The sequence below is a fragment of the Phyllostomus discolor genome, chromosome 11 (genome assembly GCF_004126475.2).
Source record: "Phyllostomus discolor isolate MPI-MPIP mPhyDis1 chromosome 11, mPhyDis1.pri.v3, whole genome shotgun sequence".
Taxonomy (NCBI): Eukaryota; Metazoa; Chordata; class Mammalia; order Chiroptera; family Phyllostomidae; genus Phyllostomus; species Phyllostomus discolor.
The window spans coordinates 73,027,980-73,097,597 of NC_040913.2; the positions used below are offsets into that span (position 1 = coordinate 73,027,980).

General features: G+C 50.2%; 2 protein-coding genes and 2 long non-coding RNA genes across 7 annotated transcripts; 2 read left to right on the top strand and 2 right to left on the bottom strand.

The window, feature by feature from the left end:
• Window positions 1–689: 689 nt before the first annotated feature.
• ERLIN2 (ER lipid raft associated 2) lies at window positions 690–20,073 on the bottom strand. 4 transcript variants are annotated; one of them, XM_028526842.2, is made up of 12 exons: window positions 19,975–20,073; window positions 18,645–18,766; window positions 17,156–17,237; window positions 16,102–16,148; window positions 14,347–14,408; window positions 14,048–14,173; window positions 10,326–10,399; window positions 10,109–10,167; window positions 9,482–9,573; window positions 8,520–8,609; window positions 6,565–6,644; window positions 690–6,147 (listed from the first exon to the last, which is right to left on the bottom strand). In XM_028526842.2, exons 2-12 carry the CDS (start codon window positions 18,749–18,751, stop codon window positions 5,947–5,949), a joined length of 1,020 nt encoding a protein of 339 aa, XP_028382643.1. In that variant the 5' UTR covers window positions 18,752–18,766; window positions 19,975–20,073; the 3' UTR covers window positions 690–5,946. The 4 variants fall into 4 exon arrangements, with proteins under 4 accessions (XP_028382643.1, XP_028382641.1, XP_028382642.1 ...); XM_028526840.2 differs by lacking the exon at window positions 19,975–20,073 and adding an exon at window positions 19,558–19,960 and having other exon boundaries at window positions 3,324–6,147; XM_028526841.2 differs by lacking the exon at window positions 19,975–20,073 and adding an exon at window positions 19,582–19,959 and having other exon boundaries at window positions 3,324–6,147.
• A 20,455-nt stretch (window positions 20,074–40,528) lies between these two features.
• LOC118497426 lies at window positions 40,529–60,086 on the top strand. Its single transcript, XR_004899953.1, has 3 exons — window positions 40,529–40,744; window positions 54,604–54,606; window positions 60,064–60,086. It is a non-coding gene; the product is annotated as an uncharacterized LOC118497426 (long non-coding RNA).
• Window positions 42,453–44,250, top strand: LOC118497427. The gene is made up of 2 exons (XR_004899954.1): window positions 42,453–42,584; window positions 43,718–44,250. It is a non-coding gene; the product is annotated as an uncharacterized LOC118497427 (long non-coding RNA).
• On the bottom strand, window positions 48,456–52,904 carry ZNF703 (zinc finger protein 703). Its single transcript, XM_028526709.2, has 2 exons — window positions 52,263–52,904; window positions 48,456–51,281 (listed from the first exon to the last, which is right to left on the bottom strand). The coding sequence occupies exons 1-2, from the start codon at window positions 52,503–52,505 to the stop codon at window positions 49,749–49,751; spliced, it is 1,776 nt and encodes a 591-aa protein (XP_028382510.1). The 5' UTR covers window positions 52,506–52,904; the 3' UTR covers window positions 48,456–49,748.
• Window positions 60,087–69,618: the final 9,532 nt, after the last annotated feature.

A 69,618-nucleotide genomic window follows, 5' to 3' on the forward strand; every position in this document is an offset into this window, starting at 1 on the left:
CCATCAGAGAAAAGAATATTATCCATGCTCATCCCTAGATTTATTTATTTTCTATTTGTAGAAAGTTACTTCTACCCATTTCAAATTTTGGCCAGTCTTAAGTAAAATCTTTAAAACTATTGTATTCTGTAAGCTAATTTCCTCCTCTTTGGTCTCTGAAGAATCAGAAAATACCTTGCCAACCATTATGCAACTTTTATATAAACGTAGGTTTGGTGAATTTCCCTTCTGCCTCTCTTGGGGTCAACCCATGAGCTTTGTTTTTCCCTTACATTTTCCTTTTGGTTTTAACATTTTCTTTTTTCTCTAGCCTTTTAAAGTCTTTCTTCTCAGTAGAGCCCGGAACACAGCAATTCTGACTCTCAGCAGGGCCAAACCAGGTTGTTTTCCACGTTACATTTCTGCAGAGGCGTGTTGTCCTCGGCACTGTGTCTGCTGCCTTGCCGTGCCGCTCCCTTCTTCCTCCGTGGGCTGTCCTATTTGTAATCTTACTCTGTGTTATCGCATCTGATTTTCTACTTAGTGGTGCCCACTTAATAGTTGTGTACTTTCTGGCCTATTTTTCCAGATGATTGAAAATAAGTATTTTTGAACACTTATATAGGCTGGCCACAGTGCTAAAGCCTTGTATGCATTATTTCATTTAATTGATTCAGCCCATTTTATAGATGAAGAGACTGAGGCGCAAACAGGTTAAAGATTTTATTTAAGACCTTATACTTGGGAAATGGTAGAGTCAGTATTTGAATCTTGGCAGTTTTACTCCAGGATCTATATATTCTTCCTTGTCTATTCTAAGTTCATATTACTTGTGTAGTAGGCTCTCAAATCAATGAAGTTTGGGAATACCATGAAAAAACCCGAGGGAGCGGAATAATGGTGGAAAGAAGGGGAAGGGATGAGTCAAAAAACATGTGTGAATGACCCATGGACAGAGACAACTGTGTGGGGGCTGACTGTGGGAGCGGGGGTTGGGATGGGCAGAGGAGGGCAAAGGGGAAAAACTGGGACAACTGTAGTAGAATAACAATAATAAAAAACTGTAACCCTTCCTGCTCCCTCCAAACCTGAGAAAGCTTGGGCTAGGGTTGCCAGATTCAGCAAATAAAAAGACAGTATACTCAGTTCAATGTGAATTTTACGTGAACAATGAATAACTTTTTAGTATACGCGTGTCTCATACAATATTTGTGAGATACTCAATGCTAAAAATTATGTTGTGCCCTGGCTGGTGTGGCACAGTGGACTGAGTGCCAACCTGCAAACTGGAGGGTTGTCATTTCTATTCCCAGTCAGGGCACCTGTCTGGGTTGCGGGCCAGGCCCCCAGTAGGGGGTGTGTGAGAGGCAACCACACAGCGATGTTTCTCTCCTTTCCTTTCTCCTCTTTTCTTTCTCCCTCACTTCTCTTCTCTCTGAAAATAAATAAAGTCTTTTTTTTTAAAAACTTTCCTTCTATCCCATAACTTTAAAAAAATAACAATTATTTGTTTATATGAAATTCATATTTAACTGGGCATTCTGTATTTGGCAACCCTAGCTACTAGGCTGGGCATCTTTTCAGGGTAGAGACTGGGACTTTTTCACTGAGTTGATATCATGATGAATTTTGGGTCAATTTCTGCCCTTTGGAGCAGGATTGCAGTGGTGTATGGATTCTTTAACACTATAAATCTCTACAGCACCTACCAAGAATTATGCCGTGTTTATGGCAAATCAGTTTTCCCTGTTTCTGCGCTGATGCAGGGAACCCACAGGGTCTGGCAGAAGGCAGGCCTGCTGGAGTGATTTATAGTTTCAGTCTGAACATCTCACCTAAAATGTCACATAGTGTGCTTGAGTGTGATATTTTTATGTTGCAGAATTACATGCATTGGATTTTGTAAATAAAAGATTTTGTAATAAAGAGGGGCGTTATTTGTGCCAGACCCAGCATATTCATTTGAATATATTTTTAGGGTGATCTTGTACTCACTCACTTGGCAGGGATATTTTATTTCTTATATCACCTATTCTACTATTAGCTAGTGCTAAATTTCACTTTGATAAAAAAGCAAATACAAAGACTCAGCAAGACTGAAAATAAAACTAAGACATGAGTTCACACCTTTGGTGTTGTCCAGAACAATTCCTCTAACTATCAACTCGAGGCAATTAATCCAGCATATCATGCATTTACAGAGTGGTCATGTAACAAGAATCACTTTCAGTCACAAAGGGGGTCATTGAGCCCGCAGGGCTCTTTGAAACTAGAGCTAGTTTGATCGATCACTTGCTCACATAAAACTAGAAATAAAAAGGAATGGAAATACAAACACGAAGTGCCTGACCATTACCTCTTTTATAAGAAAACATCAGAAACAGTGGCAAGACCCCTACTGAGCAGAACGAAAGGAGTGCTGGTTAAGTTCTTCGGCACAGAGTAGCCACTGGCCAAGATACAGACTGTCCCCTACTTACGACTTTTTGACTTGATGACGGTCATCATGTCAAATTTTATTAAAAAGTAGCTGTTGTGTTAGATGATTTGGCCCAACTGTAGGCTAATATAAGTGTTCTAAACACATTTAAGGTAGGCTATACTAAGCTATAGTGATCAGTAAGTTTTAGTTTTGATATATTGTATTTTCAACTTAATATTTTTTAATTAAAAATTTTAAAAAATCCTTGCCTGTGGATACATTTATTGATTTAGAAGAGGGAGAGAGAGAGAGAGAGAGAGAGAGAGAGAGAGAGAGAGAGAGAGAGAGAGAGAGGGAGAGAGAAACATTGATCGGATGCCTCCTGCACGTGTCCCGACTGGGGTCTGAACCTGCAACCTAGGTATGTGCCCTGACAGGAAATTAAACCTGCGATGTGACCTGCATGGGACCTGCACTGGCCAGGGCAAGTTAATGAGATTTTCAACTTAGGATGGGCTTATTGGGATGAAACCCCATCATAAGGTGAGCAGCATCTATACATTTTATCCTCAAACCCAAATAGGTAAGTCAGTAAATACGATCTTACTTTCACTATTTACTCTCTATAAGTGATAAACTTATCAGGGTTGAAAGATAGACCCGTAGAATTTGCAACAGGGCATTTACGAAACATCTTTTTTTGGATCAATATACAGTAAGTCCTCACCACTGTCGATAGTTCTGCGACTTTAAGTCAAATGACGTCTAATGACACTAACTTTATGACAGGCTAATTGACATAAACAAGAGTTGACTTCCTATGGCATCTTATCAATGTTATAACAGAACTATGTTGAATGAAATGATGTTTTTTGATGACCTGCTGTATTGCTAAAATTCAGTGATTTTTTTTCTCCCTCAACTTAATATGATTGTAGATCTCTCCAAATTTATTTTATTTTAGTCATATAAAATTATTAACAAACTTTGGTTTCCTTGCAAACATTGTCTTTATATAAAAAAGTGATTAAAAACAATACTGAATATGAATCACTTCTGCAAAGTTTAATGAGTGAGAAACATTCAACCAAGGTGGCTTCTCCTTGGAAAATTCTACAAAAACTGAATTATATAAACAGTTACTTATTTTGATAGAAGTTCCACTTATAAATAGCAGCCATGACTTACTGCCTACAAAATTGCAGGCTGTCACATTTCACGTTTAGGATTCAAATGTTAAGCTCCGATTTTTCTAGTGTGTGCTGAAGAAAGGCATACAGGTAGACCGGTTAGTTGTCCCGTGCTAAGGAAACAGCTGACTCCCATGATCTTACCACTCAGGCAGGTACAGACAACTGCTGGATTTAAACTAGTGGGTGCTACAACATTTACATTTTTTGTTTAAAGAGGAAGCCACGTTAACATGGAGAGGGGCAGAGGCTGCAGGGCTGTAACTGAGGCTCTCCTGTGCTCACAGAGTATCTGACACAAGAGACAAGCTATCACAGGATGTTAGTGTTAAGAGACTTTCAACATAAGAACCTGAACGAACGTGCTATTCCAAGGGACTGAGACATCCTTGCTACTTATTCAGTTGTAGTGAAGTAGTTTTTCTGAGGTCTAGGTAGCAAGTCTCAGAGTAGAGGGAGCAGACACATGTGTAAATTGGGGATGGTGGACCTGGCATGTTGTTCCTAACAGGTGATTAGTGGCACTGGAGTGGACGGAGGGTGAGAGCGTGTTAATAGCGGATTCCCTATGTTGGCCTGGGGAGAGCGACTGCCTCCTGTGAGGACTTCAGAAGGCATTCAAGTCCGTCACTCCCAGGAACATGGGGCTGCCTGCAGAAAACGTGATCAGGACCAGTGGTTTGAGAATTCTAGACCCAAAAGTTAGAAAAGAGAAGGGCGACATTGGAATTAAGAAGAGTTAACGTTTTGTTTCTTCCCGGGCAGGAAGAAAGCTTCCCAAACTTGCTACTTTGGAGAAAGCTGGCCCGAGTTCTGAGGCCATTTGACAAAGTGGAAGTCTGGGCACTGGACTAAAAAAGAGGTGGGGATCTGTGCCGCAAAGTAGCATTCACAGCTTCACCGAGCCAGGGGGTGCAGGGTGGGGTTTTTGGGGGGAGGGAGAGAAGCTAATGACAAGGCCAAATCCTAAGCCAGAGCTTGTCATGGAGATTACCAACATGCTGGCACGTTAACTCCAGAGAGCCGTCTTCCGCTTAACAACCTGGTACACAACCCAGGGACTACACAGGCTGTCCCAGCCTCAACTCCAGTTCCAGGGTATAAGAAAACCTTTCTCTCATGTTTGCTCTCCCCCTTCCCAAATCTCCCAGAGTGACCCAGACTTTTCCTAATTAGGAATGAGAAAGAAAACACCAGAACGGATTTTGATGCAGCTGCTTCAACCCAGGGACTTGGGCATGAACTCGGCCTTGCACCCACACAGCTGTCTCTGGAGACTGCATATTCAGTCTGATGCCTGTGTGGCTGCCTGGGGCCCTGGGGTTGAAAACAGACCTCTCACTGCACCAGACCAACTCCCAGCACAAGCCATACACCGTAAGACTAGGAATGCTTTTGGATGGCCCGCCCTTCTCTTCCAGAGACTCTTCACTGTACAATCTCCAGAACAATAAAAAGACACTTGACCTCAAGGAACGTACAGTTTGCCAGGCAGGTACCTCAGCTGCTAACAGACAGAACAATCCCACTTTAGCAGCTATTAAGACACTTGAGTTGTTTGTCCCTGCCTTCTTGATGCCGACTGGAACCAACGAGCAGACTGAGAGGGGCTCAGTAACCCCAAAGTACAGAACAAGCAGGGGAAGAGTTTGGAAAAGAATGGTGTGGCGATGGCCAAGCCCTGGTGCTGACAATGCAGCCAGAAGCCACCACTTTCGGCTCCAGGGCATCGAGGGCGGCAGGCATAGAAAAGCTGGCGAAATCTAGCACCGCTCTCCCTCACGAGGGCTCTCGAAGGGCGCCTCTGGAATAGCTCACGCCCGCACGGACAGACACAGAAACGCCAGGAGGGCCACACGTGCTGCGGCCGTGCCCACGCGGCTCTCCCGGCAAACCGGCGGCAAGAACGTGTTTGCTCAGTTGTGAGCCTCACCCACAGGCATCTCCCACCTCGAAGGCAGGGGTGAGAGGTCCGGAGAGCGTTTGTTTTCCCAGATAAGGGAAATGAGACCACCGACAGGCAACACCCTCTCTTTCTCCCGCTCCTTAATGATAGCATCCTTAATTAAGCCAGCTTCAAAGGACTAAAATGAATGCCTGGAGGTGAAAGGTCAAACCAATGGTCTACAAATCTTAACAGAAGTTATATAACCTATGTCCCTGAATAAAACCCCAAAATCATCAATCCCTGCCCTCCCTTCCCAGTGGAATAGATTTAAGTCCATTTCTCCTTTTCCACCACAATACGTGGAAGACAAAGAAGCTTAGTGTGAGAGGGAGGAGCCTCCTGGCTCATCATTAAAAAATAAAGATCTCTTTCTCTGAGTTCACCTGAGGTTGTATAAAAATTCTGTTTCAGTTCTCCTCGGTGTCTGCCTCCAAGGGTTCGTCTTCTAAGCCAAAACTCAGCTTGTCAGCTAGTCCCTCAAACTGCTTGCCCAGAGTGCCTGCTGAGTCCACGAACATGTTAGGGATGTCTTTGCCAAAGTAAATCTTGCTGTTGGAAGCAATGGCCTTGAACTTCATCAGCTGTAGATACTCAGGGGTCAGCTTCAGCTGTGAAAAAAGGAGGAGGAGAAGACTTAGGTGGAGCCCGGCACGGGCCAACGGTGGGTGGCGCCCCTTCACTGGTCATAAGGAGAGGGTCCCTGTCAAGGACATATGCTCCCTCTACTTCTCCTGGTCTCACCGTCACATGAGTAACAGGGCAATCGCTTCTCTAGGAGAAAGCAATCGCAGGTTCTCAAGGTCAGAGCTGCAGGAGTTTCAGGAGTCTCTGTGTTTAGCCCAGACACTGCACGTCCCCCAAGGCACTGCCAAGGACAAGGGGAGTGCCTGCTCCGTGCAGCGCAGGAGCCACTTCTGGCCACGAGGGGTCTTGTGGGGGGGGTCTCCCAACACCAGGGGCTCTCAGATGCTACCAGCCTAAACCCAAACGCACGTTCTCTTGAACAGGCAGCCCTGGGCGTTCACCTTGTTTGCTTCAGCAATTTTCATAGCAGTGTAGCACTCGGCGTCGGCCTTTGCCTTCTCCCGGGCCAGGAACGCAGCATCTGGGGGAGAACGCAGTGAGCCGCAGTGCGGAGGATCCCAGCACGCTGGGTCTGGTCCTGTCACCTTCCCCGACTGCCCCCGGCCTCGGGGAGACTGCTGTCCCCGCGCCCTTGTTTCCTCGTCTGTGAGATGGGGGAACGAGGGCCTTGCCGGCATCGCCCTGGGGCGGGGACTAGTGAGGAAGTCCGTTGCCAGCCCAACATCTTTTCTTTTTCCTTTCTTTGTTTTTGCTGACTATGACGTCCTGTTATTTTCCCTGAGAATGCCCTCAGTCTTAGGAGGGAAAGGCCCGACATTCAGGCTGAATGCTACCAGGAGTACTGTCACCTCTAAGGACGTGTTTAATGTATACTCGCATATAACTTTAAAACGCATTTAAGCCGCCTCCCGCAAGGCTTGTAAATGCAGAAGTGGTTCGGTTACGTGGCCCACATCTCCTTGGACGGCATGATGGAGAAAAGCACGGCCGCCCAGAGACACTTCCTGCTCCTGTGCTCTCATTCCTTTTGTAGGTCGGCGCCTGGGGAGGGACCCGGCCTCAGCCTCCAGTCCGAGCTTTCCACCTCACCCCTCCTGTGCTGCACGGCAAAAGCGAGAGAGGCCTAGAGAAGGCTCTGAGTGCCGCCGGAGGCGGGTCCACCCTAACACCGAATACCACAAGCATAAAATAGTCCAGTTCCGCTCCAACTCCATTCTCCTTTTCTTTCCATCGTCATTTCAAGAAGGTTCTAATTAACAGGGGGTAAGCTGGCACAACTCTGAGAGAGTTACCAGCTATGGTCTGGACTAATACCTGTTTGAATTGAGACCTGTTTAACCTTCTACTATGCAAGCAATACACTTTCTCAATCTGCTGAGACTAGCTTTCCGCCAAGTTGATGCGCATTGCTGGCATCCACTTCCTTGCCTTGGGAACGAGGCCGGTCTCACGTGAGTAGTATCTGCAGCAAAGGCCTGGGAAGGAAGGTCGGTCTGCGGGTGGGTTCTTACTGCGCACCCTCAGCACGACCCTGGGTGGAAGGAGCCCGCAGTCTGGCTGGAGGTCTGGCTGCATGAGGCGGACTTACCTGTCTCAGCACCTGATGACATGTATTTATATGAAATAAAATGTATTTGTTGTTTTGCTGAGTTCCCTAATGAGGAGCTGCTGATTTGTAAAATCTTAATTGGCTCCTCAATAAGCCCCTGCAAAGTCTGGCAGGTCCCATAATGCGTACAACTGGATACAGCACTTTGGAGCCTGAAGCTGGGCCTTGGGGTTCCCTTTTTGTCCTAGAATGTGCTTGATACTTACACACCACCCAGAGGAAAAGGCGGCTGGTGGGAATGAGCTAAGAGCTGAGGGACAGGGAATTGAAGGTGAATGATATTCAGAAAAGTCAGCAAAGGAACACTTCTCTCCAGCTCCAGTGTTGCTTATAATGAAACGTATCTTCTTCACACCCAGCTTTCAGCATGTACAGGGTCCCTGCGAACAGACTCACAGGCCAAAGCTGTGGTGTTCGCTGACTTCCAAGGAGGGCGTAAGTAAAGCATGGGGGAGAGGGCTGCTGTTTTGGCCCATTTTTTAGTTTACTTCCAGCGCCAGACTGTGAGCTCCAAGACAGCAGGGACTGTGTGATATCCCTTTTTCTACTGCCTAACGTAAGTGTGCCCAGTGGTGAGGAGCTGACATTTGTTGAGTGAATGAATGCTCCCTGAAGTGGAAAATTAACGCCAAATCTGCCCCACAGCGAAAGCACAGAGAAAAAGTGATGCTCCAAAGAAATCGAGAGATCTTAGAACAGAGGTTAAGAGCAAAGGAGATGACATTTTCAGCCCCTTGACACGAAGTGGGGTCTGAGGAAAACCTAGGTATTCATTTCACTTCTTACCTTCAATTTCTGAAATCTTCTTCTCGGTCTCCTTCTCCATCACCTTCTGTCCATAGGTGATTTCTGCAACCTGAGCCACTTTTTCTGCCTCTGTATGAATGCAGTTGAGAAAAGGCTTAGAGCTCTGGTATTTCAAGAGTTTGACTCAGTTTCACCTTCCACCTGAGCAGAGGCCCTGGTGCGTGAGCGTGAGTCGGCTCAGATGCAGCCCCAGAGGACGACCAGACAGGTGTGCATGGGCTGAGATGGAGGATACCCGTCAGCACAAACCACGGCATCATCAGCGCCAGACAGTGACTGGGGAGATGTGGGCCCAGGGGAGGGCAGTCGTCACCCTGATGGATTCAAGGAACAAGTCCTAACTTCTCTCTTAGATCACAAGGGTATTTCTCCTAAAGGAATATTTTAAGGAATGAGGTACTCTCTGAAAAGCTTATTCCTGCCACTTCACTTTAGGAGGCAGGCAGGTTTGTTGCCGGCAGTCTGGTGTAGTGCTAAGGACGCAGGTTCTAGAGCGGAGTCCCACCATGTCACTTGCCATAAGACTGTGGGCACATTATTCACCCTCTCTGTGCTTCATGTTCTGTGTTCCAGCTCAGCAAAGTGGGGTTCAAGTACACGTCTGCCTCACGTGCTAGCTGTCAGGAGTGAGGGGGTTTAATGCAAGTGCTTAGGAAAGTACATGGCTCATAGTAAGTGCTCACTCAGTAAGTGTTAGCCACCATCACTATGAGTGAACAGTAAGGGCTCCTTTCATTTAAGATGTACGTGGAAACTTGAACTTACTGCACTGGCCCCGATCTGACAACGTCAGCTTTGCTTCTGGGAATCTAAGAACCACTGCTACGGGTGGCAAGGGTTTGTAGAACCATGTGGTCTAACTGTGCCGGAGGCTTTCTGGACTCTTCCCACCACCCCCAGTCCTTCTGGCCTGAAAGGGGATCAGAGAACCACATCCAGACCAATGAGGGCCTTCTTCCGCTCTGTCTCGGCTTCTTTTTCCACCACCTTCTGTTTCTGGGCTGCAATGAGAAGCTTCGTCTTCTCGCTTTCCCTGAAGGGGAAAAAAGTGTGCAGTTGTGAGGTTGCTATGGAAGAGCTTCTAAGGAACTTCAGTGTCCCCTGGAGAAGCTGAACTCTTCTGCTGAGACAGGGAAAACTCTGATTTCTTGCTCTTTCCTGGCTGGTGGTTCAATGTCCCGGGTGAAAGCAGATCTGTTGCAGACATGGCTCACCTCCTCCTCCTCCAAAAGAACTCATTTGTGGGAAACAGAGCATCGTTTACTTCAGCAAAATGCACCTGCCTGCCCACTTAATCGTCTTTGCCTCCTGTCTTCTCTGGCATGAGCCTGGAGCACAGACAAGGCCCCCGGTCCCTCTAAAAGCATCACTGCTCCAGAGGGCTTCTCCATGCCACTCAGTCACAGATACGGAGCCCTGGTGACCGTCCTGGCATGCCTGCTCCACCCCATAGTGCCATGGGCTGTGACAAACACTCAAGACGGGAATGAAAGCCTGGCACAAGTGAATGCTGGGGTGGGATGAGCTGGGAGAGGGTGGTGGTTTTAGCTCAGGCACAGGATACTCACATCAACTCGTAGTTTCTGCGGATCGCCTCCGGTATATTGGGCTTTGTCACCCGTACAGCCTGCAGAAGGAGAAAAACAGCACCTGATGGGGAGTCAGGGAGGCGAGGGACCTAAGCAGCTTCCTTTGGTCCTGGATCTTCCTGCACAGAAAGGACATCCCTTGAAGAGGGAGGGGGTGCACCTTCATCAGGGGACACTCCGCGGTGGCAACGCTTACCTGGATGACAAGCCCAGGGGCCATGGAGGTCAGGTCCTGTTGCAAAGCCAGTTTGAGATTTTCATCAATCTGATCTGCAACCCGGAAAGACAGGAAAAGGGGCGGTCACGCTTTCTAGGCAGGTGGAGGGAAGTGTGCATGGAGAGTTAAAGCTAAAATACCTGTTCAAGAATGTGTCTCCCAGGCAAAAGCCCTTCCCTAGGCGAAGTGCTCATCGTAGCTCAGAAACCTAAAGTCCCCAGCAAGACTCCGGGGCAACGTGCCTCCGCAGGACCTCTACCTGGGCCAGATGGGAAACTGCCCTTTTCCTGGGGTCTCGAGACAGGACCGCCTGGGCTGTTGAGAATATCGACCTTGCCCAAAAGGAAACAGCTTTTTTTTTTTTAAACAGACAACAATTCTAGCACTTTTTTTTGTATTAGGCAGCAGCCTTTCTCCAGACAACAGGAGCAAAACAGAAGGCAGGCACCCGGTCTTCATGGAGAAAGGAGATGGAATGGCTGTTAGGTATTTTGAAAAGAGCCGAGCACATTAAATCTAACAAGTTTAGATGTTCCCAAAAGAAAAACAGATTCTGACGTCAAGGTAGCCCCAAGGAAGACTGTTTCCATTAGGAACTCCATCAAATAACACGAGGGGAAAATAAAAATTTACAGTCTTGGAAATGAGCCCAAGTCTTTTGATGTGTTGTTTGCTTTGGTCCCGACTCCTCCGCCTGGAATTCGCATGTGAGTCATCTCACAGACAAGTGTAGGAAGAACTATAACTGATCCCCCTTCCAGCTGCGGTCCCAGGACCGCAGCGCCAGGCTGCCTTTTTTGGCCTGCGATCCTCAGCAAGATCCCAGAAGGGCACCGACAGAAGAGTCCACGACGCCAGGCTGGGGCATCTGAATCCCCAAACAGGGGCCTCTGAGAAACAGAAGGTCTGTCTAACTCCTGCCTTTTACAGGTGCCCAGACTGAGATCCGCAGAAGCTGAGGTGTGCTCAAGCCCTTAGTAGGCAAAATAATGAACTTGTTTAATTACTATGTTTTGATTTTTAGGGCTTCAAGTGCTACGTTTTCAACCATCATATCAGTGAGCGAGGGGTTTGGATGTCCCCATGTACTAGAGATGCTCTCACGGGGCTCTCAGCTCTGCTGGAGAAGTGCCCGTCAAGGTAGGACCCTGTACCTGGCAGTGGCCTAGCACTCTGACAGCTAGAGATGAGCACTACATTCCATAGTTTCTGCTCTGAAGAGGACGCCCACCAAACTTTAAGTGAGATGGCCTGTGCCCTCCATAAGTTAGTAATAACAGTCATTTATCAGACAAAGTTATATCTGAGTCGAGGCAGAAACCTGTGGCTGTGGGCTAGTAACTTTCTAGGAAAATCTGAAAGGAATATTTTGAAGGGTGGTTTACCAAAGTAACACTGGTAATAAGTTGCTTATGTTATAGTTATGCTAATGAATGCTGGCTAAGGTATATTATTAAGTATACACCAAGAAGTTCTTCAGGTAAACTTTTGAACAAATACTAGGTTACATACATATATAGTATATGTGTGTGTATATATATATACACACATATTTTAATCCTCACCGAAGGATATGCTTTTCTCCCGTTGATTTTAAAATCTATTTTGTTTATTTCTACAAACAGAGAGGTGAAGGGAAGGAGAAAGAGAGGCATAGAAACATCAAGACGAGAGAGAAATATCAATTCGCTGTTTCTCATATGCCCTCTGAACGGGGACGGAACCTGCAACCTAGGCAAGTGCCCTGACCGGGAATCAAACCGGCAACCTTTTGCTGTATGGGATGATGCCCAACCGAGCCACGCTGGTCAGGCTCTTCCACTGATTTGAGAAAGACAGAGAGGGAGGTAGGGAGGGAGAGAGAGATAGAAAGAAACATCAATGTGGAGAAACATCGACTGGTTGCCTCCTTTACACGCCTGACAAGGGTTTGAACCCGCAACCTAGGCGTGTGCCCTGACTGGGAATTGAACCTGCAACCTTCTGGTGTATGGGACGATGCTCCAACCAAGTGAGCCACCTGGCCAGGGCTGGATAATATTTTCATAAAATGGGCAAAGGGGATGCATCAGAGTAAGCAGGGACGAGAATTATGTGGTTGTGTTGAAAGTCAGGGCTAGGAGTGCTGAGAGGAGGGAACTACAATAGAAAAAAGCCTTGATGGTTAAGGAATAGGATTAGAGATTCTAGTTCCTCCTTTATGGATGCAAATATATTCTTAGCAAAACAGTGCTGCTGACAAGACTGAACTTTAAAAAGAAAAAAATTTCGAAGCAAATATATTTCCCAGCTCCTTTGTACAATACAAGAAGCTATACTTTATTAAGCTACCATGTTGATCTCTAAGACAATAAAAAGTTTTTTAATGCAAAACAATTTCACAGTTTCATTTCCTCTTCATGGCAATTAGAGATCCTTTGTTTTTTGTTTCAAATGCTTTGAAATGTTCAATTAGTGGTGCAAGTTTGTAAACAATAGCTAGAGAGAAAACAAATGATATTTTATAAAGTTGTTTGATGTTAAAAAATAGCAAATTTACCAAATTTTCCCTAAAAGCACAGTGAATTCAAACCTAATAAAATAATCTAAACCCTATAGAGTGAATTTAGATTCATATTCTTCTGCTGAAAATTAAAAGTGATTCTGATGATTTCCCACATCTGAAACACAGCGCAAAAGGCTGCCTGCTTAATTAAGGTCATTGGCAACATCAGTGATTCCTCCTTCTGTCTGCTCTAAAAAACGTTCCCACTCAGGGTCCTTTTTACGGAGATTCTTGGGAAAAATCACTGTCCAGTCCTAGTATCAAGAATAATTGTACTATGGGCTGAAAAATCCATTTACTTCCAGCACTGGTACTAGAAAGCTTCTGGCAGTAAGTTTATAATAGAACGTTTTACCATAAAAGAGCTATAACAATTACTGAAATGTTTCCTTTCTTCGTTGCTAAAGTTAGGAATGAAGGTTAGCCTACTAAGCAAACATAGTAGGCTATGTTTACTTAGGCCAGGTAAGCGGACAAGAAATGTCTGCTTATGTGTGTGCATCCTTTTAGTCTGAAGCTTTTCCCTATTCATCTTTATAGGTACAGGGTAAACAAACAAACAAACAAAACAAACAAAACCCCCTACGGAGGTTCTTGGAATTGTAAGTAGCTATGGTCCTTGTCCCACCCGTGGAATTAAAGGTGATCTGTCCCACTCCCCTCAGCCTTGGCGGGTTCTTTCCTTCAGTGTGACGTGGTGGAAAGCATACAAAGTGAGGTCCGCCAGAGGGAGGGTCTAGTTTCCGCTGCTGTCAACTAGCTGCATGACATTCTTTGCGTGTAGGTATGCTTATTTTAAAACAAGGTTGTAGGGCTGGATAATCTCTCAGGTTCCTCTAGAACTGAGCTTGTCTTTGTCTCAGAATGAGGTTTTAGGGGCCGTGGAAACACAGTTCCATCCCAGTCCTCTGATTCAGGCCAGGAGTGAGTCCTGTGGTCCACTGTTCCTCCCATGCCCACAGCTCCACCACTCTCACGCTCTTCCACTGTCACCAGCATTTTTGTGGAATGCCCTTCGTGACCAGTTGCTGAGCGCTGGGTCTTTTAATCCCTCCGGTCCAGCAGTACACACCCGACCCTGTGCACAGCTCAGAAGTAGGCAGTGGGGGCAAGCAGGGCTGCTAAGGTAAGCTCTGATCAGAAGAGACTTTCTTACCAAAGAGCTCAATGTAGACCTCTTGAAGCGTGTGTACACTGCAGAACTGGTTCAGCTCGTGGTGGATCTTGTTGAAAATGAGGGCCTTGTCGTAGTCAGCAGTGTAGTTCTTCACTATGTCATACACTGGGGTGGGGGGTGGGGGGCAGGGGGCGGGGAGAGGTTTCAGAACGAGAGAAGGCAGCACGTAAAGCTTGCTCAGACAGAGCAGTCTTCCCTTCCCGAGGTGCTGTGACAGACCCTGGGGTGGCATGCTGGGGACGGTAAGCTGGTGGTGGGGGTCAAGTGGAGAAACATACCTGCATTCGGGATCAGGAAGTTCACCACTTCAATCCTGTCAAAGTAGATCATCACACCACCACTGTGAGAGAAAGGATGGACAGAGAAGTCACTAAGGAGATCTGGAACAGAGTGCAGTCTCCTAGGCGACCTGACATGTGACTCGGCACAAAAGGAGAAGCGTGCGTGAGAGGTCGGGAGGCGTGTGGATCTACAAGTAGGAGCTTCTGAGCTCATAGCAAGAATACAATCTCCCGAGAAATCACACTTCCTAAAAGTAATTCCGCAAAGGAAAAAGCAAAACATTTCATACACCAGTAAGAAAAGAGTAGTCCATATCTCTGAATCTGCAATTATTTTGACAAAAATGGTTGAAGGAAGAAGACCAAAGGGGGTCGAGGAGTTCTAGATCACGAAAGGTCGCTGTGGAGTTCACGGACAGTCTCCTCACGCTGTCTGCACCATCGCTCTAGTTCAGCACTCCCCTTCCTCCAAGGAGTCATTACGCAGAAATTTCAAAGATACAGAAAAGTTGAATTAAAATCCATTTACCAACACTGAAATTTAACAGTTAATATTTTACCTTACTGATTAATCTACTTTTTTTTCCCTGAAATCTTCAAAATAAGTTACACTCATGACACTTTACCCCGTAACACTTGGCAACATCACCTAGGTGTAATGACATTCTCCTCCAGAGTCACAAAACCATTCCCAAAATGAAGAACATCAGCAATAATTCCTTAACATTACCGAACACCCGGTCACTCCAACCTCCCCAGTGATTCCTATTATGGGCTGAACTGTGTCCCTCCCAAACCCCTCTGTGGAAACTCTAACTCCCCATGTGACTATATTTGGAGATAGAGCCCTTAAGGAAGTAATTAAGGTTAAATGAGATCATAAGGGTCAGGCCCTAACCGATTAGACTTGTTAAAAAAAAAAAAAGGAAAAGGACACCAGATGCCGCTTTCTCCTCTAACGTGCAGACAAAAGGCCATGTGAGGACACAGCAAGGTGGCCATCTGCAAGCCAGGAAGCCAGACTTCACCAGCAACCCACCCTGCAGGCGCCTTGAGCTTGGACCCGGAGCTTCTGTGACTGGGAGGAAATAAACTCCTGTTGCTTAAGCCGTCCAGTTATGGCAGCCCGAACGGACCAATACAATTTCATCAATCTTTCACAGCCGTTATTTTTGGACCAGTTTCCAATTAAGGCTCACCATTGCATTTGTTTGTCTTTTAAGTTTCCTTTTCACCCCAACACCCCTCCAAATACAACTCTGTGCCAAGATCAGACCCATCATCCTGTGCGGTGTCCCAGTTCTGGGTCTGCCCCAATGTTTCTTGTGGCGTTTGCTTTGTGCCTCTGTCCCAGGTTAGACCTTCTTGCCTCTTCAGCGGACTGCTACAGAGATCCTATCTTTGGACTTCCTGCCGCTAAGGGCCCATCCCCATTCAGCCATTCTCTATAGTTCGCTATACTAAAGTTACCTTCCTCTGTGAAGTCATTTATCTGCTAAAAGCCTTTAGAGGATCCTTACTTCTAACAGAAAAAGTCCAAATTTCTCATGGTATGTGAGGCCCTCCCAAACCTCACTTCTGTGATTCTTTCTACTGCACCCCTCTAACCCCTAGAATCAGAACACAGGGAGCTGGTGGTCAGGAAACTTGGTAAAACCAGAGGGTACCTCCCTGTTCACCATCTCTCACTGCAACCACCCCACCAGCCCTTCCTCTTATCTGGGCTCAACGGTTTCCTTCCGGGCACCTTACCTCGTCCCGCACGGCACATTCTTCACCTCGTCCGTCTGCAGTGTGGTCTGGAAACAGAGGAGACACACAATGCTGTAAGACGGGCAGTGACAAAAAGAGTAACTTAGTTTTGGAATTCTGAATGGCCTTGTCCTTGCACACCTGTCAGGGTTGAACTTCGTCTTTGGTAAACATGAACACCCCTCCATCTCCTCCTGACTTTCAGGGTGTGAGACTGACCCAATGAAGGGGCCGGCCAGCCTCCACTGCAAGTGAACCACGATGTGAACGAGCTGGGTGGTAATGGTTTAGGGAGAAAGACCCTGGACTAGGAATCCTGTGTTTATTTCTACCTCTTCCACTTACTGGTCTTGAAGCAGATCTGTACTTTAACCCGTCTCTGCCTATAAGACCTGCTCAGCCCACTCTCAGGATTACTGTGAGGTCCAAATGAGACAATGGGCGTGTGTGTACTTCCAAAACCATCAAGCGGAGTACATGGCAGAAGAAACTCACAAGGAAAATGCTGAGGAGGTATCCCAGGATACTGGACACACTTCAAAGACCGCGGGTCTAATTTAGCTAGGCTTTAGATCTGTCATAAGTAATCCTACTCCTATCTGAGATGTCATTTCCCTTCACTAAGTTCAACTTCCCTTGTTCTCCCCAAAAATGATGTTCACATCTCTGACATTCAAATAAGAACCAGCGATATTGCCATATTTTATTTCTATCTACCTCGGTAGCCTGTGATTTAAAACACAGACACATACACCATGCTTTCCCCTTGACGCACCCAAAGCAGGTTCTCCTCTGGCTTTGTCTGGAAGTGAAGAAACACTCCCAGTTGGGGCGGACAGGCCAAGGCGAGGACCCCAATCAACTCTTTTCAACAATCAGGTAAAGCTCCAGAGTAAATGGCCCACGGACCCTCATTCTTTAGATATAAAACTTATTCTTAAATGATTCCTTGAAACGGCATTATACTCATCCAGCGGCTGAGTAATTCCAAACCATGCATTAGCCACACCCCCAGTCCTCAGTTGTCCAGCCCTGTCACACAAGCCAAGCATACCTGCACCGACTTGTACGAGGTGATGAAAGGGAGCATGAGGTGGAAACCAGGGCCGCTGGTGGAAGTCAGCAGGGCGCCGCCCCTGCAGAGGAGAGAGGGAAGTCCATTTAGCAGGAGGTACCTTTCACACTGATACTCTTTGGGCAGCTTTCCCAAAAGTACAAATGTTTCATAGAGAGTGACAAGTGCCAGAGCCATGTCCACAGACCCCTCTCTTCCTCTCAGGCAGACCAAATATTCTAGGAAGCTCAATGCTTAACATAAAACTACAATCCATGCTCTTGCAGCGAGGAAAACAGGCACATAGGCTAAGTGGAACAAAGACAGCAGAATCCCCAGCTGCACTTGAGAGGAAGTCTGTTTTACTCTGTAGTAACCGTTGAACTTGTGGCAATCCATTGGGGCACTTAAACCCAGTAATTCAGTTATCAACCGACTGCACTGATGTTGGATTCCAGTGACATCAACACCAAAAGAGTAGTTTTAGGTACACTTTACGAATCGTTTTAATGTATTTTTTGGCAGTAGAGTCAAAGTCAAGGTAGAGTCTAGAAAGAAAGTCATCTTTCTAGTCAAGTTGTATGTAAATGATAATAAAAAGCCTTTTTGGGGGACATATAAACAGAAGGTAGGGAGAAATAATTAAAGGGGTATGAGAAACCCAGAAATAAGCATCATAAGGCACATAATAAGGTCATAAAGACTTAAAAAAGGTTTTATTTATTTACTTTTAGAGAGAGGGAGAGGGAGGGAGAAAGAGAGGGAAACATCAATGTGGGAGAGATACATTGATCAGTTGCTTCTCTCACGCCCCCAACTGGGGATCTGGCCCACAACCCAGGTGTGTGCCCTGACTGGGAGTCGAACCAGTGACCCCTCAGTTTGCAGGCCAGCACCCAACTCACTGAGCCACACCAGCCAGGACAGAAGGGGGTCATAAAGACTTAAAGCAAAAAACTTGGTTATGGAAGTTACTAAAAGGAAGGTAACCCAAGACTTTTAACTGCTCCTTGATTAATATAAACCAAGCTACAGGCTCTTTCATTTTTCCTGAAATGTTAATTTTAAAGAGCAGGTGCAAATTTGCAGAGCAAGGCTGTCTTCTCCAGTTGCCTTCAAGAACTGGTACTCATCAGAGGCAACCCTGTGGCACCAAGATGCAAAGAGGGATGCAGGAGAGAACAATGTTCAGAGATAATCTGCAAGGAGCAATGGCTGCCTTCAGGTATTGTCTCTACATCTCTCTATACACTTATTAATCACCATCCATCAACTTAGAATGCTAAATTTCAGATTTACATTTATGTGTATCCGTGTACACATACAACACGTGTTCCCCTCCTCATGGTCTCCGACACAAAAGCTCAATCTGAAAGGCATCCATGTTCAATAGAACATAAACGTAGATATTCAGCAGAATCTGCTCCTCCCTGACTAGGAAAGAGTCATTTAACAGGAAGTTGTTAGCTTCTCCCTGCCTCTGCCTTACCTGTAATAGACCCCAATATGTCCCTCTTCTATCTTGTGCACAGCTGAGAAGAGAGATGCACAAAAGAAACTGGCAGCCACAGCCACAACTGCTCCCAGCTGAGCCATCCGTGAACCGTTAACCTGGGGAAAAAGATACGGGAAAACATGTCTGGTCTGCGGTGCAGGAGCCAAGTTAGGACACCCAGAGTACCTCACCAGGCGGAGCTCCCTGGAGGCGGCTCCTATCCAGCCCGCTGTAGTATGAACACGAGGCTAGACCTACAGCTCTTCCTGTCCTTGCTCCCAGTCACCATTCCCATTCCTTAACTGTGGAATTCTGTTCCCCAGCTCGTGGAAGAGGCAGTGGCTCCAGATACAGCTGTGGCCCAGGGAGAGCCGGTGCCAACTGGACAGCGCTCAAAACACAGCCTTCTCTCCCTGTGAACACGACTGTGCCGTCCCTGGGGCCACTCACACCAGTAAAAGGAAAAAGAGGCAGCTGTGGTGCGTTGGCCCAAATTACAGAGGAAGTCAAGTGACAGGCAGTTGTGGCTTGTAATTCTGGTCAGAGCCTCCCGGTCCTAATTGCCTGCCACTTCAAAGGAAACCTCCTTCGGAGGCTGCAGCGACAGAGGCAGCAGGCGAAGAGTTCCAAGGTGGGACTCTCTGGCCTTCTGTCCATCTTCCCAGTTACACCTTGGGTTTAAATGAGAGAGGGCTCTGAACAAGACCGCAGCCACACTCCCTCCCACTTTCCTGTTACTTTGTACCTGACAGGTCCCCAAGCCCACGGTTAGAGAACTGGGGTTCCCCAGGGTGTGAGGATTCTGGACTCGTGTCCAACTGCGTTCGGGCACCAGGTTGCGAAAGAGTTGGGATCTAGAGACTCATTTCCCGAACACTGAATGATCAGGAAAAAGTAGGGTACTGACACCAAAGTTCACAATAAGGCGTGCCTGGGCCAACCCGCGCAGGGCGTGGATTCTGCCTCCTTGATCTAGGAGAAGTTGGGCGCAGACATCTGAAAGGCGCTTATTTCACCGAGGCGGCCTCCAGCTACGGATTTGCAGCTGCCGTCCTTCCCTTTCGAGGTAACCCCCGCCCCACCTCGTGCCCTTTCCGAGGGAAGGTCGCGCATCCCAAGAGCCCTGGGTAGGAGCTGGGGCTCCAGGAGCCTCTGCTCGGTCCCGCTTGGGAGCTAGGGACAGAAAGAGATTCGGGAGAGAGGGGTGGCTCTCTCGTTCCTGAGGAAGAGGCCGTTGGCGGGGGGCCGGGGAGTATAGCTCATCAGCTCGGCCGGGAGCCGCAGCTAGGCCCAGTGCACGCACTAAGGGGCGGGGGCCGCGTACCAGGCTGTCCCTCCAGGCGCTCCGTACTCTGTCCGAACCACAGTGCAACCGCAGAAACGGCCACACCCCTCAGCTCGCCACTTCCTTCCGGGTCCGTCGCTGCGATGACGCCTTAGTTCACGCGAGAAGACCACACCCCCTTGCAGCCCTACTTCGTTAGCTCCGCCCCCGCGCTCCGAATGGTCAGTGTCCGCGGGTGGCCGCCAGGGAGCGCCAGCGACAAGGGTCGGGCGGTCAGGGATTTGGGTCTAGGATGTCAGGGGTGGCGATGGTGCGGATCGCCTGGGGAGTGATCCCAGGGAGGACGCGAGCGATGCTGAGCTTGTTATTTTTCGACGTTTTGACTTTGGAGATTGTTCCGGATTCCCCTCCACGTTAGGTCATGACTGTCTTTTTTTTTTCTCGGAGCAGGCACTAGCGATTTGCAACAGTTTTTAGCCCTCTGCTCGCCTCTGTTCTGTAGCACCCCTCAACGAAACACATCTTTTAAATGTGCAGATCAGCATCATTACGTCGCTGATCAACAGTCCCTTACCTTCAAATTGTTCTGTATGCTTTTGTAGGATCTTTGGCCTTTGGGGTCCCCACGGCATCATAAAGTAGATTAAGGTGGAATTATTATTCCCATTTTAGTGGACAAAATCTAACTTCAGTACGAGGGTAACTAACAGTGGATGAAAGCCTTCTTGGCGCTTCCTTAACACCAGGAGCATAATTAACGGCCTTTGTAACGCCTGCCACAGATCACAGGTGCTGTGAACGTCCTAGTCTCCCTGGATAGACTGTAAATGCTCAGGGCAGGGACCACTTCTTCCCTTGAGCATGCTGGGTACTTAGGTGCTCAGTAAATACAGACTGAACAGTGGGACCAGCACTAGGCTCCAGGCTTTGTGTCTGCTGCTCTAAGGGCCTCAGGCTGTGCACAGCTTTCACTGTTCAGCAGGATCATACTGGGGCATTTCTAATTCAACCATTGAGGTTATTCTGTTTGCAGAAGAGAAAGGGTCCGCTTAATCATAGCCTTCAGTAAATGAAAAGCTTTTACGTAGGATGGGTGGCAAGCTGATGGGGTTAGATTTAGGATCCAGGAAAGAGGATAATGTAGGGTTACCAGGCATGGCTGCTTGGGATTCGCTTGGGATCACCCTGGGTTTGCTCTGGATGAGTCTCCATTGGGAAATTTCAGCATTGCATAGTTAAACCCACCCAGCTGGGCTGCATGGTGCTGCTGGGGAGCCCTGTGCCCATCTGTGCGAATGAGGGCCTCTCCTCTCCCCACCTTGTCCCTACAAATCCTCCCTACCCCCCAGCTGGCCAGGCTCCTGACTGATCCTATCAGAACTTGTTTAGTGATATAACTCAGACTATGTGCTTGGTAATTGTTTACTTTGTTGTTGAGTGAATGAGTAAGAGAAATGGAAATATTGGGGTTTATCAGGAACAAGGAATGGGGCTTAGCCTGAAGCATAAAGGATTTAAATTAGCTGTAATTTAAGAATTTCCTGACTATTAAATTTGGTAATGAACTATGAGCAGAAGTGGGATTTTGTTCTCAGGAGGCTTCTTAGCAGGCTTGAGCAGTTGAGCTGTGGCCCTGCCCCTAGGCAGGAGGCAGACTGTGGCAGATCGTGCTCCAGCCTTTCTGAAAATCCCTTTCTTAAGAGCCCTGTGATTGTTACAACTTGGTATCCAAAGTTATCAGTCAGGTGAGTCTGTGATGATTTATTTCACAAATGTGCTTAAGAATCCATTTTAAAAAAAAACTTGCAGTCTAGTGGCTAAGCACAGATATTCCACAGTTGGTCTGCCTGAATTTAAATCCCCTGTCTCCTGCCCCCCCGCCCCCCTCCAATCAGCTATGTGAGCTTGGGAAAATGACTTAATCTGTGCCTTATTTTCTTCGTATGTAAAATGGGGGTAATAGTAATAGTATGAACCTTATAAGACTCTTGTTAGGATGAAATGACTGATTGGCAAAAGCACATGCCATGTTTGGAATATTTTAAAGGTTCCTTGTATTAGCTGTTGCTGTTTTAAATAGCACATTCCCTTAATGTGTTCTTACCTGTTGGTGGATTCAGATTATTTATGTGACAGATGGTGAGAGAAAGATAAACTCAAAGTTATGTGGTACTGATATTTATAATATAGAACAGGTACTTATAATACAGATTTCATAAGGCATGATTGAGTGCTGTTCATGTACCAGGTCCTTGCCTTTCTCTATTTATACACTTTTTAGGTCAGCCCTTGGAGTTGGACTCTATTTTAGAGGAGGAAGTTGAAGCTTAGAGAAGTTAAGGATTGCCCAAGATCACAAAGCTTGTAGGTTGCAAAGGCAGAATTCATATGACCCAAGTCTGTTTCTTCATTATAGGCAATGAATTAGAAAATAACGAGTCAGCCTAACACACACACACACACACACACACACACTTATGACATTTATTTTATGTGGAACCTTTTAGGAATATAGACCAGTGGTCAGAAATTGTGAAACTGTAAGTGGGGCCAGTTCATTTTGCAGTCGTAGGTCGCAGCAGGGTAAAAAGAAACAACCTCCACCACAGCCACCCACATCGCTCTGTCTCTGGATTGCCGCTGCTTGTTCCATGCTCCAACGAGCTAACTGGTGAGAGAGCCTCGCTAAAGAGAGAAGAGGCCCTGCTTTTCACACCCAGAGCCCTTTTTATGAATCATTGGGTTTGCCCCAGAGGAACCAGGCAGCTCTTAAAATGTTTGGCTCCGCCTGGCTGGTGTAGCTCAGTGGATTGAGCGCGGGCTGCGAACCAAAGTGTCCCAGGTTCGATTCCCAGTCAGGGTACATGCCTGGGTTGCAGGCCATGACCCCCAGCAACTGCATATTGATGCTTCTCTCTCTCTCTTTCTCCCTCCCTTCCCTCTCTAAAAATAAATAAATAAAATCTTTTAAAAAATGTTTGGCTCCAGCTCCCTTATGTCACAAGATTTGCTTTGTCTTCTTGACTTCATGCCTTAAACAGAAAATAGAGGTTGTCTTTCAGGACATTCAATCCCAGCAAAATCTTGGTGATTTGGGGGGGAGAGGAGTAAACTATATTGCTCCTTAGTACGAGGGCCACTTAGAACTTTCCCCTCTTATCTTCAGCTGGAAAAACCGGGGTTAGTGCCTTCTAACAACAAAAGGATATTCGCTTGGGCCTCAGAGTGTTCCCTGGAGCAAGTTCCATAAAGAGCTCAAACAGGAAAAAGCAAATGGAGCTGGAAGGCAGTTGGAAGTCACCTAGAGATCACTTTATGATTGTATGTTTTTACAGCTTTATTGCGGTATAATTGACATACAATAAAACCCATTTAACGTGTATAATTTGATAAGTTTTGACACACACACCTGTGAAACCATGACCACAATTGAGGTAGTGAACACACACTTCGTACCCTCAAATTTCCTCCTGCCTCTTGACAATCTCTCCCTCCCTTCTCCATGCCCTGCCCCCTATTTCCAATCAACAAGTGATCTGCTTGTCACTGTAAATGAGTTTTCAAAATTCTACTTTGTAGAATTTTATATAAATGGAATCGTACACTATATACTTGTTTTGGGGGAGAGGTAGTCTGGCTTTTTTCTTTTTTACTCAGCATAATTATTTGGAGATTCATCCATGTTGATGAGCATATCAAAAACTCATTTCTTTTTGTTACTGTGTAATATTCTATTGTACAACTACACAGCCATTTGTTTACCTGTAAATCTGCTAATGGACAGACACACTGCGGCCTCTGATGTTAATCTAACCCATTTATTTCACCCTTGGAGAAACAGAGGGCAAAAGGGAGGAAGTCCTCAGAGAGGGGACTCGGCCAAAGTGCACAGGGCCTTGGGGGGTGGCGGGGAGGCAGCTCGCCACCCTGGGCAGCTGTGCCAAGAGGCTTGGCCGGTTTTACCGGGGTGACCGTTCTTTTGACATCTCTGAATCCATATTAATGTTAGGAACTGAAAAAAAGAGATTGTATAGCATTGTGTCTGTATTTATTCATCTTTACATCTCTCTACATCATTGGTAGACTCCTTTTTGTCATCGACAAAGAGCTACCTTATGTCCTTGGTGCATGACTCTCAGAGGATAAGGAAAACCATGTTCCGTTCCAGGGCAGTCTTTTCCTGCCCGCATTCGTAATCTCATTCTTCATCTCATTCTTCCTCTCTCCTCGGGGACCTAGAGCCTTCAGTTACCTCCTCCCTTCCCCAGTTCTTTAGCTGCAGCCGACTGTCTTGTGCGAGTTTCCCCACCCCCACCCCCAACCCCCTCTTGATCCCATGTAAGCCTCTAGTTCTCATCTGGTTTGCCTCCTTTCTCTTCAAGCAAAGTTCTTTAGAAAGTCCCTCAAGGTGGCCGTCTTTACTTCCTCACTATCCATCCCCTTGTTTGCCGTCCTCATCCCTTCCTCTGGTGCCCTTGATAGGGCTGACCTACCCCTTAATGCTTAAACCTCCCCACCGTTGGCCTCCATGTGTGACTCTGTCCCTCCTGGTTTTCCTCCCACTTGTCCAAGTGTTCCCTGTGTGGTCTCCAGCAGGAGCTCATCCTCTCATGTTCCTCAGAACTCTGTCCTTGACCAACTGCTCTTCTCTCTCTACCGTCTCTTTCTGGAAGCTGCCCTGTGCTCTCAGTATTCTGATGATGTGGTTGAGGATGTCTCTCCCAAGTGCCTGTCAGTGGCCATGAGTTTCAGACAGTACCATCTCTTTGGATGTTGTGGATGTTGGAGGGAGACAAGTCCGTCATGTCTCAACTTGAACTCATAGTTTCTTGTATTTTTCTAAAATTTAATTTATTTTCAGAGAGAGGGTAAGGGAGGGGGAAGGAGAGGGAGACAAATGTCTGTTGGTTGCCTTTCACATGCCCCTAACTGGGAACCTGGCCCACAACCCAGGCATGTGCCCTGACTGGGAATTGAAGTGGAGACCTTTTGGTTTGCAGGCTGGCGCTCAGTCCACTGAGCCACACCAGCCAGGGCAGAGCTCATAGTTTCTAATAAACGTACTCCTCCCAATAAAGGGGTCACCGTGCACTCAACCATCCAGGCCAGACACTCAGACTCTACTTTAATCTGCCTCATCATTTAGTTTTTTTGGCTCTAAATTTTTATTTGATCCTGTGCCCTCCTTGCTACCCATGGTTTTAGTTCAGGGCCTTACCAGCTCTTACTTGGATTATTGTAAGAATCTCCTGGCAGAGATCTCTTATTCCAGCCTGCGCCCCACCCTTACACCAGAGCACCTTCTGCTGTGCATTGTGTTCCGTGTGGCCTTCGTGCACCTTTTCTGCTTTAACACCCGACCATCGGTCCCCTCCAGAAAAGAAACCCCAAACTTCAAATCTCTTAGCTTGTCATAGAAGATGTTTATATGATACAGCTTTTATGATGTTCTTCTGTTGTTTTTCATGTTGTACTAGACCAACTCTTCCTCATCCTCTAAGACATCCTTTAAGACTCATCCTTTACATCCTTTAAAAATGCTTCTTCTCTGCGTGTTCACAGCAGGTTGTGTATTCTCCTTGCATGGCGCTCACTCGAATCTGCTGCAATAGTCTGGTTAGATGTCAGTGCTTCTCCCCCGGGAATGTGAGCTCACAGAGGGCATGGGCTTAGTTATTAATCTCCGTGTCTCCCGCCCCCACCCCGGAGGGTCCAACATAACTCTTAGCACACAATTGGAAGTCAATAAGTGCGTGTTAAATAAAATAATAAACATCACGTGACCCTCTAAGATGTAAAAAGTGATTTCAGTTACATTAACTCATTTTATCCTCATAATAATCCATGAGGATAGTTTCACTCTAATCTCGTTTTACAAATGCGATCATGAAAGTTAGAGGGTGAAGTCACTTCTCAAGGTCATAGATCATCTGATTGTCAACCCTATATATTTTCCCTCCTACATGTGTGAATTTGGAAGATGTCAATGTATTAGGATGGAGATTTTGTTCAATAGACATTTATTACACACCCACTACCTGTGAGCCCCAACCCTGAGTGAGGGGAGCACGGAAGGAGAGTGGGGGAGACTGTTAAGTTTCCACGGCAGGGTGTCCCCCGCTTTCCACTGCAGTGGTTCAGGCTGGATACTTCTTCTGTTGCTGTTGCCGTTGCTGAGGGGAAGGGCTGTCCTGGGCATTGCAGGATGTTTAGCAGCATCTCTGTCCTCTGTCCCTAGATGCCAGTGGCAACATCGTCCCCCGCCCCCACCACTGTCCTCCCACACACACTCAGTTGTGACAACCAAGTATGTCTCCAGACATTTCCGAGTGTCCCCTGGTGTGTGTGTGTATGTGTGTGTGAGAGAGAGAGAGACACACACACACACATACACATACACACACACAAAGTTGTCCCCAGCTGAGAATCACTGTTGTACAGCAAAGCTTAAATGGGGTGGGGGGTGGGGATTGAGAACGGGACAGCCAGCTTTCCAGGCATCCCACGGCATGACAGATGTTGTATCAGCGTAGTTCCGTCTGGGCAGAGGGCGTCGGGGGAGGAGAGAGCGGAGGGAGAGGTCATGAGTGTGGCCACACGGGGCCCAGGAGGAGTTCTGGGGGAGGGGGGAAGATGGGGGCTGGCGTCCCTGGGTGGGGCCCTGGGGACCCTGTGGGGACAAACCCACCAGCCAGGGGCTACACGGGGGTGAGGTGGGGTGGGAGAGGTAGAAACATTTGTGTGTATATTTAGAACACGGATGTCAGCTTATCCTACTGCACTGAACACCAAAGAGGGAAATTACTTGTTCTTCAGAAGATCAGACCTGGGGAGAGGCCAGGCTGTAAATCCTGGGGGGAGGACGTGAATACCACCGAGAAATCGGGCCTGAAACACCCGTAATGTTTGTCGGCCCGCATTTTAGTGTTCTTAAGTAAGTGTGCAGGGTGTGGGGGATGAAATATGGCAGGTATTTGATTTAAAAAGCCTGCACAGATTTAATGTCCTGATAAAATGTATTAAATCTTTTAAGGTTTTAATGAATCTAGTATGTGTTTCATAAATCAAGAACTCTGCTAAGCCGTCTCCTGGTTTAATAAGAGTAAACTAGGAAATTGCTCTGAGCAGAAGCAAAATACATTTATATCACATTGAAAAGTAATAGATTTTTAAGCTGAGGGGGTCTTTCTGGGCCTTTTAAGCTGTTTGCTTATTACATTGCTCCAACTCCTTCAAATATTAAACCCCAGGCAAACACGTGCTTAACCGTATCAAGATGTGAGCTAGCACAAAGGTAAAAGAGATTATTTGTAAGAGCAGAAAACAAAGCCAGGGTTTCCTTACTCTGAGACCTGGGACCGACTGGCTCTCCTGCGCGGTTGCATCCGCGCTGCAACCTGGTTTATGGGTACCTGGGCTCGAGGTGGTTGGTTAAAAATCATTATCGACTTTCTTAGACCTCCTGTCCTAGATTCATTCACTCCTCCTTCCTCACCTCCTCAATGCATTTTCTGGCTCGAAGTGGTAAGTGTGTAAAATACTCCTTGACTTTTACAGCTGGCTGTGGAATGCTTGTTAAGGCTGCTGGTCAGACTGTCCAGAGCGAGCACGCAGAGCCTTCTTCCCCGCGCCCTCGACCCCGGGCTGTAACGTTCCTGCTCCGGCGGGGGCGGGGCCTGGGCGTGGGGGTAACAGATGGGTCTCTCCGGGCAGACTGGGGGTCAGACACCTCTGCCCCTCAGCTCCTTTTGTGCACGGCGCGCCGGTTCTGGGTGAGATGGTGGTTCAGGACACTGGGGGAGAGGTGCGCCGGGGGAATGAAGGAGGGGGTGGGGGTGGGGCTGGAACATTCCTGTGCATAAAAGCTGGCAGGGCTTGTGAGCTCTGCAGGGGAGGGAGCCGGCCCCATAAAGCTCAGTGTGGAGAAGCCTGTCCAACCTCATTAGCTGTCACGGGCAACAATACTGATCTGGCAATAAAGGCGATTCCAAACCTGTTGGTCATTAATCACCCGCCTGACAGTTGCGAATGGAAGTGGAAAAACCTCATCCCCCCTCTGCCCGTCCCCTCCTCCCCTGGCCCAGCTCTGGGGTTTCGAGTTACCTCTCCATATATATGGGGATCGCCGCTGGGGGCTGGTCTCTTCCCCCTCGACTTTCCAAGGGGCCGGTTTCAGCCTGGAGAGGCCACAGGTTGGCCGGCACCTGGCAGGCCCGATTTCCTGCATAGACAGAGACCAGGGAGTGAAAAGGTGAAAGGAGGTGGCCCGAGAGGTCAGCCCCCACTGTGACCCCCGGGATGGAGGGCCGTGTCTTGGCAAGCTCGTCGTGGACGTGGGGAAGCTTGTGGGCGGCGCTCAGCCTGTCTTTCTGCGCCCTCCCCCTCCTTCCCTGGCACGGCCTCCTCGCCCTCCTTCAGCCACTAGGTGCCAACACACTTCCCTTCATGTGCCTTTCCCTGCTCTTCCCGCCCCCGACCCTCCAGCCCCAGTGAGCAGATCTTGCGCTCAGGAAAAGCTTTCATCTCAATGCTTCACGGCCTGCTCCAAACGGAAGCCCGCGTCCTTTCCCAGAGGCACTTGTCTCATCAGCCTCGTCCCCAGCAGCGGCGGTTGGCGGATGAAACACTGGGTGGTAGTGATCTTCGTTCCGTGTGTGGAGGCGCAGTTGGTGGATGGGCTGGGAGGAGAGGCCCGGGCTGCCCAGGGGCCCTTGAAGGCCGCTCACAGGAAGCGCAGCTGGGTTGCCTGGCCTGACTCTGTGAGTTTCCTACCTAGAGAAAGTGGGGACAGAGGAGGAAAGGTGGTATGCTAGAGAACATCACAGACCAGACACCGGGAGGCCTCACCAGCTCTTCAAGTTCCTGGCATGCTCTTCAATGCCCCCAAGCCAGGCTACCTTCGGGGGCGGGAGCAAGGAAGTGCGACTTCTGCACAATCCCAGAGAATGAGGAGGGAGGAGGGGTGTGAAGAATTAGCCAGGATTCTCTGAACCAGTGGCCTGAATAGAACTTACATACTTCTTGGCTCTTATGATGGGCAGGCATCAGCGAGAGTAAACAGAATGCTAACAACCTGGGAGGGGGGAGGCATCGCCACCTATGTTTTCAAGCGGTCAAATACAGTCCTCTAGTTCGCCCAAACACTCCTGAATCCCGTGGGTACAGAGTGACCCTGGCCTCGCCAGGCCCGCGTTTGTTGGTGCTGCCTGTTCTTTCCATGGCGGAGGACAGAAACACCTGTGCACAGCTGATCCACCCAGGCTGCTTGGACAAAGGCAAATTCCCACGACAAACGAATAGGAACAGAATGGAAAAAAAGGACAGGCACAGTTATAGTTTTGGGGACCTGTTTTCCGACTTCCCTTGTACCCTTTTCCCTATTATTTCTTCTGTTCCCCCCCCCCCCAATACTATGGTTGTTCTTACCTCTAGGCACACATTAGAATAACTTGGGGAGCTTTTAAAAGGTAGCGATACCTAGGCCACATTCCTGGTATTCTGATAAAGTTGGTCTAGGCCGCCACATGGAGATACTTCTAAGGGCAACTCACAACATGGCATCTTTGCTTTTGGGGTTTCCTGTGTCTGGCGTGCCCTCCTCTCTTCTCTCTGCCCCTCACCCAGCCCAGTGATGCCACCTGTGTCAGGGGTCACTACTGCACAGTGCTTGGCGTTGTTCCAGAGAGAGAAGCAAAGGATGTGGTTTTTAGTTGGGGAAATAATACACACACACACACACACATTTGTATTTAAAGACTAAGTGGTCTAATGCAAAATGTAGGTGCTCTATACCTCAGAGGACATAGAAGTCAGTGGGGAAAGCTGTGTGGAGGGAGGGGGCTGGGGCTGAGCACTGATGGGTGGGGTGGGTTTGGGTGAGGGGGTGGGATGGGTAGCGGACTTCAGAGGGATGGCATGAGCAAATGAGGCTGGAGTGAGCAGGGCCCGTGCTGGGGCCAGGAGAAGATCGGCTTGATTGCATAGAAGGCTCAGCCTGGCCCTTTCTATGCAGTCAAGCCGATCTTCTCCTGGCCCTCCTGGCCCTCCTTCAGCTTGCATTTATCTATTTGTTTATTTGTTTATTTATTTATTTATTTATTGCCACGGTTCCTATGGCATTACCGTGGATCCCACTTGGCCATTGGTGTGTACTGTTCAGTCACCTTCATGGGTGTGTCACTAATTCTCACCATCAGATCTGTGAGCAACTGGAAGGCAGGGACTATACTTTATATAAGTTGGGACCTGTCACTCACTTCAATCCAAACCGATCCAAATCCGTCCAACGCTATCCAACACATATTTATGGAGTGCCAGCTTCGGGCCAGCTCTAGGTTTTTGAGATTCAACCAAGCGTACAAAGAGACTGGCCCCCCCCCGCCTAGATTCTAGTTGGAGATGCAGACAAGCACACACACTATCAATAATATAGAGATGAGTTTTATAGTGTAGTGAAAGGTGGTAAGTACCATGGAAAAAAGAAAAAGAAGAACAGGGTACAGGGGATCAGGAGAGAATGTTTGTCGGTGAGTGTGTATGTGTATTAAATGGAAGGTATTAAATAGAAGGCATTATTCACAGAGGTATTAAATTGAAGGTCAGACTAGGTGTTATTGAGAAAGTGAGCGTCGACCAAAGACATGAAGAAAATGAGAGATTTTCCCAAGAGGATATCTGGGAGAAAAGTTCCCCGGCCAGCAGGGACAGCTAGAGCCAAGCCCGAAGGTTGCAGTACGTTGAGCACGCAGCACATCGAGCACACAGTACAGTGAGCACGCAGCACATCGAGCATGCAGCACATGGCTGGGAAATGGCCAGGAGGCTGTGGGGCCGGAGCCGAGCGACTGGAAGAGACTGGTGGGAGAAGACCCAGGAGCTGGATCACGTAGGGTCTCAGGAGTCCCCATGGACTTTGGCCTCTACACAGTAGGGCAGGAGCCCTTGCAGGGTTTCAACAGATGAGTGACAGGATCTGACTTATTTTTAAAAAGCACTCTTGGGCTGCGGTATTGAGAATAGTCCATGGCGGGTGGGGGTGGGGTGTAGGGCCAGGGCAGAAGCAAGGTGAGGTTGGTTTGACAGACACAGCCCACGTCGTGCAAGTGTGTGAAAGAAGGCCTCTCCAGTGTGCCCGCAGAAGGCCGCACGCTGTTCCTACGTGGTCGTGAAGAAGAGCATCATTGTGAAGGGCACACTATTTAGATTTTTGACCTGATTAACTGAGCCTGGCCAACCAGCTTACTCACTAGGCTTGTCTTCAAGAGACATTTCTCACCTAATTGACACACACAGTTTGTCATTGTCAGTAAAGAATGTGACAGGCTTTGAAGATGGTTTTCCACGTTCCGAGTTCCGAAGAGTTCAGAGCAAGGTAAGGCCGTAGAGTTCCGAAGAGTTCAGAGCAAGGTAAGGCCGTAGAGTAGTGTACATCGTCTTCAATGGGGCGATATTGATCTTGACATCTAAGTCCTACCATGTTTGTTTAAAAATCCCATTTATAATATTTCTTCTGGATCCCCCAGCTACTGAGCAGAGTACAGCACACCCCGCCAGTTCCTGGGGGATGGAGTTGGCCTGGTGTGTGCTAATTTGCAAGGCAGTGTTAAAAATTCCATTTACATTTCCAAATCCAACTAAGTTCAAGGGGGTGAACTATTTTTTTTTTTTTTTACTCAAGAGAAGTCAGACATGCATATTGAAAAGAGGTTCTTGACCTTCTTCCCTTAAGAAGCCAAGGTGCCCACTTTCCTGTTAAGTTTCTTACAGGTTCGTTTAGGTGAATGGGCAGCCAGGGGGGTCATCCGTCTGTCACCAGGAAAGCTGCACTGCTGGTGGCTTCTGTGAGCATTGGTCACTGAGAGAGGGTACAACAGAAATAGAAACTGCCATCTTTGCCCTCGAGTTGCCTCCAGTCTGTTGAGGAAAACGTGAGCCATGAAAACTGCAGGACCCTTACAAAGACTCCAGCCTGGTGGGCCATGTTCCGGGAAGGGGGACTCCTCATTACCATACGTTTGTGTATCATTTTAAATTTCTCCGTGTACTATCACCATTATTTCATTTTGTTTGATCTTCACAATAGTTCTGTGAGATAAAATCACAGACTGTCACAGCTGAAAAGGACCTTAACAATCATCCGTTTTACCCAATGCCCTCCTCTGTAAGGAGGACATCGGGGCATGGTGGGGGGGTGAAGTGCTTTGCCTGGGGTCACCTGGGAAGCAGAAGTGAGGGAACTGGAACCCGGGCTCTAGTCCAAGCTGTTTCTTACATTTTCAGAGCAAGGCTATAGGGTCAAGGTCATAGGAGCATTTAGTGAAGCTGGGGAGGGAGGGTCTTAATTTGGCAGGGGGAGGAAGAAGAGGCAACTAGCAGGGAGAGCCCCTAACCGTCATTTCAAAAAGGGCCCAAGGCAGGGAGACGCGGTGGTGCACAGGAAGGGTTTACAAGGCCGGGTCACAGGAGGGGCACCTGTAGGCCCAGAGTCTCAAGAGGAAACATTAGCTTTTTAATCCTTATTTTCTGGGGCGGACCCTCCCACAGCCAGGGTGGCTGGGGCAGGGCATTCAGGGGGGTTAGGAATGCCTAGCAGAGCGAAGGCAAGCCGGCTGTGGTAGGCACAGGACGCCCCAGTAATGAGCTGAATTCCTCAGCACGGGGCGTTTAGGCTTCAACCACTGGGCTGGGGAAAAGACCCCAGACATGGGGCACCCATGGGAGAAAGTCCCTGCCTGCGACCAGAGCCCTTCAGTCCGCAGGGGGCACCTTCCTGGGGTAGCGTGCCCTAAAACTAAGGCTGTCCAGCCATCCTGCGATGCCTGGCTCTGAATGGAAAAAGCAGTAGGCCCCACAGGGAGGACAAGGAGCATGGAGGGAGCCCTGGCACAGAGGGCCAGGGCCAGGGGGTGTCCAGGCAGCAGGTCTCTGGGTCAGGCCTGCCTCTGTGTGTGGCTTCTTGCCCTGGGTGTTCAGAGCAGCACTTCTCAGACTTGAACGTGCACGCGAGTACCTAGGGGTCTTGTTGAATGCAGAGGTCTGAGGCAGGGCCTGAGAATCTGCATTTCTAACAGGCTCTCAGGCCTTGTCGACGCTGCTGGTTTTAGGGCCACGCTTTGAGGAACAAGGCTTCAAAGCGGGGAATTAACGGGACTTGAACTCCCCTAAACCCTCACCTGAATAATGGCCTTCCCAGCTCTTTCTCCCTGAGGCCTCCCCTCAGTTGGACCACTTTGCACGCTCCCTGCCCTTTCTGTGCATTTCTGGCCCCTTCCCCTGAACTGGCCCCTCCTCTGCGTTGTGACGCCGACCTCCTGTGCTGCTCATTTGGCCCTCAGCATCCACTGGCCGGGCTCCTCTTCTCTGTCCACTCGGTGTTTCTCCAACTAGACTGGGCTACCTGCGGGTCACTGCCTTCCTCCGTCCCAGCGAGGCAAAGCCACAGCATCCCGCGGACTGCCAGGACTCTGTGAATACAAACTCCTCGAACTGACTTGTCCCTTTGGAGCCGACGTCTCTCTTCCGGTGCCCTCTGTCACCTTGAACAGTGGGCTCAGAGAGTCCTTGCTAGGCCAGCCTCTCTGTCCCTATTGCCCGGGACTCCATTTCTAGAACAATACGATGGATTCCGTTCCTCTCCTAGGAGAATGCTGAGTTCCGGAATGAGGGGGAGAGTTCTCTCTTGGCAAAGGAGGAACCTGCCCAGTCAGGAAGGCCAAGGGCCCATTGATCTGAGGCCAGTGAAAAAGTGGCTTCGCAGGAGCCCTGGATCCACGCCCACTTGCGGACAACTTCCTCTTTCAACTCTCCTGCCTGTGTTCTAACTTCACAGGCGAGCCAGTTCCCGGCTGACCCCGAGAGACGGAGGTGACGGTGCCAGTGGTGGTGGTGGTGGTGGTGGTGGTGGTGGGGAGACCACCGCAGGGGTCAGGTGGAGTGTCGGAGTGGGGAGGGTGCGGTTTGAGGTTTCCCCTACCAGAGACTTTGCTCTGGGGGGACCAAGGTGACACGGCAGGTCTGCAGACGTGGTCATGCGGACCTACCCCACCGGACTTGGGTGATAAGACAGTCATGCATATTAAAATATGGATGTCCACATGCGGCGAATTTCCACACAGACTTCTCACCCCTTTCCCTGGCCTTTTCTGCCTCTCCCTCTCTCTCTCAGACATGCACACACACACACAGATACTTAACCAATTAAGTCCGTCGAGCGCTATTTGCAGATGATGGTGTGGAATTGTGCTGGAGTTGTGTCCGGCCTCATTAAATGTCAGCATTAACAATACGGCACTTGGCAATCAAGGCTGCTCTGTGGCTGTTAGTCATTAATCACCATCTGACAGTCCTGAATTGGAAACGAGGAGCCCGTTCACATGTGCTCTGTGGACCTAGTTACCCTCTCGGTAATCAGTCTCGGAAAAGTTTGCTTTGACTCCCTGCCTGGAGGGCCTCTGTCCTGGCGAGGGGGCAGGGGGTCATTAGGCTTTGGTCCCCTCTCCTCCTCCTCCTCACTGGGAAAAGACGTCGAGGTCCTAAAAAAACAGGGGAGAGAGGAGCATATTGTTTTTGGCCTACTCTTTCCCTCTTAGGCCTGCTTTATGTAGCCTTGTTTTTATATTCTGGCCCAATGGCCAGGAAAATTCTTTTTCTCCCTGAAGAAATCGTGAAAGACAGCAGGGAGCTCAGTTCTGTTCCAAGAGCTGGTGGAGTCAGTCTGTAAAATGTGTTCTTCCCGAGCCGCTCAGGTGTGGACCTCTGTCTGCTAGCTAGGGGGACTCGGCTAATTTCAGGGATGGCTTCCAGCAACATGAGCTTGAGTTTCCACAGGTCTTCGGGGTCCCTTTGCAGAATGGAGAGGGAGAATGAACTTCTCTTTGGGGTCCATTCTCATCTCCTTTCTACAGCCTTATTCATTCATTTAATGAAGAAATGTCTCTTGAGTGACTATTGTGCACCAGGCATGGACGGGACACTGTGGACACAGCAATGGCACAGGTCAAGGTCCCTGCCTCACGGTGGCAGCTCTCAGTGGGTGTGCGGTAAGGATTAGACAGAGAGTCTACATCGTGGCGATTGCTTTGAAAGGAAGTCCCCTGGGTCTTCATACTAGTGTGTGTGCTGCCCAGCTGCCAGCGTCTCCCGGGGGTGGGGCACTGACCCCGGAGCTGCCTTTCCTGGGAAAACGTTCATGTTCCAGAACTTGGCTGACCCGGCTCCTTCCCACCCCTCAATGGTCTCATGTCCCATTCCCTGCAGACCCTACCTCGTGCTGGCTGTTCCCAAACACGTTTGGTGAGCACTGATGTATTAAGAGGGTTGTCCTCTCCTTCCACCCCTTTGACAGACACATTTTAAGGGTTTTTTTTTGAAGGACTTTATTGTTGAACTCCAAAGAATGAGTTGAGTGGGGGGATTTCAGCTGCCATGGCGGGCTGGTGGAGGATGAAGGCCGCTGACTGCCCAGTTCCCAGGGGTCTCCTCTGTCTGCCCCTAGGGTTTGCTGGCCGAGCTGACATCCTCAGAGTGGCTGCCCTTGCCCTTGGGACCACCCTTCCCGTTCTGCACATGGGGACACTGGCAGGAGAAGAAAAGGCTTCTGGTCACTGGGCCATTGGTGGAAACTTACAGCCTCTCTCTCCTGATGGCTCTGGCTTTGTCCCTCCTTTGAGTTTTACCCCCGGGGCCTCTTCTCTCACCCAACTAATGACTTCAGTTCAAAGGTGTTGACAAGCGTTTAAGCCCTTTCGCTATTTTCCAGTTACATGGAATTTGGCAAGCATTTATTCATTGTCCCCCACGTGCCTGGCGCTGCCCTAGGCACGTGGGGGACACACAGATTAATAAAACACCCTTTTGCCTTAAAGCAACGTATGGCCCAGTGGTGGTGGGGGGCAATGAGGGGTCCGCACACAGAGAAGGACTATCAACGAGGGGTCCGCACACAGAGAAGGACTGTAAAGGAGGCAAAAGTATGTGGCTTGAGGGGCTCAGAGCAGGGGGACCATGACTGGTTGGGGCGTGCATGAGACCAGTGAGCTGTGTGGAGATACGCTTTTTAGGAAGAAGGAAGAACTCGATGCAAGAGCGTGGTGTCTGGGAAGCAGAGCTGTTGTGCTTAGTTCCTGGGAGGGTTCCGGTGGGGCCGGGTGGAAAGGTGTGTGGGGCCACTTTTGTGGGTGGCTCAAATGCCAGGTTAAAGGTTTGGTCTTCGTTAGACAACGGGCACCAATGGGTTTCCAAGAGGAAGAGATGCACTCTTCTAGTTTTCATGCAAAAGTTATCTTTCTGCAAGGGAGAAAGTTGAGTTTCTCTCAAGCTGCACAGTTGTAATTGTATACTGACTTGCATGATTATTAGTTTGGTTTCTGTCTCTATCAGCAGCTCCAGGCAAGAGCTCCGGGAGCTGGACAACCTCAAGGCTCTGCCACAGGGCCTCTCCGCAGCCCCCGGAGAAAGGCGGCTCTGACTGCATCTCGCTGGTCCTCTGGTTCTCATTGGTCCCTGGGGCTACCGCATCGTGGCAGTTGTTGGAGTCCCAGGCTGAGGGATGGCTGGGTGGTCAGGGCTCCCGCTCCACGCCCCTCGGCTCCCCTTCTCCTCCCGGCGCTCTTCCAGGCTCTTCCCAGACTCAGTTACTGAGTTACTGAGTTTTTGTCCTCCCCTGGAAGCATAGCTACAAGGAAAGCACTTTCCCGACAGGAGAATAAAGGCGGATGTTCAGGCGTGGATCTGCCCAGCCGGACACCCGCTTCCGTCTTCACCTGGCTAACTACTGGGCCTTCAGGTCTCAGCTTCGAGGTCATCTCCCCAAAGAGGCTCTCCCGGACCTCAGTTTTAGATGAGGGTTCCTTGTTGCACGTTTTCTGTGTGCACCCTGCTTTTCCTTCACTGCTATTATCACATTTATAATTATATACGGATGTGTTTAGTTTTTATCTTCCTTGTTAGTCTGTAAGCTCCAGGAAGGCAGGAACTGCGTGCCTCTTTGCTCACTACTGTGTGTGCAGAGTCTAGCCCTGTGCCTGCCATGTGGCAGATGTTCAGTCGATGGTGCTGAATGAATGCACTGATGGTGCTGGGTCCGTCTGGGGGCCGGATGATCTCAGAGCTGGTTGGGCATTTACCCAGCAGCCTGGGGGTAGATAAGCAATGGGATTTGTCCTCTCTCTGTTTCAGAAGGAAAGGGGGAGAAGAAAATGGGAAATGGCTTGGTGTTCTTGGGGACCATCCTCACGGCCTGGCCCAGGGAACGTGCTTACCTTGCTCCTCCGCCAGAGACCCTGGGTGATGGCGCTGGTCACAGGGACCCACCCAGCTTCTCCTCTGACAGAGTCCCCAGTCCGCAGACACTGGCTTGAAAAAGAAATCTATGGTTGTTCAAAAAACAACCAACCAAACAAGCAAACAAACAAACATCCCAAAACAAACAAACAAACCAAAAAACCCCACAAAAAAACCAGTGTGTTCCTGACCCCAGCTGCCCTCCACTGGCTGGTTCGTGAAGGATTCAGAGTTCACGAGCCCCAAAGAATTTTTGGGTGCCATTCTTTCCCCTGCAGCATGGATAAGCCGTAATCAGCTGCAGAAAATGGGAAAGCAGAAGAGGGAGGGAAGCAGGCACAGAGCAGGTTGGTGTGAGGAAAGCAGCAGAAGAGAAAAGTTGGTGCTGGGGGTGGATGGGGCAATGCACTCACCTCCCTTCTCCCTGTTCCAGGGGCTTCCCCGGCCGGCAGGCCTGCCGAGGGGGCTGGCGGGGCGTGAGTGCTGTAGGAAGGGGAGAGATGGGCAAGGTCCTCAGGGCGGAGGGAGGGAGGAGCCTCTTTACTACACTAGTACCACCCCAGGGGCTTTGGGGGTTGTAGGGGTTACTTTTAGTTGTCTCCATACTGAAGGTGGGGCCGGGGACACTGCAAACAAGTAGTGTCTGGAGACCAAGGATGCACTCTTCTAGTTTTCATGCAACCTTTTACCCTGCACAGAAGGGCCTGCCCAGTAAAGAACTGTCTCACTCCGAACAGCAATAGTGTCCCCTCTGAGAGACACGGGGAGGCAAGAGAAAAACAAGGACTTGGATGCTTTATCTCTTTGGGGCTTTGGACACACCATGGTTTCTGTCCCCAGGCCCCTGAGATCCATGGAGAAAAGGCAGAGGGGGCCCATCTCCCACCACTAGGGCGTGGGCCGTGGCACTCAAGGAGAGCTTGGGTCCCTGTCCTCGTCAGCCCGCCCTCTGCACCCCTCAAACCTGCAGGCTCTGCTCACTGAAGCCAGGCCTCACTCAGCTGTGGTGGGTAACGGTTTCCATATGCTGGGCTGCTCCTGCTTCAGGCACCCGGAGAGGAGTGGGGGTGACACATGGACAGAGGTGGCTGTGAGCAGAGGTGAGGGGTGGTGAGGCGGGGAGGGGTGTCCGAGGGCTGGTGGGAAAGGTTTTTTTTTTTTGTGGGGTGTTGCTGCGAGGGGGAAGTGTTGGGGGGAAGTCAACGGCAACACGTTCTAGCCTGTTGGGAGGACGGCTGTTGGCACCAGGAGAAATCCATCCAGCGGAGCCAACCCTCATTAATCATCCGGGCAGCTGAACTGCCAGCTCCTTTCAAGATCTTTCAAGAAGGGTTTTCACCCAAAATAGAGTTGAAAATGTGCTGGGCCCTACTCAGAATCTCATCAGTCTGGGCATTATGGGAAGTGTCAGGCAGGCTGTGACAGACAAGGCCCACTCTGTTCAAGGGGTCCTGACTCCCACAGCCTGTCATATCAAGCGTCTGATCAAATTTGACAGCTTCATTTGTACCTACAGAATAGATAAAAGGGCTGTTCATTGAAACAAATGGAGGGGAAGGGGTGGGGGAGGGAAGGGAGGTGAGGGTGAGAGGGAGAGAATGTGTGTGTGTCAGGGGAGGAATGGTGTCGGGGGAGGGCCGGAGGGGAGGGCGATGGTTAGGAGCAAGGGGTGCAAGGAAGGATGCTCTCTAAGAACGTTTTCCTCCCCCAACACTCCCAGAGAAGGGAGCGGGGTCCGGGAGGCAGGTGGACCGCAAGAAGGGATGGGCGCGAAGGCCCCACCTGTCAGTGTCAGCACGAGGAGGCTCCGCAGCCTCTGGCTGTGCTCCGGGCCCTGAAGTCGTACCTGGAGCCAGGAAGGTGGGCCCTGGGAGCAACAGAGCCCGGGGTGGGTGGCCATGAGCTGCACCAGCAAGTGGGACGCATGCTTCTGTCCCGAACCCTGAGCTGAATTTTGGGAAGAGCCTTCCTTCCCTGTTGCTGAAGCCCCTTCATGGTGCTCACCTGTGCTGGGTCTGTACTGAGGCTGTGGGCCTCCTTTGACCAGGCTGCTGGGTAGCTGCACCTATGCGGGGTGACCGGAAGCACTGACTCCCTTAAGTTATGCTTGCAGGTGCCTCTGAGCTTCCTGCAGATGGCAGCGGGTTGGTATGAGCTGGAGGGGTGTTCCCCAACACACCTTGCACCATCTCACTTTGGGGTTCACTCTGGCTGCCCCGCTGACCTCTAAGACCTCTTCTTCGTCACTTGGGGCAAAGCGAACACATGAACAAGCTCGCAGATGCTCTCAACACTTCTTACAGGTCCCCTTCCTTTGTTAATGTCACCCTTTATTTCCCATTATTAGCACAGTTTGATGTGAAAGTCATGTCTGATGCATCTTCTATCTTCTGACAGCGTTTAGCACACAGAGTAGGTTCTCGAGCAACATTTCCACAAGTACATGTATGCTCAAGGCTCAGCTGTGACCAGCAGGAAATGAGACTAGGGTCGGAGGACTGAAGCTTCCCTCCTGACCAATGGTCTTTGGAGGAGAGGGTCAGAGGTTAACAAGGCTCCGCCTATCCTGCCCCCACCTATCCGGAGCCTGTGGGAGGTTGAGAGTAAGGCCCCTTTCTGGGTGGATTCAGCCCAGGCCAGGGGCTCGGGTGGCTGTGGCACCCGCGCTTCTTCCCGTGGCCAGATGCCCCATGTGGGGCATCACCTGCGCGACACTGCATGGTGGCTCTGGTGGCAGGACTGTGGGTTTCTGGAATTAGCTAGACTTGGCAGGGATCTTGCCTTTACTGCTTACTGGCTTTGTGACCTTGGGAAAAATGTGTTTAATAACGGACCCATCGCAGAAAATTGCTACCGGGGTTAAATGAATCTTACTGCTTTGCACAGTGCCTGGCACACAGCAAGTGCTCAGTAAATGCCAGAGAGAAGGGAAAAGGCCATGTCTGGTCCCTGTTGCCCGGACCGTTTTCATTTAAGTTGATGCCACGTACTGTCGACGGCACTTGTTTGGCAGTGATCCCTGATCGTTATCACTTTGAATCAGTACTTAGCTTTTTGCAAATTTCACAGATGAAAGTATTCCTAGAGCCCAATCCATCCAAAGTCCCTGCCCCTCTTGTGAGGAGGGCTTGTTGATATGCTGCCCTCTGCTCGAACAGGTGGTTCTTTGCCAGCTGCCTGGTGAAGAGCTCAGGATCACAAGGTGTGCAGAAGTCCTAAATCTCTTTGAGCTTTAGGACCCCTAGCCCAAAGAGGTCTGACCTAACTGTAAAGAGGCCAGACTTGTCTGGCTGTGGCCTGGGGACCGCATGCAGCCTAGGAAGGCTATGAATGCAGCCCAACACAGAATTATAAACTTACTTACAACTTTTTTTGCTCATCAGTTTTAGTGTTTGTGTATTTAACGTGTGGCCCAAGACAACTCTTCTTCTTCCAGTGTGGCCCAGAGATGCCAAGAGGTTGGACGCCCTGAGCATTCTGTTCCCAGAGGCACCTGGTTCCTGTGATTTCAAATGTAAACTTTCTCCAGGTAAGCAGGGCTCGGGGGCTGGGAGGGACTGGAAGGAGCTTCTGTTTGGGAAGGCCTGAGGAAGCAGGGTGGAGGTGAGCTGCAGTGGGGGACAGGTGAGTTCTTCTCTGGGTTCTCCTTGACTCACCATGTGGCCCTCGCAGTCACTGTGCACCTTCATCTCATCACGAAGCCAGTTTCCCTCTGTGGGCGATGAACATGGGGCAGGAATGATGGGAGCTGCTCAGAGCACCCCGACAACACCCGTGGCAGACGCTCTGGCTCCCCACTCCTTCTGGGCAGGAGGGAGGGTCAACATCCCACCCTTGTAGTTAGGAAGGGGCCATGTGACCAGTTCTGGGCAGAGGATTATGAGCAGAGGTGACAGATGCCATTTTTGACCTGAAACATGTAATTATTCATGCAAGACCCTCCAGCTCTCCCCCTGCTGTGACTACTGAGGATATTTTTGGTCAGTCAGTGGGCCTGATCAATTACATGCAACACGGACACTTTCTGATGTATCGCCTTGGTTGGACTGAACTGCACAGTCCTCAGTTATTTCATCAAATACCGATCGAGGTGCTGCTGTGAAGGAACTTTGCAAATGTGTGGATCAAAAGGGAGATTAACTGGGGTGGGCCTGAGCTAGTCAGGAAAGCTCCTTAAAACAGGGCTTGGAGTCAAGAACTCCAAATGGCTCACGCCAGTGAAGTTGCAGCTTGCTTGTGATATTCCCTTCCTGCCTGCCCGCCCTGCAGACTTCCACTTGCTCAGCTAGCTGCCACAACCACACAAGCCAATGCCTCGAGATAAGCGCCTCTGTTACTGGTTCTTCTTCCCTGGTCAAACCCTGACTGATATAGGTATCCCTATCAATACACAATGGAGGTGTAGTATAAGTGAAGACAAGCCTTTGTTGTGTTAAACCCCTCAGATTTGTGGGTTAATTTGTTACACAGCATAATCTAGCCCGTACTGACTATTATAAAAGCATTACCTGAGCTCTTTGTGCATCACACCTTAATTAGCTTACACATCTGCCTCCTACTAGGCTATAAGCTTGTTGAGGCAAGGACAATGTCTTATCTTTTTAATCCCCAGAGTAGATCATAGTATCTAGTATATAGTGGGCACTCTGTAAAGTTCACTGAATGAGCCAAACCCATTGCACTGAGAAGCACCTCAGTTCCTGGAAGGGAAGGGCAAGGTCAATGTTGTTTGAAGTGCATGATGGCTAGCATGGTCCCAACACATATAGGCACACTGGTCAAGATGTTTTGATGGGAAAATTCTCCTAATTCTCTCTCTGTAGCATCTAGACCCAACTAACTGCAAGGTCTGAAGCTATGTGGCTTAGTGCAAAGAGTTTTATAGCCAGAACTGGGTTAGAAGCCTGGACCCACGGCTCTTTAACTGCGAGATCTTGGGTGATTTACTTAACCTCTCCAGATTTTGTTTCGCTCACTAAAGGGAAATGGAAGTTTGTTCTAGTGTAAAATGCCCAGCATGTTCACCTGCACCATGGCACACACAAAACAATGCTTTTTGAGCTATCTTCGAGCGGGCTGACCTATCATTTCTTATTTTTTAAAATTATTTTTAATCCTCACCTGAGGATATGTTTATTGATTTTTAGAGAGAGAAGGAGGAGGAGGAAGTGGAGGAGGAGAAGAAGAAGGGAAACATAAATGTGAGAGAAACATCGATCAGTTGCCTCCAATACGTGCCCCGACCAGGGATCGAACCCGCAACCTTTTGGTGTCCAGGACGGTGCTCCAATCAGCTGAGCCACCCGACCAGGACCTGGCCTATCATTTCAGTACAACTGACTGGTGGCACACGATTTGAAGTTGTCGAAGTAAGAAGAGCGGTCACACTATTTCCTATGGACCCTGTACGAACCGTATATAACTGATGCACACACACTCACACCCATGCACACACACACTCTCACTCACAGGTACGCACACCCAGGAGAGCAAACAGGACACGCAGGAACGTGCAATGACATTTCCCCACTTACTGTTTCCATTTTAAAACCTGGCTCTCATTTAAACTCCAGAAGGATAATTTTATTTTCTGAGGAACCGTGGAGATACCCACTGCCCACTCAGAGCACGGGTCCCCCACTGCGGCTTGGTTTTTATCTGCGTTTCATTTCCTCGCTCGCCAGCCCTGTTTTCCAAAAGCAGTCGGCTCTAGGCTATGAAGAATGGGATTCTTTTTGAAGACCTCGGTGGAACCTCACAGAAATCTCAACATTATTTTTAATCGTAACGTGTGACCCATTTCAGCACCCACACAGTCTCTGAAATGCCGGAATCACCCTATATTCAGCATTTCATCAAATTAAAAATATTTTAATAGTTCATTTTGTGGAGGCCAGTTCTCTGGGTGGAAAGTCCACAGTACATACTCTCCCTGTCTGTGCCCTGCCCACTCTCCATGGTTAGGTGAAGTCCTGAGGTTTCTTTTTCTGGATCTCCCACACTGGCTATCCCGACAGGAACTTTAGAAAACTGCGTAAGGCTGGGGGCCAGTGACCGAAATTGTGACCAACTCTTAACCACCACAAGGCTTCACTACTTAAACATTTTATGAACTCATAGAACATTTCGGTTAGAAAGGAATTAAAGACGAAAGGGCCCAACAACTTCATCTTGAAAATGAGAAAAGAGACTCAGAGAGGTTCAGGGACTTGCCTAAGGTGGCAAAGCAGTTAAGTTTCAGAACCGGAACAAAACCCAGGTTTCCCGGTTCCCAGTGCAATGTCTTTCTACTGTGTGTCCAACGGCCAGACTTTCTGAACTTGCTACGATAGCCTAAAGTTTGCCGAAGTCCTTACACCATCGGCTGCGTTTTGAAGTTTGTTTATAAAATATGGTCACTTCATTTTTTTCTCAGCCAGCAGGTTCAGCCTCTTTTTTCTTAAGAGACAGTTTCCCCAGTTCATCTGTGATCCAAATTCACTGACAGCGCTTCCTGTTTTAGGAAGTGTTAATGATGCTGGTGATACGCCACCACCCCGGGAGAACTTGGAAAGGCACTTTGCTGGGGAAGAAGTACAAACCACTTCCACGCCCGGAATGCTCTGTGGAAGGTGCGGCTGCCTGGAGAGGCAGGCGGAAGAAAATTCAGGTGTGTTGTTTACAACGTTAGCAAAGCCTGTTCCTTGATCTGCTTTGGAAATGGAAATTACGGGCTCAGGGGCTCCAGGCTCCAGCCCTCTCACCACTCTGCAATGACGGTCTCATCCATCTTCCCAGCCTAGGAAGAACCGGGGAGCCTCCCAACAGATTGGAGCTCCTGGGGGGGAAGGTCCCCAACAAACCCCCCTCTCCAGCTCCTGCAGCTTGAACGCCTGATCTACACAATTAGCACCTTATAATACCCTGTCCTGTTCCCCACTGTCTGCACAGAAGGATTTAGAGCTTTATTAGATCAGCACATATGCAGTTATATGTAATGCTCTCCTGCTCCTGGCTCATGGATGATGTCTTGTCTCACCCAGGAAACACGGGCAGGAGTTTGGTCTGTGTTTTCTTCTGTCTCATGGCATCCAGCACTGTGCTGAGCATGTACCAGGAGTTCTGTACATTCTATTTGCTGCGATGATCGACGGCCTGGACGTAGCATCCCAAATACTGGGGCTCTATTTCCAAGCTGCCATTCCTCTGTTTTGGCCATTAGATACATCATTTGTCAAAACAGAAACTGCACAAGTGGAAAGAAGTAGCTACCACTCTTGTGGTCTCTCCCCCACCCCCGCCACCTCTTTTTAAAAGTTGAAATCACCCACTGGGCTTAAACACTTTCCTGCAAAGCCCCTGACCTTGTTCCCACCCTGGGACCACGGGGTTGCTCCTCCGGTGTTCTGTTTTCACCCGGCCTTGCACCATCAGTCCCCTCCCTCGGGCCCCCCCCCCCCCCCCCCCCCCCCGCTGGGTGCCTTTCCTGTACTTGGACTGAGTGGCTGACAGGTGGTTTGGGGGGACTGGAGGAGAAAATGTGGGCATGCTGAGTGTTACAATAGGGCAGGCTTTGTCCAGGCGCTGTGGTGCGTCTCCACTGACCTTGGAACTGAGTGACCGGGGACAACCCAGGGGAGGCAGTTTCCTTCCCTCTCTGGGCTGCAGGTTTTTAATGTCTTCTTTGTTGGTCTGGGGCCCTGGAGATTGGACTGAAGGGAGAGACTTTGGGCTGCTCCCTCCCTCCCGGACAGAATGGTGCATGCTTTTCCTGTTTAAACAGGGCACAGTTGTGAAGTGCCCTGACTTCGCACACACCGAGGCCCGGCAACGGCTGCAATAAATCAATAGGAAAATAGAAGCTGCCAGTTAGACTAAACAAGTGCATTTGCAAAGACGGCTAGCCCTCATTAATCACTCTGACAGTCCTAAAAACACATTTCCCCTTTAATGACTGTATTTGGATAATCAGTGCTTTTTCCTCCTCAGTCAGAGTTTGAGTAACAGACAGCTGGTGTTATTACAGCCATTGGGGAGGGAGTGCTGGGATTGGGGTCGAGAGCCGTCCACTGGAGGTCTCCGCGAAACGGGGCTGGCTGCAAAGCTGTTGTTATGCAATAATGAGGGGAAGCTTTGTACTGCCATTGATGGCTCCCGGGCAGCCATGTGCAAGTTCCCCCCAAACCTTGACACCCACCTGCATTATGCGAACACAAAAGCCTCATGTTGGGTTTTATGAGCCTTGGCAGATTTTGCCGGGCGGGGGAGGCAGGGGTTCCTCTGGCGGTGAGGTAAGAAGATGGGTCGATGTGCTTTGGCTTTGTTTCTTTTAGGTGACTTTGGCTTTCAGGAGAAAGTTTGAAACCCCGCACATTCCTCTTTATAAATGATGTAACACATTAATGCACAGCACATTATGAAAATGGTAATTCAAACCCATAGTGCTCCAAATTAAACCATACATTATCGGATGCACTCAACCATCTATTTCACAAAAAGACAGGATGAATGAAATCAAATCAAACAGAAAAGTGGAGTGCAGCTTCCCCTCCAGAATGATTAATAAAGCGCAGAGCCAAAGGACTATTTTAAGACAAATGCCACGGTAAACCAGACATACATCAGGAAGGAGTTAGTTCGTGTACTGAGAGACACATCACAGGATGCTGGGCAGGGCGAGGCAGTGAGGTCTGCCTAAAGATGGGGAAGACCCCCACAGCCCGCACTCTGGGCTACAGATTTCTCAGGAGGTGGGTTTGTGGGGGGACGATCGGGAAGTCAAAATTAACACCACACAATTCTGTTTGTATCAAACCTATATCCGAGGGTGAGTCTTTCCCCTCTCTCTCTCCCTCCCTCCCTCCCACAGCTGCCCACAAAGCCACAAAAATAACCAGGCAAGAGGTGTGAAAATACGACCTGGAGCCAGGAACGTCCAGTGTCTCGAGTTCCAGCTCTGTGGCTTCCACCCTTCTTGGTGCCTTAGGAACACAGGCTCCGTTTCTGGCGCCTGGGAGAGATGAGGAGGAGGGAGGGGAGGAGGGTTATGATGGGGAGAAGGCGGAGAAAAAGAAGGTGGAGGTGATTTTCAAAGAAAAGAGTTGCTGGATAAATTAATTATGCAAATTAAACAGTTGGTGGGGAGTATTATCTCGATTAAAACAGCAACTTTGTTTAATGAGAATTTAGCTACTGAAAGTAACAAACTTCCCACCAGCTAATTAAAAGAGCCACATTTGTTAGGAATGTCACCCATTTATGGTGGGAAGGGCTGACGTTTCAGGGTGAGAACTGGGACACTCCAGACTACAGTACCCACCTTTGTCGTCACAGTGGCAGCTGGGGGCAGCCCTTCTGGTCTGAGGAGTGTCTAACCTGCATTCTCACACCCCACTGTAAGCCAAGCAGCCACAGACAAGCCGCTGTTGCTACAGGGAGAGTTTGCTATTGGAGATGGTCTTCCTTTCTCTGGTTCCAATAAGAGGAGCCTGGTTGTCCTTAGGTAGGGAGGTCTGAAGACCGTGAGATTGGAGAAAAGTTCAAGTCCCCCTGCAGAGGGAGCAATTTCCAGCAGTTTCAGCAGGAATTTAAAAGACACTGAAGGAAAGAGGGGAACTTGAGAGAAAGGGAAGATGGGAAGCAAATGACCAATGGCAAAAGGAAAATGCAAGTCACTACATTTCAGGTGTTTTCAAGATCCCGGCCAATCTGAACTCTGAGAAATCGGACAATGATGGTTCCTCAGGAAGAGCCTGAGTAGGTCTCCGGGCGACAGACTCAGCCTTTCTCTGACTCAGTCTCCCTGGTGCCCAGTGACGCAAGGAGCCCTGGTCCCTTCGCCAGAGACACGCTCAGGGTTTTAGGGTGGCCAGCACCCACAGGTGTTGGAGAAGCTTGATGTGTCTTGACTAATGAAGGAACACTGCCCAGAATCAAAGATATAGGTGCACCCCCCTAAATCCCAAACCCCGCAAAACATCGTGTGCCCAGGTTCTGTCAAGTACCGAGGGCACGACGCCCAGAGAGGCTCAGGCCCACGCTGCGATTCTCTAGCATCCCTCCCAGCCCTTCTGCACTTGACCGCGGGTCTTCAGATGCTGGAAGCACACAAACTGCGGAGCACGAACTGCCCAACAGGTCTCATTCCTCACGGAAAGCAAAGCCAAACAACACAACAGCAACAGCAGATCCCAAACCCGCGCGCGCGGCGCCGATGCAGAAAAGCGCGGCCAGGAGGGGGCGAGGAAGGCCGTGTGGAAGGGCGGGGCGCCGGGGTCGGCGGCGGAAACCTGCGCGGGCGGAGGCGGGTCCCTGCAGGTGCCGGCGCGCCGCCCCGGGAGTCGGCCTGCCCCGCGGAGCACGCGGCTGCGGCCCCGGCCCCGCCCCCGCCCCCGCCCGCAGCCTCCGGTCCTCTCTCCCGGCCTCGGTACTTGGGGTACTCGGGGACTCCCCTCCTGGTGGGAGGGTATCCAGTTCTCGTCCCGACATCCTAATAAACGGTACCCCACCCTCTCCTGCCAGAGGATGAGAAGTCAGTGCCACCCGTGCGAGGTGAAGGAAACAGGGACCCAGAGTGGCTTCGAGGTCCCGAGCAATCGCCGCGCCTTCTCAGCAACACCCAAGCCCCGCTGATAAGTCTCTGGGAGCTCAGATGAGCTGGACAAACCGGTGCTGACCTTGGGGAGCCTCCAAGCCTTGCGAAGCGCCCCTTTAAGCAGGTGCAATTACCCTTTGGTTTCAGGTTGAATAAAAGCAATTTCAGGAAAGAGGAAATCCTCCGCATTTAGAGTGGGAAGCGCTTAAGGTGCCGTCGGGGATGGCGCCAGTCGCTGTCTGCCACCAGGTGGCGCCAGAGGCACGTCGTCTTTGCTCACCCTTAGGACTCGGGGCTGTGCTGCCAGGAGTCTGAGCCCCGGGACCTGGTTCCCTTCTCAAACCCCTCTATCTCGAATCCAGGCCCAAAGGAAAAATCCACATTCACACACTCCCTCTACCCTGTTCCCAGGAAATGTCAAGGTCTTTGAAGTAAGGCTGGTAGCTAAATAACCAAGCGGAAAAAAAAAATAAAGGTGGTTTTATGTTATTCGTCATGCGTTGGCAGTTTTTTTTTCTCTCCCCTTTCTCGAGGAAAGGCGTTCAGCTCGTCCTTGAACGGAAATCTGCGACGGAAACCATAAGGTATTTTCAACAAGAATAAAAGAAAGGCATTTGCTCAGGTATCTGGAAGCAGGGTGGTAAGGCAAGACAGAAACACACCACGGTGTGAATATAGCCAAGTATTTCATTTATTAACAAAATAAGTCTTACCAAGGGAGAGCTCTATTCATCCCAAACAGGCCCCGCAGCCCCCGCGATGCTGCAGAAGACCCGGAGGAAGAACGGTGTGGGGAGGAAGACCCAGAGCCTGAGTCGTCAGTCCCAGTCAACGAGGGAACCCAAGGAGTCCCCATTTTTGGGGACCCGGTTGGGTCTGGCCTGGAAAGGGGTGAAGAGGGCTGTTGTGACACGTGCGCTCCCTTGCTGTCCAACCTCGCCCCGGCGGAGATGGAAGGTCATACTGCCCGCTGACAGTGCCCCTGATCTGCTTTGGAGGAATCTAGCAAGGGTCACTGACACCACCCCCCACCGACAGGAGAGGGACCACTGCCCCAATAATGGAGAGAAAAACAATGACTATAAAAGCACTTCGCAAAATATAAAGAGCAAAGTTTCATGCCAGCAAGCCCTTTTGGGACTTTTGATTGAACAACATGAGCCCTGCAGGCCCCCCCCCCCTCCCTACCAGTGGGCAGGGTGACTACTGGGCGTTTGGGGCCCGGAAGAGTCAGGAAGTGGAAGGGTTCTCTCCCAGGCCACGAGGGCCCCTCTCTCAGTCCGTGCTCAGAGCAAAGTAGGGGAGGGAGGCTCTAATTCTGGGGGCTAGGGCAAAGACCAGGGTCCCTAGGAGAGGGCTGCAGGGGGGAAGTCAGGGAGCAGAGTTCTGGGTCAACGGAGGCCCCTCCGTGCACCCCTCAAATGCATTACAAAAAATATCTCCTCTCTGTTACTCGTACAAAGGTAAAAACAGAACCTCAAATGGGAGGGAATGAGGGAATGCAGGGGAAAGGGAAAATGAAATGTAGTTGTAATGGTTAGGAAGCATGCAAGAAACTCCCAGGGAGGGAGAACAAAACAAAGAGAAGATCCCCAGAACCCCAACTCTCCCTGTTCCCCTAAAACCAAACCAATCCAAAAAAAAAAAAAAAGGAAAAAAATTAAAACTTATACCTAAGAAAAAAAATTAAAGGAAGAGGGGCAGGGAACATGTAATTGCTTGTGTGATTAATATTATTTGGGGGAACACAGACTTTTTGCATACCATCGACTCGTGTGGGCCATTAATGCACTTATACTCCCAGCTTGTAAGCTAACATTATAGTAAATAAATACACAGTCCAGTGGGAAGGGTCTGGGCGGGGAATCTGGCAGGGACAAGCAGTAGTGGAGGTTGCAGCGGCCAGGCCAGGAGGCTGGGGGAGGGGGGGTCGGGAAGGGGGCCGGAGGAAGAGCCGTAGTTACTGGTATCCAAGCGCGGAGGCTGAGGCTAGTCTCTGTCCATACAGGGCATATGGCGAGTAGTAGGGTCCGGCTGTGGGGAGGGACGGCATGGCCAGACCCCCAGCTGTGGATAAGTGGCTCTTGCCATAGGGGTGGTACCGGCTTAGCCCCAAAGTGTGTGGACTCCGTAATGACAGCGACCCGGGGCTGCCGGGGGCGGAGGGCGGGGGGAGGTGCAGATGGCAGGAGGCAGCCGCCGCAGCTGCTGCAGCGGCGCTGCCCAGGCCGGAGGCCCCGGGGTAGGTGGCCAGAAGTTTCTCTGCGCCCGGAAGGGCCGTGTGAGTCCGTAGGTGGCTGAGCAGCTCCTCTGAGGTGGCAAAGCGCTTGTCGCAGGGCCCGCTGGCCGCTACCCAGTTGCAGCTGTGAGGCAGCGGTTCGTTCTGCAGCATGAAGCCGTAGGTGTAGAGGGGATGGCCTGGGAGCGCAGCCTGCGCGGCACTGGATGAGAGTGCGGCGGGCTGCAGCGGGTGCCCGGGGTACACCAGTGGGTAGCCCCCGGCCTTCAGGCTGGGCCCGGCTGGGTCGTGCGCGCTGCAAGTGGAGCAGCTGGAGCCACCAAGGTGCGAGGCGCTGTGGTAACCTCCCAGGCAGTAGGGGTCGCGGCATAATCCCTGCAGGAAGGAGGGCGGGGAGGCGCCGGTGAGTGGGCTGGAGCTGGGGGGCTTGCCAGGTGGCAGGCCCAGGCCCCCCGACAGCTGGCCTCCCACGAGGCCAGACTTGCTAGGATCCAGGCCAGGCACGAACTGAGAGGGGTAGCCGGCGTAGGCGCCCACGATGGAGCCGTGGTAGCCGATGCTGGAGGGTGGCAGCGGGAAAACTGAGTGGCCCGGTTTGTAGGGTGACACCGGCGCCACGTGGCCAGCCCCCACCAGCGCCGAGGGAGGCTCCGACTTGCGCCCAGAGGCCCCGACCTCCGCGCCGCCGCCGTGAGTGCCAGGCTCCCCACTGCTGCCGCGGCTCACGGCTACAGCCTCCGGGCTGGGCTTGGGCTCCTGGTCTTTCTTGTCCAGCTCCCCGCTGCCGCCCCCACCGCCGCCGTTCTTGCAGTCCGAGTGGTGCGGGGAGCCGCCCCGGGAACCACCGGGCGAGGACGAAGACGACGACGTGGAGACTGGCGCTCCATGCGGGGGAAAGGGCGTGCAGGCGGCGCTGGGGACCCTGAAGCCTGCCTTGTCTCCCGGGGACAAGGAGGACGAGGAAGAGGTGGAGGACACAGAGGAGGAGCCGCTGTCTTTACGGGAATCGCCGCCGGAGCCCTTGGAGTAGGGCTTGAAGCTGGACTTGTCCTCGACCGGGGAGTCGCCCAGCTGCTTGAGCGCCGCAGACGCGGAGGCGGCACCGGAGGCGGAGCGGCCGGGGTCCTTCTCTGCTCCTAGCCCGTTGGCAGCCGCCGCCACCGAGTTGAGTTTCGACGAGGGCGGCGGGTCCGGCTTGCCGATCTGCGAGCAGGTCTGGGCCAGCAGCGCCAATGGACTCTTCTTGGCGTCCAGCTGTGGGAGACAGCGGCAAGGGGACAGGGAGTGAGACTACAAGACCCCGCGGAGCAAGCAAGGGTGTAAGTGGGGGTGCCTGGGGAGCGGGGTGGGCGCGGAGAGCACCGGTGGCGGCGCCCAAACGGAAGGCCCCGGGGAGAGGTTTGAGAGCGAGCGCCCAGTGGGCGGCGCAGCTGGGCAGAACCGCACTCGCACAGCCCAGCAGGGGGATCCCCGGCTGCACCGGGTCCCGGAGCGCGCCGCAGGCCCCGGGGAGTGGGGCAGTGGAAGCAGCCCACCAAAGGGCACCGCGGGCGAAGGTGACTTCTCTGGAGTCGGGGCCGTGACTTGCCCCCTTCCTTCTAATCTCCCCCTCCTCTAAGCCCAAAGAAAAACTTATTCCTTCAGTTTGGGGAACTTCGCTTGGGACGGGTTTCCGGCGGTGGCGCCCGGGTAGAAGCGGGGAGAAGCGCGTTCTAAAGCTTGGGCTGCTGCCGGCGCTCTTGGTAGCCCCTCCCTCCTGGGAGGGCACCCAGGCCAGTGGGAGGAAGAAAGACCTGGGGTCGGGAGTGTCTGGGCGTCATGCGCTCTAACAGGACCGGACAGAGGCGGAGTGGGACGGGGGCGATCCGTGATTCAAGAAAACCAACCAAGGTTGGGCGGGGGGCGGGGGAGACTCAGGAGAGACCGTCTCTGGCCTAGAAGCTGGGTGCCGAGGAAAAGTAAAGGACCCAGTGGAGACTCCAACGGCAAACCCAACCCAACACAAAACACGTAGACCCGAAGGGCGATCGTGGAAGGGGAACCTTCCATGAAGAAACCTGGGTAGAACCGAGTGGGTTATGATTCCCCCGTTGCCGGTCCCTCCTCGCCCCGTCCTCCAGTGTGGCCGGACCTGAGCGTCGCGCCGAGCCGCGGGGTGCAGGGGGTAGGGCCGTGGGCCCGGCAGCGGTGGGTGGGAAGGGGACGGCGCGGGGCGGCAGAGACCAAGATACTGACCTCAATGGGGCTGACGGGAGTGGAAGACAGCGGCTGCAGGTACTCCGGATGCAGGAGGTGGCCGGTGTGAGCGCTCAGCATCTTCAGGACCCTGATAGGGAGCCGGTTCGCCTGGCGCTGGGGGTCCGCCGGTGGCAGGAGGGACACCGCTACCGGCCCCACTGGCCTCTTCCCGCCGCCGCCGCTGCCGCTGCCGCTGCTTTCGGGTGTCCTTGGGTTAGATCCAGCGGGCGAATCGCTCATTTGGAGGGGGCAGCGCCGCTGGGGGGGGCGGGGAGGGAGGGGCAGCACCAGGGAGGCGAGCTCCCGGGGCGGGTGGGCGCGCTCCGCAGCGTGGAGCGCGGTGCAGCAGTCGCCGCGCCTCCACCCCTCCTCCACCGACGCCGCCGCCGCCGCCGCCACCACCAGCCGGGGACAGCAACACAAAAACCTTCGCCTTCCGCGAGCCGCACGTCAAATAGCCGCGATCGGCAGCCACACTTCAAAGGGATCGCCGCACCCGCCCAATCGCAGCTCTCGCCGGGACCCCGGGGCGGGGAGAGCGGGGGCGGAGGCGGAGGCCAGCTCTGCCGGTGGGAGGGGAGAGCCTTAAAGGGGCCTCGCTCGTGCGCCGCCGCCGCCTCGGCCTTTACCACCCACTGCCCTTCTCCCCACCCCCCAACTGCGCCGCCTTCGCCCGGGGTCCCACACCCGGAGCCTGCGCCCAGCGCCCTCTCCTCCGCGCTGGCTTTCCCGTCTCTCTCCTCTTTTCCTTAACACCACCGGGATGGAGATGCCGGCGGGGGCAGTCCGCCGGCGGCGGAGCGTGTCTGGGTGTGGGGTAGGAGCGCCCGGTGCCGGCTTCGGCACTGCTGAGTCTGAGCCTCTCCCGCAGGCCGCCTGGGGGCGGGCCGCGCCTCCAGAGCCCCAGCCCTGCTTCGGCCCTGTTTGGGCTCTGCCCGGGCTCTGCTCGGGCTCTGCTCGGGTCCAGTTCTCTCCCCCAAATTAGCTTCTCCCGGGTGGGCTCATTTGGAAGCGCCCGAGCCTCGGAGGCATCCTTGGTTCTCGGGACGCGGCGTCAGCTGCTCCAGTAACTTTGAGCCCATCCTGTCCGAAGCCTGCAAGTTTGAGGACTCCCGTCCTGGGGAAATGGTTCAGAGGAAGCGTGCACCCTAGGCTTTGCGCGGTGTCTGCCCGCTGATTTATAGGTTCGGGCGTGTTTCGGGTTTCTTATGGTGCCCTGTTTAGAGGCTTAAAATTCCCTCACCGCACCACACCTAGGCGCTATTTTGGGAAGGCCAGCGACCACTGGAGAGGCCAGTGTCCCAGAGGAGCTGGGAATCTCTCTAAATGCTGCTCGTCGATGCAAACTCGAGATACGACCCTCCCTCCATCCTTCTCTTCTCGCGGGGAAAAACGCAGTAACTTTTCCCAGGAAAAGTTCGGAATAAAAACTTTATTAAACATAACAACGCACTCTTCCACTCTCTCCCCTTCCTCGCGTCTTTCGGATAGAGTGTGCGTTGCCAGCTTCGCACTTGGCAAAGATTTCACACAGTCATAGTTCTGACATTCAAGTTCCCGTCTGCGGATTATCAGAAGGCGAAGCTGATCCTTTTTGTGCGTCGGCCTCTGGGGAGACCGCTTCTCCGTGCTCTCCGCGGCCAGGGGAGGCGCGCTGGTGTCACTGCCTCACTTCGAGCACCACTTTCCCAGCTCCAATCCATCACTCTGACTGTCAGGCCTGTCACTCGGGGCATATTGCTCCAGGACTACCTGTCCCTGACTCTGCAGCGTTGATCTGCATCTTGAGACAGCATGAGAACCCCAGATAGGGGATTTCAAAAAAAAGGGTTCTTCAAAGAGAAAGACAGAACTATCACGGAAATAACAAATAGCAATCCCGAGGCTTTATCATGCTCAGTGAAGAAGACAGCAGGCACCATTTCCAGGCCATTTCGATCAAACCCTCAGTTAAAAACGCACTCCTGGATCTGGGCTGTGTTTTGGGCAGTGTGTATAGGCCTCTCAGAAATCCCACTGGTTTCGCCTACCCCAATTTAACCCTGGTCAAATCCGGTCAGAAGGCATTTTAAAGGACACTCCCACTGAGAGATGTCTCCCATATTGGAGCAAAAGGGGTACAAGAAGTGTGGGGGGGGCAAGCCCACTGACTGTACTGTGGTGGTCTCTATTTCCCCTGGCGCAGCCTCTTCTCACACCAGCCTCTGTGCGCTCTGACATCGCTGCCAACACTCCATTGGAAGGTTCTCTGCAGGGCTGCTTCAGCCTTTAGGGCCGCTAGGTCTTTAGGAGGATGCTATGCAGAAAAAGGACAGCAGAAAGCCTTACAGAATGGGAGAGGGTGGGCACCTTGGAGGAGGATGAGCTGGGAAGAGGGGAGACCTAGGAGGCAGTAAAAGATGAAAGACTCCTTCTTGATTGTTGTAACCAACCCAGCTGCGAGAGCCAGCCAAGAAATCCTTCTAGGACCCAAGCAGATGTGTGTTAGGAATGATTAATGGGGAATCCGTTGGGAGCAAAGGGGAGTGGAGAGAGAGAAAAGGCGTTGAGGAATTTGGAAGGAAAAGAGAGAGAGGAGGCAGCAGAAAGGACAGAGGGACAGAGGAGAAGAAGGGAGGAGGATAAAATACTCTCTGTCTGGAGAGGAAGAGAGAAGAAAAAGGCAGTGAGTGAAGGAAAGGAAGGGAGAAGGGCAATGAGGGCAGGATGGCCAGGCTTGGCTGGAGGGCGAGCAGTTTGCGTAGCTGATAATATGTGGCACTTAAAAAGAAGCCGCACTGCCTTGCCTACAGCAGAACTCACTGATAGGAGCAGTGGGTGCCAGACGGAGTTGAGGTGGAGACCAGGCCTGTTTTCATACCCCTTCCTGGGAAGTGCTAGCAAGGAGGTGGGGACACCCTTCCTTTTGGGCGCTGGTGAGGGCATCAGTGTTCCTTTGGCTGAGTACGTCCAGTCGCCTTTGGAGAGAACCATACCTTACGATGTGCTTTTGAGAACCACATCTTTGGACAACTGTATTAAGATAGAACAGAGGCCAAATTAAACCACTACTAGACAACCATTACGATCAGTGTTTGATACTGACTTAGCTGAAATGCTAACATACACAGAGCCCTAAATGGGGTCCTAGTGGCCTAAAGCAAGGGTGGTTTTCAAAGGAAGGGCTTGTGACCTGGGAGAGAACAAGACTCAGGATTCCGTAGGGTCAAGTTCATTGAGGGCCACTCGAGGGCAGAGAATTGGGCCAGGGTTGTGGTTGAAAAGTCCATGCAAGACAATGTTGTTCAGGAATGGGGCACCTGGCACAGGTTCTCCATGGCAGGTGTATGGTTAAGGGGCCTCCCTCTCCCCAGCCCTTTCTTACTTTGCCCTGTGTGTGAGCAGCACTGTGGAACCAGGATAGGAGTGAGGGCGGCTGGAGAAGGCCCCAAGTCTGTGGTGGCGAAGGACAGCAATTCCATGTGCTAGGCACTGGGTCAGCCTCAGGTGCCATTGTACTCATTTCTGTTTACAGCTGCAGAAAGTGGGATGAGGAGAGGTTGGTCCTTTACCCAAAGTGGCACCACCAGGCAGTGGCAGAGTGGGCACTTGGGGTCAGGTCTCCGGAAGCCAGGCCTCTGAATCACACTGCTGTGCTGGTCCCGGGGCAAGTTCACCTCCCTCAGCCTTGCTTTTCTCATGTGAGAATGTAGGAGTGGCCACCTCAGGGGTGGGAGCCCCCAGGCAGACAATGGGATGTCACACGTTTCGTGCTTGGCACAAAGAAAGTCCCAGGTAGCCGAAGGCTGTGACGAACTCCTGCGTCTGCGGTGCAGTCGCTCCGGAGAACAGTCAGGGCAGCAACGGGTCCCGGGGACCTCACCCCTGGCCACCAACTGGAAGACAGGCCACCAGCATGAGAGTTTCCTTCCCCTAGTCTCCAGTCAGAGTGTGTTTTTTAAAAAATGCTCCCCCAGAAGCCATTAAGAACATCCTTTAGGAAATTCTGAATATTTATAGTTTTTTTTCACTCCTTCGATTTACATAACATTCACCACCCAGGAAAAAATGCCTGCGTCAGGTTGAGAGAGAGAGGCGGTGGTGTGCTGTGTGGGGTTAATGTGGAGTTTTCTGCCTAGCAGAGGCAGAACCGCCTGAACGATCACCTCTCTCTGCATAACACTCACGCCCTAATGGCAACAACATGAAATAATATCTCACTGGGTAACTATTTACTTTTTTTTTTTTTTTACAAGCTGTAAGGACTCTGAAAAGTCGGCCTCGTAGAGAACTTGGTTTTCCTCCCTGGCATTTAATATCTTTCAGCGGCTGGCAATTACAGCCTTGGCCGGGAGCCCCGGGGTAGCGCACTGTGCCCGCCCGGGGCATGGAGAGACACTTCCTCCACAGGCCTCATCCCCGGGGCTTCAGACACAGCAGGGCAGGTGAGGGCCAGACGGGCAAGAGGGACAGTGGGGTGAAGGCAAGAACCACTGTCCTTGCACGGAGCACACTCCAGCAGCTCCCTCTTCCGTTCTCACAGTTCTTCTGTTCTGTTACTACACTTACCGCATGGCGTCTGCCATTGTTTGTTACTTGTCTGTTCCCCCACCGGGCCGTGAATGCCTCTGCACTGTCCTCATTCTCTCTGCGTTCTTATTGCCTAGCTGCGTGGGTGGCTCTCATCCTCAGGATAGCCCACACGGAGAGCCAAGCACTGTCGCAAGCGCTTGGCTCACATGATCTCATTTAATCCTTACCGAAGCCCGGTGAGGGAGGTCCTGCCATGACCCCCATTTCACAGAGGTGGAAGTCGGGGCACAGAGAGGTTGGGTAACTTTCCCAAAGTCCCAGCTGGTAAGAGGTGAGGCTAGGGTGTGAATCCAGGCCGTCTGAATGCCACACGTGCCCAATGAATGTTGGTGAGTGCATGAGAATTTCACATACAAAGGGCTATTCATGTATGTCTCAGGTCACCGTATCCCCCAAGATTCAAGGATGACTGCGTAGTTTTCACAATGTTAACTGTATAAGCATTGGGTATCTTTCCCCAAATAGCTGTTTGTGTTCATCATGTCATAACAATTGTCTGAGTTATTTTGGGCAGGTGCTTTTATCCCCTTTGACAGATGAAGCCCCGGGCTCTGAGAGCTTATGGGGAAGTTGAAAGTCACACAGTGAACTCTGCTTAGGCAGAGGGCCCTGACAGGGCCTCCCCGACTCCCTCCCCAGTTCCCCGGTTCCCCTATCACCGGCCATTGCCTGTGGATGGGGAGGTAACACCTTTGGATAAAAGAGAAGGAATTAACTACTTTTCCTCCCTCTAGAATTTCCTTTGGAGAATTCTAGTGGTGGGAAGGAGTGGAGGAAAGGAAATGTAGACTGAAGCTTATCTTCAAGCCCCCGGTGTTTGATCCGGGTCCTTGAGTAGGGTGCTTTGAAGAAGTGATTTCATTTATCTCCTATCAGCCCCCAGGAGATAGGCAGGGCTGCCAGGGCGAGGGGGATGCGAGTAGGTGTGCTTTTGAAGTTCTCCAGCCTTCATCTGCCCGCCCCGCCCCCGCCCCCCTCCCCATTCATCAGCTTCAGCCCTGGGCATTCACCCTGGACTACTTTGTTCCTTTGGGCTTTCGCGTTTCTTAGAGATTCCTCTTTTAAGTTGCGAATACTGCTGGAAGGAATCATACTTTAGCAATCTGCCAACATCTCAATTGTGATTAGCAGACAACGTGTTCCACCCAGGGGAATAATAACATTTATTGAGTGCTTACTTCCCAGCACCTTAGGTGCGAGAACTCATTTACTTCTCATAGCAGACCAGTGAGGTGGGCACTGTAATCATGCCTGCTTTTCACAGGTGAGGCACAGAAACCCAGAGAGGTTATGTAACTTGCCCAGATTACACAGCTAGAAAGTGGCAGAACTAACAGTTCCTGAGGCAGCCTTCTGTGTGTGGGACTGGGCTGAGGGAGAGAGCTGCAGAAGAGTCCGAAAACAAGGGACTTGAATTGTTTTCGGCCATAAGGCTGCTCTTCACAATCAAGATTTTGCTTTCATCTCAAGGAATGAGAGTAAGGTAGAGAGGAAACTGAGGCAGAGAGGGAAGTGAGGGGACCATTTATTCAATGAATTGAACTGGATTGAATTAGTTCATCCAGTGACTGTTTATTGACCATGTGGAAGGCCTGGGCCCTAGGGGATCCCCAGGTGGGTAGGGACCCGAGCAAGCCAGCCAATCCAGGCCTCCCTCTTTTCAGGTATGCACATTCCCAGGTCCTGAAGGGCAGGGCAGACTTGAACTTTGGGTGTCTGCATGCTTCTGTGGCAGATATAAAAAAAAGCCAGGAGCCCCGAAGTTAAATCCTGCACAGTATCCTGTAGTTTAGTTACACACTGTTCTTAGATCCTTTTGCTGCAAGGTAATTTCAGATTCTGTTACACTTACCAAGCATCTTCTGGGTGTCAGAATGAGCCATCCTAGGTGTGTTGATGCCCCTTCTCTTATTTGGTACAAGGGGAGTTTGGGAGCAGAGCGAAAGGCCCCTGGAAGGGAAGCAGAGATCATGCTGACCCACCCCCGTGTGCTAAGCTTCCACCAGCTGGAGCCACCGGGTACCCCAGGCCCAACAGATCCTAGTGGGCTCCTTGGACTGTGAGTGTCTCAGCTGCACAGGGCTGGTGTCACACCTGCTTCTGACCCTTCTGTGGCCTTCAGCCGTGGTGGCCATGATGTCTCTACAATCCCCACTTTTCGTGGCTAAACCTCTACATGGGCCCAAAGCATGTCCCCTCCTAGGCCGGGCTCCCAACTAGCTGGAATGCACAGCTCCAGACTGGTTTCGACAAACACAATGAGAGAAAAGGGGGAGCTGCTCAGGCCGTAGCTTCATCTTCACTGGCTGCAACGGATAAAATAGAATTCCAAGATGCCAGGGCAGCCTGGAGCAGGGTGTGGTCCCGTGGCCCTTGGCCAGCCTCTGTCAGAGAAGGAGCCCTCGGAGCTGGGGCCCCGACTGAGCCCCGTGTCCAGAGGAGAGGCACGGCGTGGTCCGTTCACACTGCAGAGCTGCGTGATGAGCCCCTTTTACAGATGATTTAGTTTTTTTTATTTTATTGGAAAATGCATTTATTTATTATGAACTGCATTCCCGTGGTGCCAAATTCCAAAGCTATCAGAATGTGCAGTGAAAAACCTCCCTCTAGCCGTCAGGCATTACTACTACGGGTCAACACGTTCATGCATTAATACTGTGAGTTTATTGTCCATCCATCCAGAGGTATTTGGTATATATATTAGCCATATATATATATCCCATCTTACACATAAATGGCAACATACCGTACAAATAATTCCATGTTTTTTTTTAAAATTGCTATATTTTGGAGATGGCATCCCAGGCTTTTGCGTTTTATTTATTTACTTCAGTTCTGTGGCATCGTTACTTGGATGGGCCTGGTTCATTTTGACTAGACCCCTCCAGGTGGATATTTGGATGGTTTCTAATCTTTTGCTCCTGCAGTGAATAACTATACATGTGTAAGTTTGTATACATATGTGTGTGTGTGTGTGTATAATATACACATCATTCTCTATGTGTACTAATAGAACTATAGGATGAATTCTTAGGAGAAAAACTGCCGGGTCAGAAGCTATGAGCAAGTTGCTAGGATAGCTGGGGACCCAGGCGCCTTCTGGTCACGTCATCTGGGGGACTTGGAAGGCTAATTGGAAAGGGAGGTCCCAGTCCATGTTTGGATTTAGGAAAATGTGCATGCTTCTCACCCTGTCCTCCCTTCCCCCTGCTCCCTCATTTAATAGGAGAAGAAGGAGGAGGAGAGGAATATTCAAGTCTGGCCTGAGAGAATCCAAGCTACAAGGTGGAGCAACTCAGGTTTACAGTTGTGAGTACAGGAAACAGGGTTTATTCTTATGTTGTTATTTATTAATGATTGTATTGTTTGCCATACGAACAACTGTAAACCTACTTTCGCCTCACCCTATGTTGACAAATACCTGTCTTCATGTAGCAAAGTTTCTAGTGAATGAATCCTAGCAAGAATTCTGGATTATCTAGACCATTTTTGGTCATGGTCATGAAAAGGCCGAGTCCCTCATCAAAGACAGTAAGTATCGGAGGATGTTCCTCCCCAGGCCTACCCATGAGTTTGCAGGGTGAGGCCTGTGAAGCCTTGGAAGACTTGAAGTCATTAAATCAGCATTATTGTTAGTACACTGCTCAGGAGGCAGGTACATAGTTTTCATTTTGCTCATATGATAATTTTTGCATTGAAACTACCTGCAAAATTCAAAGGTACAAAAGGACATGTGTATGTGAGATGTTCAGGGTTTTCTGCTCTGTCAACCATTCACTGAGGGGAAAAAAAGGCAGCGGACTATCCCCCTCCCCAGGTATTCTGGTGCCTGAGCCTCTTGGAGGCCGGCTTTCATCTCCTCTTTTGTCTCTTCCTGTTCAGTATTGGCCTGGGGCTCCTGGGGCCTCCCAATCAAAGCTCACTGGTGGTTAGTGACCTTGACCCTGTGGCACTAGGAGGAGCCATCCAGACTGGGCAGAGTACTGAAGGGCCTGTGGAATCAGCATGAATTTACATCCCAGTCTAAAGTGAAATTCCAAGGTCTCAGAGAACCTTCCTCAGGAAATCGGAGGCACCCTTTCCACGGCTCCCCACCTATTGCTGGTAAGTTTGACACAACCACTTTCTGTTGGGATATCTTTGTTTTTATTCTCAGTTTCCTTGCATAAATTGATGAACAAATGGTAAAAAAGAAAACCCCAAATAACCCAAACCAGAAAAGCTATGGTAGTTAAAAAACCCTACGCAGACTGTGTCTTTCTCTTACGTTTATTCCTGTGCTCCTTTAGGCATGAAGGGGCTCTCACAGGTCCCTGTCTCTCTCTCAGTGGGTGAAGTTTTCACCACTGCAATCAAAATGCACGATGACAATCTTATTTATGACAGGAGACATGTTTTAAAACAGTTGTTTTAAAACAACTGACAGAGCCGCAAGATGGGAAACGACAAGAAAGTGCGATTTTCTGGCGGGCGGGAAGGGGGGTAGGATGCTGGCACGGGAGGCCAGTATTTCCCTGAGTAAAGATGGAATTCATCCTGGATTCCTGGAGCAAATAGAGGACAGCTCCCAGGGAGAAGCTGGCATAGGGTCTGGGCAGTTGGCCCTTGCAGAGCTTCTCGTTGGGCTCCCAGGAGACACAGCGCCCTATGAACGTGCAGAGAAAGGCGTTTCCTGGGGCCAGGAGGAAGGTGAATTCCTCTCCAACCCCCTTGCGTTGTGTGATGTGTCTAGTCAGCTCAGGGTGGTGGGTGGCGAGAGGAGAGTAGAGGCTGTTGCACAGACTGAGGTCTCTGCGGGTTTGGGGAAGAGCAGTCCAGTGTTCTCTCCTGGGTTTGAGGAGAAATCTCTCCTCCTGTGGCCAACAATGGGAAATTGTTATCTTCTCTTTAGAGCTGTTCCTCCTTACAAGTCTGGAAGGAAAGTTACTCTGACCCTTCAGGAGAGGAGACACAGAGAGCAAAAGTCAAGAACGAAGAAGGGAAAGTAGGGAAGAGGAAGAATGAAGTTGGATGAGAAAGAAGGGACAGTTTCCACTTTTAACATGTCTCTGAAGGTGGTGATAGGACCTGGGCGTGAAAAGGAATTGGAATATTCCTGGCACATCTTTTTTAGAAAGTTTTTTTTTTTTTTTTTTTTAGGGCTTTGGGGCTTACGTGTGATGGAAAGGATGAAACAGAAGGGGCTAATTTCCCTGAGGGATCTCTGACAATTTCTCTCCTTGGTTTCTGGACATGATCCTGTTGACTTGAGAGTCACTGGATTAAGTCAGTGAGCTTGTCTCTTCTCAGATTGGTGGGGATACAGCTTAGGTGTGCAGAGCACCCAGGGCCCTGCCCAGGCCCGGTGGCAGGGCTGGGTGCTTTCAGACCCCTCAGCTCAGACCTGGGCAGAATGAGGGGTTAGAGCATTTGGTTAACTTCTTCCTTGGGGACACAAATTCAGACGTTAGAACACACCCACCCCCTCAACCGCCTTGCAAACATAGCAGTGTTGGTTTCTTAGACCCCGATATATTTTGCCAAACAAGAGTGTTAATATCCCCGCCTTCCCCCACTCTGCATGAATTGGATTACTTAAAACATCTTTGCAGCGACGTCAGCAGTTTAATAGAGGCAATAAGTCAGGACTGCTCTTGTGTTTTATTTTTCTGCCAGTATTTAGTTAATTAAAGAATGCAAATTAAAACACCTTAATTTATATAATATCAATACCAACGCCTTAAGACATTTGGCATAACTGCTCTGGCACGTCCCTTACATAAACTGTTCAGAGCCATGCTAATAAAAATGAAAAAGGTTGTAAATCAAATTTAATTTATTCATCTTCTGTTTGGTACAAAAACATATGCCAAAATCAAGTTATTTATGAGCGCGTCATAACAATAGGCATTTTATGTTGGTTGCAAATGACAGAAAAGATTTTTCCCCATTTTTAATTTTGAAGTGTCTCTAGATGCATCTCCTTTCTTGCCTCTGATCTCTGAAATTTATGTTTTTGCACCCATATCTCCAGGAAAAAAATGGATTTAGATATTGAAAAACACACTGAGCCTAAAACCATGGCAACATCTGGTCAAAAAGGCACCTGCAACCATCTACATGTGAATGGACATATACACCATGCGGCCTATGGAATATGAATCTGCAGGTGACACAAACGATTGGTGATTTATATGTGATTTCTTGAATATTCCATCAAGAGGATTATCTCACAGGAGGCTCAGATAAGACAGTGTAGGAAGAGATTCAGTGGGAGGCTACTTTTTTGGAAGCCTTGGAGATGAGCTGTGTGCACTATGTGAATGAGTAGCCGAACACCTATTTTCATCTTTCTTTTAGTTCGCTGATACACCTTTCTTTGTCTGGTGCATGGGAGCCTAGCATACATTTTATCCAGTCCTGGAGGAGGAGCAGTGAGCTCTCTTCAGCGGGACTGAGAGATGGCGCCTTCGCCTTGCTGCACCCCCGCCCCAACCCCAGTGCAGCTGCACCGTGAGACGCCCGTCCTTACCCAGCGTGCAGCTCCACTCTCCACTCAAACGAGTCTCAGGGCAGGTGGGAGAGGTGAGAGAAGCCTGGGAAAAATCCTCTCGCTGTGATTCTGTCCTGAAAAACCCAAGCAAATTCATTGAATACAATCCTCTAGCCAGTCCCTTGGCTTCCCTACTTAGGAAGAAAACACCCAGTACAATACTATGCCCTACTGTATTCATTGTCTTTTTAAAAAATTTATTGATTTGAGAGAGAGATTGAGATCTATTGATGCATTCATTGGTTGAATCTTGTCTATCCCCTGACTGGGAATCAAACCCACAACCTTGGCATAGTGGGATGACGCTCTAACCAACTGAACTACCGGGCTATATTCATTGTCTTTTTACCATGAGCATAGCACACTTGGCAGAAGAGGTAGAATATTGGGATTTCTCACCTGGGAACTGTTGCAGAGGTGGTAAGTGGCATCCTTCTGTGACCTTGAGAGCCGAGGGTCCTGGGCTGCCCCCGGGATTGTGGGGAGACTCCTGCCAAACCCCAAATAAAATACAGCCCGGAGGTGCCCTTTCTGATGTTGAAAACAGCAGCACACCTTTACATTGGTTCCATTTGGAGTCAATGGGATGCCCTCCCTTGCAGCAGGCTCATTGCAGTAGTGAGCTGGGAACTTACACTCTTTCAACTTTTTTTGTTGAAAGTGTAACCTTTCTTTTTTTTAAGAAAAGTTAACAGCCCTACCTCACCCTCCCAAACTCCCTTTTACCCCATCCACCCCATAGTGTCTCACTAGGTCACGGGCAAAGTCTGGTGCGGCAGATAACCCAGCTGGAGAGGCAGGCTGAGCTCTCTGCATTTAATCAGGACTCCTAGGGTCAGAGTCTCGCAGTGGTAGGATCAGAGGGGGCGCTGTGGGTCGTTCCTTGGACTGTCCACACAGACTCTACGGATCCCTGTGCGTGATTGTGAGCATATTCTCTCTCCTTCTTCTTTACACTTGTCATCTTTAAAAGCCATCTATTTATACACCTCCAAATGCAGATACAGTAAAACCTGAAGCCATTAACAGAAAAGTAACAAGATCAGAGCCAAGAACAAAGAAGGAGGGGGAGGAGGAAGCAGATTAATTATACCAGAAGAGGGACAAAAATCCCTGAGATTAAGGAAAGTTAATGTAATTGAGAACAAAACTCAGCTTCTAACTCTCTGGTAGCTTGGTGGGCGGCTGCCAGTTTTTGTAATAACTAAGGATTATTGTACCTCAAAGGCAGGTTTCAATGCTTGCCTGCGGGCTCCCTGGCTCTGTGAACCTGGTCAAGCTATTTCATCTCTCTGAATCCCTGTTTCCTCATCTGTAAAACGAAGATGGACTCGTTCATCGTGGGGTTTTTGTGAGAATGCAATTCAACAACAGCGGCAGTGGCTCTCACTTAAAGGTCATGTGCCGCGTGCAACTGCTCTGCTAAGTGTTCGACGCAGATGCGTTTCATCAATTTCAAGATGTGTGTTTCCACATTTTTAATATCTCTGACATCGATTTTAAAGAAGCATCATGCCACAGATAATTCCTTCCTTTGTTGGACTTAAAATAATGGCGCATTGTAAATTAGATGAAATGTCATTAACTCATTCAGTGGTCACAATCACTTTATGAGGTGGCTGCTACTTTTGTCCCGTTTTACAGATGAGGAAACTGAGTCACAGAAAATTTAAATGACTTGTCCAAGGGCTTCCGACGGCAAGCAGCGGAGATGGTCATGTGACCCCACCACTCCACTGAACTGCCTTTCAACAAATACTTCAGCAACACTCATTTTAACAAATATTTCACTGTTGGGCATTGAGGATGTCAGATGAGCTGAGCACTGAGGCTTTGAAGGCGAAAGATGTGTACTTGCCCAAAAAGACTGGATTCCAACGAGGGGACCAACATGTAAACAAACCGCATTTTGTGGCATCAAGTGCATCAGTGTTAATACAGACGAGGCAGAGAGGCAGAGAAGGCAGAGAAGGCAGAGAAGGCAGAGAAGGGAGACGGGATTAGTTTGTCCGAAGCCTCTGCCCTGCGGCTTCGCTCTCTGCTAGCAATTACTGCTCTAGCAGGTCAAGAGAGACATCTGTTTTCTTGGCCCCAAGAGGAGTCTGTTGGGTGGGTCGTCAGATGATGGCCAGTGAACAGCCTAGGTGGCTGCATTCCAACAGCAGAGAACCCAAAGCATAGGTGCTTCACTCACAGCCCCTTCGTGTGCAGACATGAGACGAGGGCTAGGACGGCAGATCTTAAGGGAGCGCAGTGCTCTCAGGAAAGGTTTGGATGTGTCTTTTGGAACCGAGACAAAGGGAGAGGCTTGGTCTCCCAAGGCTAGGGCTCTGACCCTGGACACCCAAACCAGGAGGGTGGGGAACCAGGGGAGTACCTGAAAAGAAAATGAGGAAGGAAAACAGGATTGAACCACCTTTTGGAACAAGAAAATGCGGCTTCAAAAGGGATGGACCAGCCCTGACCACTGTGTCTCGGTTGGGCGTGGTCCCGCAAAGCGAAAGGTCACCGGTTTGATTCCCGATTTTGCCTCTTAGGAGCATGTTATCTTTTGAGTCTCAACTTTATCATCTGTCTAATGGGCACAATGACATCACAGTAAATATCTCACACAATTCTTAAAAGATCAATTAAGCTAATATATGTGAACGTAATTTCCAAACTAAACAATGCTATGCAAATACAAATTAATATTGTTGTCTTTCTAGCCAGGTACTTGATCTTTCATTACCTTCCTGGCTCTATGAGTTTGCACAAGTTACTGCAGGGAAAAACATAGGGAACAGGGCTTGCCTGTCATCTTGGGCAGTCACTACAGCTCCTTTGGGCTGTGGGTCTCACTGACCTCTGACCTAGTGAGGAAGCATGGGCACTCTGCCCCATGGGTGGGGAGGAGGTCTGAGCCTTCATCGCTCACCACCCCCACTCCTTTGACCCCAGCCCAGCTAGCAGCAAGTAAGCTGACATCGCGAGAAGGCTTTGGGTGTATCTTCTTCCACGGATAAGGGAAGTTTAGCAGCCAGTAAGTCAGGGCTTCACAGAACAAAACAACCAAACAAAACCAAAGCAAATCCATCCTGGCACAACTTCCCTGATAACGAGTGTTTTCTAACATTTCCAACAGACTAAACTTGGATTGTTAGAGCCTCTTCTAGACCAAGCAAGAAAGGGATGGAGACCCCACGGGCCTCATTCACAGAGGTCTTATTCACTGTGGTGTGGCCTACAGTGGGGCGGGGCCCATGGAGGCCTGGCATCCAAGTCCAAGGGTGCCCTGATCTGGAAGGCCTCACAGCTTGCAGCCTGAGTGGGGAAGGGTAGCTGTCCGAGAGGAGACTGGTGTTCATAGGCCACTCCAGGGACAGCAGGAGCCGATTCCACCTTTTCTGGTCTTCCCTGAGAGGGAAGGAGGAAGTAGGAGGGGAAAGAGGAGGAGTAGGAAGGGGCCTGGGAGGTGGGAAGGGGAAAGCCAGGAGAAGGGTTTAAATAAAGTGAGAGAGGAAGTGAGAAGGAGAAGTGGGCTGGGTGAGGAGAGCTGCACCAGCAAAAGAGGGCAGGAACAAAGTAGCCCTGCGCCCACAGAAGGCCTGGAGTCCCGGCCTCGCAGTGCCCCCTTGGCATCTCCTGCTCCTCTCCCTGCCTCACCCTCAGGGAGACGGGCCCTGCGAGCAGGGCCTGCCTTCCTTGGCAGCAGACAAAAGGCTATTTCTGAATTACACAGAAAACGTGTTACTTTGCCAGAGGGCCTGGTAGAGGCCGCCTGGCCCAATCCTGGGCCAAGGAGAGCGTCAGTGGAGGGGGGCTGTCAGTCACTGGGAACCCTCCGTGAAAGGGGCCCCTTGTCAACTTCCCCTGCCTTTGAAGTGACTGGGATGGAGGTGCTCAATTAAAAGCCCATCAGTCTGTAAGTAAATCAACGCCTATCAGGCTTGTCACATCAAACAAACGATTATTATCCCAGCCCGCCCACCCCATTAATCTGGCTGTTCCTTCTTGACGGCTCAGGGTCAGGGCACCGTAAATCCTGAACTGGATTCTAGCCACCTGGATCGGGATGAAAGTGCTGGCGCAGGGACCAGGGGCTGCACTCAGGCATTTCCCGAAGTCCTCGGGAGGATGCAGGAGGAGGCCCCTTGGGACAGAAACAGCAAATGACACATAGAGACAGGGCCATGTGAAGAGGTCCGTGGCTGGGCAGAGACACAAGAGATAGAGACAGAGGAAAAAAAGAGAAAAAAGAGGTGGAGAGAGCCTGAGAAAAGGCACCAAAATAGAAATGACTGGAAGAGGAGCCCCAAAGTGGCTGAGACAGGTGCCACTAAACCTCAGCCAGAATGTTAAGGATGAGTAGATGCTGCTAGAAGACGGTCAGGTGTCTGGACGACATTTCTCAGACTCTGGGTTCTGAGTCTGAGTCAGAGAGTGATCAGGGCTATGCGGCGGCTTCCTCAGCTCCCCTCCCATCCCCACAGCAGCCCCCAGTGCCACTCGGTCAAGGGAATGGCTGTGGGGAGGGCGTAGAAACTCAGGACTTTGCTAAGTGAAGCCCTGCGTTGGACACCGAAGTGCGTGAAGGCCATAACTTCATCTTTTTGCAGTAAAAGATTATGAGCAGACAAACTGGACCGGAGTGTCAGGTTCTGAGACTCTGCTGAGTGTATCTCTAAGAAACACTTTGTTCCGGGTCGGTTCTCCCAGCTCTGTGGGTTGCTTTGTAGGTTCTTTCTGCTCTCGAGCTTGACCTCTGGCTTTCATCCACTGCAGACCAGAAAGAAAGGCAGGGTAGGGAGGAAGCTGCATTCTAGGCTCGAATGAGCGTTTGGGTAGGAGGTGAAGGGCGAGGAGGAGGAGGCAGGAAGGAGGTCGAGCATCCAGCCTGGAAGAACAAGGCATGCTTTTTGAGGGCAAGAAAGAATAGCTTTTTCCCACATGGCTGTTCCAGAGGTGCCCCAGGGCATAGCTCATTCTGACTCATGCTGTTTCAGTTTTAAAAAGGGCCATCACATGTCTCCCTCATCGCTAGGGGACTGATTCCCAAAAGAAAACAAGAGACAGAAGTAGAGCAGGGGAAACTGAGGAAGGAAACTTCTTGCCCTTGCTCCCAGCCTGGAAGCTTGTGGCGACTTCTTGCTAAACAAAGGGAGAAAATTCTACAGAATGAAACGGGATCTCTATCTTATACCGTACACAGAAATCAACTGAAAACGGATTAAAGGCTTGAGTGTGTGACTCGGAACAGTAAATCTTCTAGGAAAAAAGCATAGCTCCTTGACATCAGTCTTGGCAATGATTTTTTAGATTTGGCACCAAAAGAAAAAATAAACAAGTGGGACTACATCAAACTAAAAGTTTCTGCACAGAAAGAAAACCACCAAAAAAAAAAAAAAAAAAAAAAAGAAAAGGCAACCTGTAGAATGGGAGAAAATTTTTGCAAATCTTATATTTGATAAGGGGTTGATATCCAAATATGTATAGAATTCATATAACTCAATAGCAAAAAAATTGATCTGATTAAACAATGGGCAGAAGAACTGGATAGACATTTTCCCAAAGAAGACATATGAATGACCAACAGGTGCAGGAAAAGGGCTCAACGTTCCAAATCGTAAGGGAAATGCAAATCAAAACCACAGTGGGATGTTATTACCTCATGCCCTTCGTTACAATGGTCATCACGAAAAAGACAAGAGGTAACAAGTGCTATCGAGGATGTGGAGAAGACAGAACCCTTGCACACTGTTGGTGGAAATGTAAATTGGTACAGCCACTGTGGAAAACAATATGGTTTCTCAACAATTAGAAACAGAACCACAATATGATCCAGCAATTCCACTGTTGGGAATATATCCAAAGGAAACGAAAACAGGATCTTGGAAAGACATCTCTGCACTGTTGTTCATTGCAGCCTTATTCACAACAGCCAAGACGAGGAAACAACGCAAGTGTCCACCAGCAGGTGAATGGCCAAGAAGATGTTCTTTCCTTCCTTCCTTCCTTCCTTCCTTCCTTCCTTCCTTCCTTCCTTCCTTCCTTCCTTCCTTCCTTCTTCTTTCTTTCTTTCTTTCTTTCTTTCTTTCTTTCTTCTTTCTTTCTTTCTTTCTTTCCATCCTATCAGCCATGAGGAGGAAGGGAATCCTGCCTTTTGTGAGAACAAGAATGGAACTTGAGGGCATTGTACTTAGTGAAACGAGCCAGACAGAGAAAGACAAATATTTTACATTATCGCTCATATGTGGAATCTAAAAAAGC

Bases quoted from the DNA above. Each gene is read 5' to 3' on its own strand.
- ERLIN2 (XM_028526842.2), bottom strand. From the start codon at position 18,751: ATGGCTCAGCTGGGAGCAGTTGTGGCTGTGGCTGCCAGTTTCTTTTGT. The intron at 14,409-16,101 runs GTAAGGTGCCCG...TTTCTCTCACAG, and splicing joins AATGTGCCGTGCGGGACGAG to TGGTGGTGTGATGATCTACT. The intron at 6,645-8,519 runs GTAAGAAGTGAA...GTTCTCCCCCAG, and splicing joins GAAGATTTCAGAAATTGAAG to ATGCTGCGTTCCTGGCCCGG.
- ZNF703 (XM_028526709.2), bottom strand. From the start codon at position 52,505: ATGAGCGATTCGCCCGCTGGATCTAACCCAAGGACACCCGAAAGCAGC. The intron at 51,282-52,262 runs GTCAGTATCTTG...TGTCTCCCACAG, and splicing joins CTCCCGTCAGCCCCATTGAG to CTGGACGCCAAGAAGAGTCC.